The 72,089-nt window shown below is 37.6% G+C and overlaps 2 protein-coding genes and 1 pseudogene across 3 annotated transcripts; all 3 read left to right on the top strand.

Moving 5' to 3' along the window:
- Positions 1–15,541: 15,541 nt before the first annotated feature.
- On the top strand, positions 15,542–53,869 carry slc12a5b (solute carrier family 12 member 5b; the record flags this gene model as incomplete). The annotated part of the gene is made up of 26 exons (XM_079238786.1): positions 15,542–15,596; positions 37,825–37,928; positions 38,041–38,181; positions 39,368–39,514; positions 40,703–40,757; positions 40,838–40,968; positions 43,144–43,391; positions 43,470–43,681; positions 43,811–43,978; positions 45,019–45,117; positions 45,245–45,302; positions 46,481–46,655; positions 46,908–47,026; positions 47,120–47,218; positions 47,720–47,839; positions 47,997–48,101; positions 48,217–48,385; positions 48,509–48,704; positions 49,878–50,047; positions 50,239–50,370; positions 50,529–50,636; positions 50,840–50,956; positions 51,205–51,410; positions 53,278–53,292; positions 53,396–53,529; positions 53,778–53,869. 26 exons carry the CDS (start codon positions 15,542–15,544, stop codon positions 53,867–53,869), a joined length of 3,375 nt encoding a protein of 1,124 aa, XP_079094912.1.
- A 3,905-nt stretch (positions 53,870–57,774) lies between these two features.
- Positions 57,775–59,194, top strand: LOC306754514 (ammonium transporter Rh type B-like; annotated as a pseudogene). Its single transcript has one exon. The product of its transcript is annotated as an ammonium transporter Rh type B-like (transcript).
- A 3,017-nt stretch (positions 59,195–62,211) lies between these two features.
- Positions 62,212–68,592, top strand: LOC306755513 (RNA-binding protein 39-like). The gene is made up of 15 exons (XM_079239919.1): positions 62,212–62,406; positions 62,986–63,043; positions 64,686–64,735; positions 64,880–65,077; positions 65,170–65,223; positions 65,889–66,006; positions 66,107–66,259; positions 66,339–66,476; positions 66,551–66,616; positions 66,696–66,900; positions 67,015–67,101; positions 67,173–67,260; positions 67,587–67,692; positions 67,807–67,885; positions 67,965–68,592. The coding sequence occupies exons 2-15, from the start codon at positions 62,993–62,995 to the stop codon at positions 68,063–68,065; spliced, it is 1,494 nt and encodes a 497-aa protein (XP_079096045.1). The 5' UTR covers positions 62,212–62,406; positions 62,986–62,992; the 3' UTR covers positions 68,066–68,592.
- The last annotated feature ends 3,497 nt before the right edge of the window (positions 68,593–72,089 follow it).

Genomic DNA, 72,089 nt, shown 5'->3' with positions numbered 1-72,089 from the left:
ACTTGCTGGATCATTGTGTTAGTCCCCTGAGGTCTTCCTGTTTGGCATTAAAAACAGTCTTAAACCTGCATCCCAGTTCTCTCGTCTCTGCGTTTGGGTCCACACCTTCACCGCCACTGTGACACCCTGTTATATCAAGCTTTAAATTCAGAAAGGAACATGTGCTTTTAAATTATGGTATCATTAAACTGAATGAAGGGTTAAGGGTAACGTTGAGCAAATAAAGGCTTTGGATTAAAGACATTTGGCCCCATCCAGTACTTTTTGGTCTAATGATGCTAATATCCTCTCTCGATGTTTTTGTTATCTCTCTCGAGTTTTGTACATGGGTAAAAAGGAATAACAAAACAAACCACATGGCTTAGCTCACATGTTGTTCATGTTAGTAAAAGACTCTGAAGCGGCAGCCCGGCCAGTTATTTGAGATGTTTCCCTGCTCGAACACACCTGATTCAAATTAAATGGATCCAAAAGCTGATCAAGTTCTGTTGAGGAAGTCATTCAATTTAAACATCTTAGATTTGCTCTTGGCTCCCAAACTTCCCTGGTCTATTTCATCCCAAGGACATAGCAATTTTATTTATTTTAAATAAATGAAAGCTAACTGTTTTTTAATACAGTTTTCTGTGATAAAGGGATAATCTCTCATCTTGTCATAATGGATTATTAAATTCAGGGTTACAAAGGGACTTACACTTGTTAATATGGAAGAACTATACAATTAAGAAAGAAATAAGTACATTTCTAAATTATATGGAATTTTATTGACTTTCTTTGCAGCCTACAGGGAGTTGTACTGATTGCCAGTCTAACTGTTGTTCATGCAGCAGTCTGTACCTGAAGGAGCTATACAGGGCTGTTAGCGTTCAGGGGATTTGCAACAGTGGAGAGGGGCACTGTCCTTCAACATGGATGAGAACTTAGTTTAACTTCCTCTCTCTCCCATAATCTCAACTGTCCCAGTTCAGAGCTGTTTTGCACCGGGATGTCTCACTACAGTCAAGTCAGCAATGGACACAAGCTGACATTAGATCAAGGAATATCAATTACTGGTCAAACCATCCAATTTTGCTTCTATCCTGTCTGACAAAGGCTGAAATTGTGATGTGTCTATCACATTTTAGCAATTACTCCTTCACAGAATTACACGTAGACAACTTGACTATAGCTCTCCCCAGCGGTCATATGGTCTATTTTGATCACTGAAATCAGATGTAACCAGTAACTTTAACCATCTTGTTATCTTGAGAAAGTAAACTTTTATTTTTCAAGATAAGAAGATAGAGAAATCATTCCAAAAACAGTTGTTTGCTTTGATGGTTAGTACAATAAAGTTCATTTTATGCATATAGCTGCAGTCAATGCAGCTTTAAATATCTTATAAAATATAACCTGTCCAAAAGTTTTGATGTACTGGATAATAATCTACTGGGGCATAAACTTACCAAAACTGGACTTTCATATCAGTCTTTTGGCTGGTTCAGAAGCTACCTCTCTCAAAGACCTTAGTATGTAGCGACAAGCCAAGGGTCAAACCTCCAACTCGCTTACAGTTTCTGAGGGTGTAATACAGGGTTCAGTCTTTGGAGCCCTCCTCTTTATTTGTTATATAAACAGCATCACCCAGAATATGTACAAAGCCAGGTTGAATATTTATGCATATTTACTTTCAGGCTTCAGGTCATTTAGAACTCAAGGAAACAGCCTGGGACTGTGGTGAAATCATGGATGGCATTACCTTCTATCTCACAGGACAGTTCTGATCATCACAACCCTCTGAGATAATTAAATTACTTTATTATTGTTGAAAAAAAACATGACTTTCAGTCCAACACAATAGGACTATGAGTGAGCTGTAAACCAGTTAAATCCATCAGGTTAAATCAGGTCTTTTACCAGCTAGTTGTTGGTGTTAGTGTCAGAGCATCTTTGTGAGGTCTCATGATAAGTAAACATGTGTTTCTGTAAAGTAAAATGCGTACAAGCGTTTAGCCCCAAATACAGCAGTCCTATGAAAAACTAACACTTTCGACCATGCCTTGTTCCCATAAATCAGGGGTGTCCTCGAGGGCCACATCCCCTCAGGTTTTTCATGCTTCTCCTCTCAGACACACCTGATGCAAATTAATGAGTTTTTGTGCAGAACTTTGTTGGGTGTTAGATCCATTTAATTTGAATCAGGTGTGTTGAAGCAGGACAGCGTCCCTCGAGGACTGACACCCCTGCCATAAATGGTAACTGGAGCAACTGCAAGTAAATACTAAGAGCCAGGTGTAACGAGTGTCAGTGAGTCTCAATTTGGAAGCTTTAGAGGTCTTGGAGCAGTCAGTCATTTGGTTTCACGTTGTGCCTTCAAAAACTGCCCTGCAAACTAACTGATGGATTCAGTTTATGGAACTTTTCCAGGCTTTTACAAAACTGCTCAGCAGTGGCAAGTGTCTGGTTGAGCTGGAAAAATAAAAGGATGAAGGAATACAGAGAGAGGAAAAATACCTTCAGACACGTATACTGGTTGCTATGTCAGAAATGGTGCTCTGCGGCTGCCGTGGAAACCCACCTCTATGATCTGCTCTCTGCTGAGTGAGAGGACTCAGCTGGAGTGGATTTCATGTCTCTGGTTGCATGGAGGGTCATATAATAATTCATACACACAGTCTTCTTCCCAGGCTGCTCACAGCAATCTGTCTCTACTTAGCACAGCATGCAGCAGGGGTCCTTGTCCCTCCCCACAGCAACCCACTGAGGAGATATCTGAGTTTACTGATGCATTGCCAACAACACTACACACAAATATATGGCTGTGATTACTGTGTGGTCCAGAGGTTACGTAACATGGTAAGCCAGTCATTAGGAAAGATGTTTTTAAACCATTTCTGGAGTATCAAACATTTGACATTCAATGATCTGACATTATTAGTGTGTGTGGTAACTGTTTAATGTTGCAGATTATGTGTTTTGGAAACACACACATGCATACATCCCTCTCGTCTGCTAATTGCTGGGATAGGCTCCAGCTTCCCCTGAATTGGACTAACACACACATACGCACACACACACACACACACACACACACACACTGTCTTGCTACAAAAGAAATCACCTCCTGGATTTAACTAATCAAACCAGTACAAGCCTCCTATTGGATTTCTACCAGGCAGTTGTTGTTCAGATGACAAGTTATTTAATCCCAACTGATGAAATGAGTTGCTTCTTATTTCTTTAACAATCACGCTGAATGAAACATCCTGCGGTAGATGAAGAGATATTGGTCTATTAAAGAAGGCGTAGATCATTGGCATGCATCAAGCAGAGACACAATATAAGATTGCAGAAACTACAAACTGGGTTAAGAAATGTCCAATATATTATTAAAACACAAAGAACAGTGGGGAACCATTGTCTGAGAGGAAGAAATGTGATTGTCAATCACATAAACATTTGGTGAAATCAAACGGAAGAAGAGCACAAGTAGAACTAGAATACTGAAGGTAAGAGTATTTCCATTTGTACAATATGAAGAAAATCGAAGGGATTGGGACTGAACAGCTCTGTAGCCATAAGAAACCCATTAATCAGAGAGGTTAACTGGGGAAAATCTCTAAATTTGCCAGGGAGCATACAGATTAGGCTGCGGAACAATGGAAGATGGTTATGCGGTCTGATGAATCCAGATTTATCCTGTTCCAGAGTGATGGACAAATCAGTATACAAAGAGAGGCAGAATCAGTGTTGCACCCATCATGCCTACTAGCTCATGTACAAGCCTGTGGAGGCAATGCTAACGTTGCTGCAATTGGTCACGTCTCAGTTCAGCAATATTATGTGCTCAAAGAATTATGTCAGCTGACTATGTGAATATACTGAATGACCAGGTTATTAATAGATTTTTTTTCTTTCCTGGCGGCACAGACACATTGTATCCTTAGGATTCATCAGATCAAATTGTGGAAGAGTGGTTCAGGGTGCATGAAACTTCATTTTCGTATATTGGCCACCACAGAGTCCAGATCTGAAAGCCATGGAGAATCTTTGTGATGCGCTGGCATAGCACAGTGGTCAGACTCTCCTACCATCAATACAAGATCTTGGGGGGAAAATTAGTGTAACACTGGAGGGAAATAAATTTCGTGATGCAAAAGCTTATCAAACCAATGCCACAGTGAATGTAAGCTGCAGTCATAGCTAACAGCAGTCCAACCAAAAAAGTTGTGAGTGTGTGACTTGTGTTTTTGCATAAGCAGCGCCTGCTTATGACTTAAGCGTTCTGTTTGGTTCTTTTTCCAACATCACAGTGGTTTATGCTGCTCCTATGTACAGCTGAAAAAGAGAGAAAAAAAAATACCTTGAGCTTTTAGTGTGGTCAGTGACAATAACAACTGGCATGTTTAACTCATAAATGAGTGCTCATTGTGTTCTCCTTGTGTAGATGCCATATTTTCTGGACAAGTCAAAACACAGTATGAAATGGATATCTGACTTTTTAGGGGAAACTTAAACTACCACCACTCCCTCTGTAACACACAGGCGCACACACACACTGACACACACATACACCACCACCACCAGATTAGTGTCCAAAAGCTGGAAAAGAAATGAAACCCACAAGAGAAATGCACAGGAAGCAGATGTCAAAGACAGAAAGAAAGGTTGTTTAGCATAGTTAGAGAAATAAAAGAAGTTATGAAATTCTTTGTAGCAACACTCGGGACGATGCACAACAATCACTGATAGACAAACAAAAAAACTAAAAATAGATAAATAATCAATCAGGAATAGACAGACCCAGTCTGTGTCGCCATCTACTGGTTGTTATTAACCACAGCAGGACTACTGCCCAGTTCAAATAACAAAAGCAGAGAAGCAGCAGTGCATGCCAGAATGCATTTAACTGATTAAAAACACTGTAAGTCAATGACAAGAACTACAATAAAAAGCCTCTCTATGTTACAAAGTGTTGAACTTGCGTCAAAGACAACCTTTCAGGCCAACTTCTGTGAAGCTTCACAGGAGGAACAAATATTCTCCTCTTACAGAGCCATGAATTACAAAGTCCTGTAATGTTACTGTCTTCTATGTTTCCTCAAGGTATCAGTTTATTGCAGTGATAAATGGGGGGTGAAAAATCTGTTTTTGAGCGTTTTATTGTTTGTTTGCTTTTTTTGTTTTTTGCTTTTTTTTTTATTTGGTTGCTGTTGTTGTTTAAGGAGAGAATAAAAAATACAAGTTTTCCATCGTCAACTTGTCAGAGATTTCTAGTTTATATGCCTGTGGATGACTCCTTTAAGGCTCACCGATCCTGCACAGCTCACAGTTTCTTTGACCAGTCGTTGATCCATCACACAGGCTACATCACGTCATAACTCTGAGAGGATTGCACGGCTAAAAAGGATTACACCGTTTGACATTTTCCCTGCAAAACTACTTAACAAATTTGGAAACAAAAATACATTGATGACGAAGGCAGATCAATTTGTAATATTTTGGATTTCTGATTAAGTTCTTTTTGGACTAATGTTGAATCACGGATAGACAAAGATCTTTTGAGGACAGAGATATGCCACATTAGTACACAGTTATAATCACTATTCCAGCTAGAAATCTATTTATAACATCCATCCACTTTCTGGTCCTGCTTTATCCTTTTTAGGGTTACATGAGGAGCTGGAGCCCACCGCAGCTGCCACTGGCCGAGAGGCCAGCACCCTACAGGTCAGCAGTACTTCACAGGGTCAACAGACACAAACAACCATTCATACGCACCAGTTAACAGAAACGTTTAGAGACTGTGGGGGAAAGTTTAATTACCTGGTAAACTGAAAACAGAGAAACCCTTCTTGCTGTGAGGTGACTCTGCCAACCCATTATTGTGCTGCACTTAAACTAACAAGAAAATACTTTTTATTCCTAAATTTATTTTTATATATAGGATGTTTAAAACTTCTCCATATGTCTTGAATGGACTGGAACTTTTCTTTCGCCAGATAAAACAGCAACCAAGAAAATGCCTCATAAAAATTGAAAGACGATTCTGCAAGAAAAGCTTTTACTCTTAGCTATGAACATCAATTCTATTTATGACTAACACCATAAACTATATAACGTAACTATTTCTACCTGCTACTTTACAACGTGTGAGAGCATCTGCTCCAGATACCGAATACTCTCGTCCCTTAAATAGTTTAAATAAATCATATGGATCACCACCAAAATTTAATCAGTTCTTCCTTTTCACATTTCCAACATCTCCTGAAAATTTCATGAAAATCCGTCCATAACTTTTGAATTATCTTGAACGCAAACGAGCAGACAGACATATAAACAGCGGTAAAAATACAACCTTGGTGGAGGTAATGAAGTCAGTTGTTGTCAGTTTGTTTGATGGAGGAGATGAGGATGAAGAGAGGGTGCAGCTGTATATTGCAGACACATAAATATGTAACATGAGCATTGTTACTAAGTTATTTCAGTTTAGAAAAGGGCTTTAAATTGTTCAGGTTTTGAGGTGGAGGAAATCCCAAGGAAATTACTTACCTTGAAATTACTCTATACTGTTATCAATATCATGGTATAAACTAAAAAAAAAAAAAGGGAAATTTGTGTTGAGTGTGTGATTCTTTCTTCCCTTTAATAAAACTTCTTGGTGTTTTATTATACATCGCTGGAAAGCCTGATTAACTTTTACAATGAGGTATAACTTGTAAGGATCAGGCTTCTATTGAATTAGCAAAACAATTAAATGTGTGAGAAGTAGTGCTCCTAGAAGTGCGTGAAAATCCGAAGCAACTTTCTTGGTGGACTGGATGATTACATTCTCCGACAGAAAAAAGGGGAAAAAAAACATGCATAATGGCCATTTTACAATTTATTTATTTGACGCATTCATGGACTTGGCATCATATTCCTCAACCAGGAGTTGCAGAAAGTCGAGCAATGGGGTTATGTTGCACATTCTGCTCAAGATGTACTCACAAGTTTTTAATTGGATTGAAGTCTGGATTCACGGCAGGTCATTTCATCCCCAGCAGTCCCACATTCAGAAGGTTCTGTGATAATCCTGACTGTAGGAGAGAAGATTGTCCTCATACAGGATGGGCTTTGGTCCCAGATTCTGGTTGTATCGGGATCACTGGATCCATAATCTTATTCTGGTATGTCTGTCTATCAGTTAGGTGTCAATCAGGTGCCTGTCTTACATGTGTGACTAGCACGCACTTCGCAGCACTTGAATCCTAAAACACGTTAACATGTCACTATATTAACCTGTGCCATAGCTCATGTAGACACAAAGGAACAACACAAGCACAGATGCAGAGATTTAGATTATTTCTTATCTGGCAGCTCACTGATGAGTGACATTTCAAAAAATCATAGTCCATCCCATCACCCACAGCAATAATGAACCAGAATCATTCACTCCAAGAGATAAAATAATAAGCCACCAGTCTCATCACCATGACTACATGAGCTATTTAAAAAGAAAACGGTCAATATATGTAGAAATTAACAACATGCCACAAACTTGTTCTGTTCCTCTTTAGAAGCAGGAAAGGCAGCATTGTGGTGGAAAATCATTTTCTTCTCTTCTTTATAAATTGAATATTTGATTAATTTATTTATTAATGAATTTGATTAATTGAATTTCCATTTGGGGATTAATAAATTATTTTTCATTTCATTTCATTCATTTCATTTTAAAACAGGAGGTTTAAAAAATCTCAGAATTAAATCACAACCGGATGCTAACTGGATCTCCCCAGAAGAGTATACTCTGGACAATATTAGGAAAGTTGAACTTGTTTAATGAAATAATAGATAAAAACAATTTTTAAAAAGAGGAAATTCTTGGTGCAAAGACCTTCGAACATGGCAAAAAATCTGGAGGTTTCCCAGCTAATAAGTTAAAAACATAGAGGAAACAAGAATCTCCCCCTTCATAGATCCAGAGGGAAATAACTGCCAAAAACCTGACAAGAAAAATAACATTTTCACTTTGAGAGATTTCTATAAAACATTTAAATCACAACAATAAAAATAAAAATTCTGATTATCAATAGGAGCTTTATTTGCATCCTTTGGCAAAGCAAATTTGTTTGGCACAACACATCAGCAAAACCTTAAGCTTCACTCTAAGATACAAACATGTGTATGTCTGCACCTGTAAAAGAATGGAAGTACAATCATGTGGATTGACATGTGAAACACCAACTGTGGAGAGTCAGACATGATGTGCAGTAACTGAAGCAAACTCAGGATAATAACCATCATTCTGCTTGCTGCGATGCTGGACAGGAAAAATCTTTTCAAAAGATTTTTTTTTTTTTTTTTTTAAAACACTTTTAAAAAACATATTTTTGAGAAAACCCTGTGATGGACCAGAGCCATGTCAGTGTGTACCATACCTCTCAGCTGGAAGCAGCTGGGCTGCTGTAGACAGTCCTCTGTGACTGTGTACTGGAACAACAGGTATAGCCAATCATTAGATGGAAAGTTTATGGTTTGAGCTAACATGCATTAACAATGCAGTCATTACCATCATGGACATGCACAGAACACACTCAAATCTCAAAGTTATGAGGATTTTTTTTTTTCTGTTTGACTTTACTCTGTTAGTTCCCTTCATTATTACTAGAAATCTAAATCACCTGGCTAGGATTAGATATTGATTGTGTTTTTGGCTAAAAGGCGTTATTTTTACATTGCACCTCAATGTGACAGATGCTTTTTTTTTAAAATTCTGATGAGCAATTGCTTTCACAGCCATTGGAGGTTCCATATTCTTTTAATTATAATCCCTATCTGCTATTTATACATGTACAGTTACTGGAACATAAAACAAAACTGGATACAAATGAAAGTAAATAAGTATAATTGTTGCACAATTCATTTGAACTGTAAGAAAACTAGAAGGTTGAGAACATAAAGGCGTGTGTGATGTCTTGTAAATCTGTTGAAGAGAATTTGCTGCATTAATGAGTCTGGTTTTAATTACTTTCGCATGTGAGAAAGGTTAAGTGTCATTTCAGCGCTCAGCAGAAGAGCTGAATAAAGAACTAAGATAAAAGCTGAGAACAGTGCTGCTCGTACAGGAAAAAGGAAAAAGTGGATTTCAGCCCAGCACTGCATGACCTTAATCTGCAGGATTAGGCCATCATGAAGTTTACTCATGTATGTCTTTGTATGCATACATATTTGTGTGCACATTTTTTTTCCCTGTTATTTCTTCTTTTTTCTGGAAATGTGTGTGTTGGCTTTGCTTGCACACTTTCGTATACCATCCTAGAATAAATGAGTTTAACAGCTCTGATATGTGGGGCCACATAGGAGCAGCAGGCAGGCGAGGAGGGAGGGAGGTGCCCATGGGTTAAGAGCTAAAGCCGCTTGGCCCAGATGAAGATGGCTCTCAGGCTCTTTGCCAATCAAAATCCAGCCAACAGCCCACTCTCACTGACAGGACAGGAGAAGAGTGAGGTAGGCAGCACGCATCCTTGATGTTAGTGTCATCCACAGAGATGTACAGCATTATGTGCACGGGAAAACAAAGCTTTTGTGGGCAAAAAAAACAGAGTATGAGAAGTACTTAAAATGCAATGTTATTCTCAAAAACTATGATTTGGTGAATCTAATTTATTCAAGACTGGTTTTGAATGGCTACTCACTCCATAATCTTTGTTTTATAGTAGTAAATAAAAGTATTTCCTCTTTGTTTCAAATTCAAAATAATTATCTGTCCTTCAGTTCTCCTTAACTCTGTAAAGACTTTTGTTATTATAGTTTTGGTTTTTAAGTCTGTAACTCTTCTCTCATAAGATTAGCTCTCATTACATCACTTCCATCAAGAAAAAGCAGGAAGCTGTGCTTAAAAATGTAATCTTAGGATTTATTGTTCACTGCCTGCCCAGCACCATGTGACAGAAACATAGTGGACCTGCAAAACTCTGGAAGTCCATAAATATCTTTGTTGGGAGATACTTACAGTGGGTCCCTCATCACCTGTATTTAGCCCAAAGAAAGGCTTGTTAAAAATTGGGCTTGGATGCTTGGTTATGGTATTGATTAATTTTCAAGGTTATGAATAGGTTATGATAGGCTTTTTTACTTTCCACTTTCAGACCTAATTTTAAGTTAGTATGGTATCATCTTCCCCCCCCCCCAACCCCCCAACGTCTTTTAAAACAAATGTTGCAGGATGAGTAGTGTTTCACAGCTGAATAACAATGTCACTTCAGGAGTTAATAAATGCCCAAGAAGACTTAAAAAGGGAGAGGAGATTTTACATAAATGCTAATAGTCATTCAAAGTTATCCCTTGTTTAAAGTGTCAAAGTTTTTTGTTTTTCTTTTTTTTTTTTTCATGGCAGCAGTCATCCTCGGCAGTGATGTTGTTTGAGCCTGGGGAACATTTACTTGTCACCACAGTAAAGAAAAGTTTAAACTAACCTAACCTAGAAATTCCTGACAAGAAAACTCTTCGCTTAGGACTGATTTAAGAATATTCTCAGAGAACTCTGAGCAAGGAATTGAAAGACACTCCTGTCTGAGTGGGGAGGTGTAGGAGACCCTGTGTGAGTCATTATTTCAAAAACTGTGATTGGTTTATCCTAAAAGTAAGATAAAAATACATTTAGGTGAATATGGGCATAGAGTGGCCTGTTAAATCAACAGACTTAATCTAATCTTTATGAAAACTGTGTCTAATTATGAATAATATTTTACATAAACAGAAAATCTCTGTTAAATTAATAGTAAGTTTGACTCAACAATGATCCTACAACACCAGGTGAAAACTCAGTTCCATTTGCATAGTATTCACATGCTGATAGTTGTACTTTAATCCTTACTTTTTTTTTTTTTTTTACAAAACTGATAATTTTTTCATTTTCAACTTTTCAACATTTCAACTCCAACTTGTATCAACAGTTTGCATTTTTCCTGCTGCTAAATACCTCAGTGCTGTGATGACTTACATTTCTGGTGATATTGTATTGTGGTGTTGGGTTGCAGAAGTGCATTTCTAATGAGATCAACCACAAACACAATGTATGATTTAAACCTTAGCATTTAATTAATTCACTGTCGCCAGCGTTTGGAGAATGTTTCCCCTGCCTCTTCTGTCTGCTATTTTCTCTCCTGCTTAGGGAACAGCCAAGTCGTCTTCCCCGCTTTTAGAGCTCCCTTTATGAGCTCCATTAAGAGCTAAGATTCTTTAGAAATGCCTTATGTTTTTACTAGGATCTACTATTCATTTTTTGGGGGGAAATTCTAATAAAACATGATTCTCTGAATTTTCTCGGAACTTGGTGGCTAGGAGCGACTCTTTGCACTCAGGATATAATATGACCCATGGACATCAGAGTTACTCCTCCACAGTACAAACTGTTTAGTTAATGTTCTATGTCTTGGCTTAGGTTCATGATTCCTGTGAAACCAAAGGCCAAAAAACAACTATTAAGCATTAAACACTACAAACTAAAACGCCATTATTACCAACATTGCTTTTTTTGTCATTGATTCTCGTCTACAGGTGATAAAAGAAGACTAATGAAATAAAAACACTTGTGTATCTAAACTAAGTTGACAGGAACTTCAATGTCACATCTTTTTCAGATGCAATCTTCTTGTTCACCATGATGCAATGTGAACTAGTGAACTAGTGAACTGAACTAGTGAGCTAGTTTACTGTCCAGATAATGCTTGTCAAATTATAAAGTCACAAAATGTCATACAGTATGACTGGACTTGAAGTGTCTGTATGAATACTTTATAATCAAAGAGTCGTTAAGTTTTGTGAGTTTAGTTTGTCTGGTGTGATGAGTAGCTTGTCACAGTGCATTACACAGAAGAAGATTAAAAGGTTAAGGGAAGATACATAAATGTGGATAGAAGATTGCAGTTTTTTTGCTGTAGCAAAATTCATTCAAAATAGAAACAAAAATTTATAAGAATACACCAGCAGCTGCGGTGTCCATAATATCACTGTAAAAATGACAATGTGACAATGTATTTGGGAGTCCACCAGAGCAGACTTGCATCTCTTCATACACAAATGCCTGCAAGCGTGATCATGGAATGAGTATTAGAGGTATGAGTAAGTGGGACATGGGAGATAAAAAGTTTAAAAACAAAACCTACAACAGTTAGTTATAAAGGTCTGTAACAGAAGGGTGGTGTAATGAATAAGATTTGTCGTTAGAGATAAGAAATATCTGTCAAATAAATACAATAGCTAAAATGTGTATTTACAAACAGCAAATGAAAACATGTATCATATGTGTTACAACAGGTTGTTATCTTTCTCCAAGAAGGAAAACTTGGTTTCAATCACCAGCTTTTGATTGTCAAACTGTAATTATAAATGTCAACAAAGACGTGTACAGGTGCACATGGATGTGTGTTCATCTAAAGTTGTGCATAAACAAAATGAGAAAGTTCTTGTATGAGCTTTCCCACTTATAAAATGTTCACAGGTGTTTTTTCTGTGAGAACGGGATTTAAAATGTGACTGCATAAAAACAAAAATTACAAATGTGAAGTACAATTTATAATTCTGATTTCTTCACTGTGAATCTACAAACCGGCCTCTGTGAAGCAATTTGGTCACAGACATTGTGTATGGAGCAGAAAGTAAATCAGTTCATCTCACTTAGTTTTATTTTATATTTCTTTTTATTTATTCACCCCACCAGGTCCAACACGTCTGTACAACACACTTTGCTACATTTATGCTGTGTAAACATGTGTTTTTATACTTTTACCTCTACCCCAAAACAAAACTTGTGTGTGTAAACTTACTTGGCAAAAAAGTCTCATTCCGCTTCTAATTCACATCATCATCATCATCATCATCATCCCTATCAGTACCATCATTGTTACAGTAAATGTACATATTCAAGAAAATGTGCTTAAAAGCAAAACTGTCTGGAAAGAAAGAGGCAACAAATATGAAAATAAGAAGCAGAATTTTATTATTGATTCTTTTGGTGCACAAGTTTCAGTGCAGAGATCTGAAAACAGGAGTGATGCTTTCCCTTTGGTTGTCTTTGGAAGGTCACGGGCAACAGCATTCTGGATGACGGTAGGTTATATAAGTGATGTTTCGAGACATTGACGCTCTATTAATTTAATTTAATCTATTTATCATTTTTATTTATTTCTTAAAGGAACTGTTTGAATGCTCTGAATTTCCACCATATCTATCTATCTATCTATCTATCTATCTGTCTGTCTGTCTGTCTGTCTATCCATCCATCCATCCATCCATCCATCCATCCATCCATCCATCTATCTATCTATCTATCTATCTATTTATCTATCTGTCTGTCTGTCTGTCTGTCTGTCTATCTATCTCTCTATCTCTCTGTCTGTCTGTCTGTCTGTCTATCTATCTATCCATCCATCTATCTATCTATCTATCTATCTATCTATTTATCTATCTGTCTGTCTGTCTGTCTGTCTGTCTATCTATCTCTCTATCTCTCTGTCTGTCTGTCTGTCTGTCTATCTATCTATCTATCTATCTATCTATCTATCTATCTATCTATCTATCTGTCTGTCTGTCTGTCTGTCTGTCTGTCTGTCTGTCTGTCTATCTATCTATTAAAGTCATGGAGCCTCTTCAAAATAAAAGCACAAACACATTTTTCTTAATGGTTATTGGCCATCAGTTTGCTGTTCAGATGGTAAAAGGCTGATTTGGTAACTGCTTTAAAATATCTGTTAAAGCATTTTAAAACATCCAACATGATGCCAAGATTTATGACTTGAATGTTTAAGCAAGCTGATCATTTTAAGCAACCAGTTTTTAACAGGTGTGCTGATAAGAAAAGACATTGAAACAATTCGAGTATTTTGAGGTTTTATTTTTAATTACAGTAAAGATGAAGGAATACTTGTTTACCATATCAGTAGGTTTTTAGTGAGCATGATGGGTTTGTAAATGGGTTCTGCCAGTGAGAATAAATGCTGTTTGAACATCTGCCAAAACTCAGAGATCATCTAGATGGGCGCAGTTTGCTGTGACATAATGCCAAACAAACAAATACTAATGGTTTGAAGGGGGGAAAAAAAGCTTTTTTCCTTTTATCCGTTAAATGCTAGTTGCCATTATACTGTATCTTTATCACAAGGCAGTGTGGTGCGGATTAGTGATGTTCTGTGAACTTCACTATAAGACCTGAAGCTTGGTCCATGTGAGCATCAAATCTTCCTGCAGCTTTCGACTCCTAACCAGACACTTTTTGATTTTTTTGTCCTCTGCTTTTTCATTACCTCACATTATCTCACATTACATCATTATCTTTCTAATTATTCTCTGTATTTTGTCTAACTACATTGTTGAATCTTGTTCTATTTATTTTCTTCCTCTCCTTTCACAGTCTGCCTTCTCTGGTCACTGTTTCTGTTGTGTGACTCCTGACATGCTGAAGTTTTATTGGAGCTCTGAGCCGCTTTGAATAACCTCCAGGGTGCAATAACTGCAAATCTCTGCAATCATATAAACAGATTAAGACTTCCTGGTACATTGTTACTTTCTACATTAACATAAACGCTCCAATAAAATGATAAGGTAGTTTGACACAGTCTCTTTTTCCAAAGCTGTTTTTTTTCACCTGTTTGAACCTATTTAGAGATTCACAAACAATGACAAATCACCAAGACAAGTCCCCATTACAGCCTCCGAATGCATGCAGTGCATATCTTTCTTTTATATGAAGATAAATTTGAATAAATAGAAGATATGGAATAGCAGCCCCCACACCCCCCAGGAATCCAAAGATCTGCTCACAAACCAGTACAGCTACAGCTTGTGGGAAAAGTAAAAGTTAAGTTCACAGAGTTATACAAGTGCAGCCTCCAGCTCTCCTGAAAATAATGGGCCATGAGCGCTCAGAAACGCATAAAAGAGAAAAGTAGCGACGGGAGGGGGGTGTAACAAAAGGGGGATGAATAGACAGTAATGAAATGAAATCTTGTCTTCTGTCTGAAACAAACATCAAAGGAGATGTTTAATCTCAGAAGGCAGCACTTTGTCCACTGACGTGTGTACCCTGTGTCTCTCATTTACTCTCCATCCATCTCTCATGATGAGATGGATGATGCTGACCGTGCGTGAGGGAGAAAAAAGGGAGGGAGGTAGGGGGGATATAATACCTTTTTTTTTTTTTTTTTAATACATGACGAATGTAGTCATCAGGCTTAAACTGACTGGGGGGCAAGTGGCGCGTAGGGATCGAGAGCGTGCATGTGAGCAACACCGCGCGCCAGCATCCACTCTCGCCTGCAGCCGCTTTCAGTCTCTCTGCTCCTCCCGATGAGAGACAGAGGGAATCACGTAACAAATAAGTTAAGGAGTATATGAGAGCACAGAATATAGCTCTCCTTTCTATGGTGTTTATCCCGAGGGGGAAAAAAACAACATAAACAAAAATTTAAAAAAAAAAAAAAAAAAACCTGAACAACAAGAAGGAACAGGAAAGACGGAGTGAAGTAAAGCGCATTTTATCTTTGAGCTCCAGACCAGAGCAGCCTGTTGAGGAGGAGAGGGGATGCAGAACAACATGACGGACTGTGAGGAAGGAGAGGGGGGACCCAACAGTCAGGGTGAGTGACGAAACCTACCACAGGAGCAGGTGTCAGTGTGTAGCAGTGTGCGAACCGGTGCGTCCGCGTGTGCGTCAACGTGGGCGCTGAGAGCGACATGTGAAAGCTAGAGGAAAGGTTATATTAATTCAAGGACACAAAAACAATAGTTGATCTTTATTTGTAAACGAATAAACCCATTTGCTACATTATGTAAGTATGAAACAAGCTGATATGCTCATTAGATGATCAGTCTCCTCCATGGCATCTCTTTCAGACATCAGACATCACACCTGCTGGGGTTGCATATGTAAACCTCCATCTGCTCACCCTGTGCAGTCATCCTGCTCTTCTATTCTGCAAATCTACTGCTGTTTCTTGAAAATTAGCAGTTTTGGCGGAAAAACAACAAAACTAAACAAGTGCATATATAGGTCTGAGCAAAACGTCATTTTCTCAGACTCTTTCACATCTTTCTGCACCAAGAAGACTTCACCCAGGGGCTATATCTTTCTTTCATAATGGAGCAAATATTTCTTGTGTGTATGAGAGCTTGGGTATGTTTGTGTGTGTGTGTGTGTGTGTGTGTGTGTGTGTGTGTGTGTGTGTGTGTGTGTGTGTGTGTGTGTGTGTGTGTGTGTGTGTGTGTGCCAAAACATGCATGCAAAGATGTCATAGATGATCTTTTACTTTTTTTTTTACTTACTATACTCTTTTTGGTTCATTAATTTGGGAGCAGCAATTGATCGACTAATCATCATCAGAAAGTTGGCTTTCTTTAGTTTGATGATCCATTCTTTCTAAGTTTTTCTAGCAGAATTAGCTAAATACTATTTTGATTAAAACATCTCTCAGGAGATAAGTTAAAAGTCGGCACATCTAGCATCAATGCCATCATCATCATCATTCCTCACTTAAAAATAATGCTGCAGTGCAGGGGAGTAATGCAACGCAAAGACAGAGAGCATTCAAAACTTTCGTTTTTCTCCTAACAAAACACGAAGCTTTAGCTTGTTTTGTTTGTTTGTTTTTTGCATCAGACATATCTTGATTGCTTTAACATGAATTATATTAGTTTTTATTATTTTTAGTACATGTTTAATACTTGCTGATAAACAGACAAATTCTCTTTCTTATGGCACAACCTAACAAATCAGTAACAAATGGACTTCTGCCACTACCACTTTGAAGAACTGTTATGGACAAAGATCTTTCTTTTATAAGCTGACCAAAGTTTGAAACAACATTTCACATCACATTAGGACTATTTCATGTGTTTTAAAATTACTCACAACCATTTGGCAGACAGTTGCTGCTGTGACCACTGATGTGGCCCCGCAGCCTTCTCTAACCACTGCTTCTCCCAATGTAAAATGGTGTTATTGATATGTCTTTGAGTATGTGTTGTGTGTCTAACAATGTTTCTGCAGAGCAGGAACCTGTTGAAATTCAGTTTTCATGCAGCCTCATATCATCAGACTCCCATCCCTGTGCTACTGCTAAGAGCATGGCTTTACTGTGATGGCCCTGGTCTGATGCAACAGGCTTGACTCTGAGGCTTAAAATACAAAAAACACAATGTATCCAGATGAGATTTTTTATATTCATCTGTGTTTTTGTAGAACTGCTTCGTAAAGTTGAATCAACATTTTTTGTACCAAAGAGCTTACCCATTTTTTTTTTCTTTTTGCACATCCCCCAAGTTGACACCATGCACTGTGTTTCACACTGTCTAGCAAAGAAACTCAGATCTCCTTAGGTAGCCCGTGTTCCAGATCTTTAGCACTTTCCTATTTGTTTTTATGGTTACTCAGACGATAATTATTGCCAGTTTCTTTAACCCTTTAACTTTCACACAAACAAAAAGACCAGAGAAAAATGTTTCTTTGTGTTTTTCTGTTTGTTTTGGACAAGACTAAACAGAATAATGTTATTATTGGCAAATGGTTGAGATGTTAAAAAGAAATTGTTAATAATAATGTAACAACAGTGAAATAGTTGAAATTTGACAACAACAAACAATGTGGGTTTTACATACCCAAACCAGTTGTTAGAAATGGCTTGGGTAGGTTTGTTTCCACAATTTTTAAAGAGATTTATCAAATTCATCAAATGATGGACCAGGACCTTAAAGGTTGAACTGAGAGATGATGTATTTATAAATAGAATATTCAAGTATATAGAGGGAAGTGTTGTTACTCACATGTATACATTGTGAGTCAGTGGAATGCTCCCTATAAGACAACAATTAATGCAACCAGACTCCAGATTTTAAGCAACAAACCTATCAAGCCATGTGTAGTGAAACATATCAGGCTCTCCACACATCACTGTTTTTACTTTAACATGTAAAGTGAATTGAGCTGGTTTTGGCTTTGTTAGTTTCTTTGTCATTGATAGATTTGTTAGCTCTCACATTGCAGAATCAGATTTGAAATTTACATGAAGATCAATAAATGATACGAAGTTTCAAGAGTTCACAATACATTTTTCTGCCACTGGAGGACTTCGCTTTTTAATTCCACCAGCTGGCTTCCTTGCCATTCCATTACATAATGCATCTTCAAAGACACTCAACTAAACTTTGGGAGATTTTTTTTTAGTTAGGCATCACACCTGGAAAGAAAAATGATCCTATATTAGTTCTGTCTGTTTTTACAGAGCATGTAGGATGGCATGAGAATCCAAGATAAACAACAGAGAGACTCATGTTAAACATTTCTCAGTCTCAGTTTTAAAGTTCAATGCCCAAGTAAAGGTGTGTATCTTCCTTGTTTGGGCTGCAGCCTTTTTGCAAAAGGGCCCAGGCATCATCAGTCACTGACAGCATCAAAGTGGGAGGACCATAACAACACAAATGTCTAATATACACAGACACATATTCATATTAGTTCATTAGAGTGTAGTTTTTCACTAAAATCCATATAACATTTATTTGATTTGATTTGATTTGATTTGATTTTTTTACCTTCCCATAGCATTTATAATAATGGAGTTGTTTTTTGTTTTGGTTTTAGTTTTGTGTTTGTTTTGTGTTTTTCCAGTGGAGTTGACAACAAAATGCTGCTTGTGTCATCTGAAGCAGCTGGAACAAGAGATAAACAGAGATCATGTCATCACCAAGTCTTTTGCAGCTTTATTATGATAATGACGTCATGCGTGAGTGAGTGACGCCAATTCAGAGATGGAGATTTGATTATAATTTTAGAGTTGATGGATGAAACAGATATACAACCAAACTGAATTATTTACCGTCACTTTAGAGAAAAAACATTTAAAAAAAAAAAAAAAAAAAAAAAAAAAGCAACCTGCTACAAAGTTGTGGACCCATTCTTCTCATTGAATCTGTATTAATACAATGCAGGTGTAGCACGGCGTATCCGTTGGTTTCCTTAGCTTGGCTATTTATTTTCATGATTGGCTGGGATCACAACAAACTAGCTGATACTGATTTAGTCTGTAAAGCCCTGAGGTGGCTTCATTATTTGACATTACACAAATAAAGTTTAATTGAAATAGAATTGAAATGCATTGAGGTGAAAAGACGAAGCAGAGTGTGTTTTTTTAAATGATGAGACGGCTAGGTTCGTTTAGAAAGATTTTGGTTAGATGTGTTCCAGTTTTTTGTTTTTTGTTTTAAAAGGCTTATAGAATAAACATGAATTATCTAGAACAAATTTTGTATTAAAGATGTGAATGGCTACTAAAATTAGATTGAGGTCTGTGTTTATCACTGGTCAGTTCTTCCACATTGAAACAAACAGATTTTGTCCGATTTGAGAAAAATGTCAGCAGAACCTCAATCTAATTCACCAGAGAAAAAGTTACAGAAATTTTTAAAAGATCTACAAAAGTGTAAAATTCTTTAACAGAATTGTTTCATTCTGCTTTTCTGACATGTTAATTATCCTTCACTTACCTTGTGATACAATTTTTTTACAAAAATGAGCTCTTTCATTGAATTTTGGTTCTATCTGCAGTGAAAGTGATCCTCGGGCACTTCTGGCTTTTGCTTCCACTCCAGAGGTTTTCACTTAATGTACTTCGTTTGTTTGTTTAAAAAAAGAAGTCATTCACGTAAGCCCTAATTCATGTGTGAATAAGCAGCAATCTATTAATTAAATATTACACTCCAGGCACGTTTAACTGGGTACAAAAATTTCAAACAAGAAAAGCAACTCATTTAGTGCTGTCAAATACATGAAAAATACTCCTCAAGTCCATTTTTTCATTTGTTTATCTGCGTATTAAAGGTAAAAAGTGTGGTTTTATAAATGTCAGGCGCTGGATTACATCATGTTTCTGCAGTAAGAAATATTGTTGTAATTAGTGAGCTTTGAAGGCACTAATGGGCAGATTCTGTTAAATAAGCACAAGTAAATAAGCAAATGTTGACATACTCCATTAAAGTTGGTCTGATACTTCTGCCCTCGCTGTCATAACCACAGACCCACTGAGATGGATTTAATCTGCTTGCCAGATGTTCCTCGCTCATCCACTGATGTTTGAGTCTGAATCAATTTGTCTGATTGCCCATACGTTAATGCAGAGTGTCCACCACTGTAATTTCACTGAGAAGTCCACATGACATATTAACATTTGCACAGCAAATGCATGAGATTGTGCCATTTCATAACTTCTGCTACTAAAGGGCAACCCACATGCATATATGTGTTTTTGTGCTTTGTTTTTATCATATTTAATACATATTATTGTAAGTATTCATTCAGTTCACTATCAGTTAGGAGTGTCCAGCTCCGGTCCCCGTGGACCACAATCCTGCAGGTTTTCCAGGCATCCCTGCTCCAACACACCTGACTCAAATTAATCTGTCGTACAGAACTTCATAGGTTGCTGGATCCATTTAATGTAAACTAGGTGTGCTAGAACAGAGATACATCAAAAAGCTGGACAGCGGCCCTCGAGGACTGACTTTGGACACTCTTCAGTTAAAAGCTATAGTTAAATTTGTTAAAATACGTCATGTCATATCAATGTCAATATCAGTTTTATTTATAAAGCACATTTACGCAGCTGCAGCATCCAAATCCAAATTACATAATCAATAAAAATAGAGAAAATGACAATTAAAAACATTTTTAAAAAAACTAAAATACAAGGACAAAACACAAACACACATATAAAGTCCAATCTTCTGAACATGGTCAGCCAAAGGCCAAAGCAAATAAATGTGTTTTCAGCCTAGATTTAAAAGTCAACAGACTATCGACAGACTGCACAGTTAAGGGCAGCACAATCCACAGTTCTGGAGCCACAAATGCAATTGGCTCTGTCTCCTCTTGTTCTTAAGTTTGAGCGTGGAACCATCAAGACCATCCGGCATGTCAATACTCTTATGTTTAATGCTCATAAACACCAAATAATCAGATACTTTAGAATGAAAAACATTAAGTTTTATCTGCAGTTCATTCAAAGAACATTAGCAGTCGAGAACAGAAAGAAAAAGGCATTTGAGTGATTGCAAGTAATCCTCAATGCGTTGTGATGCTGCTCAGGTGCTGAGCACAGCATGCGTCAGACACTAACTTTAATACATAAATAGTGAAAAAGCTCAAAATGGCAAGGATGGATTAAGGTTTTGGCATATTTTGCATGATTATTTAGATTGGCCAACCACCACCATCACAGTGTGTTTCACGTGGGATCAGTTCTTTTTTTTCCATCAAATCAGTTGTATTGCAGATTAAACTACTTCCGTTGCTCATACTGGTCTAATGGGTGCAAAACACAAAATATGGTTCTTTGTTGTATATGGAACTTTGTTGTACTTTCTCTTTTTTTCACACTTAAAGATGCAACAAGCCCAAAACAACATTGATGGATTTAAGAAAAAAAAATGTTTTGTTAAAATTGTTTGCAAGGAAATATTTACGTTAAATATGTAGATTCTGCTGTTTCAATCCTCAGCTGAGGCCTTTCTGTGTGGCATGTCCAAAGACATGCATGTTAGGTTAATTGGTTACTCTAAATTGCCCATAGGAATGAGTATGATCGTAAGTGGTTGTTTGTCTCTGTATGCCCCTGCGATGGACTGGCGAGCTGTCCAGGGTGTACCCTGACTTTTGGCCAAAGAATGCTGAGATAGGCTCCAGCATCCCTTCATCAGATACGCGATAAGGATAATGAATGAATGAATGAATGTAGATTCTGGTTACAGCTTAAATAAAAACACTGAATTACATGGGCATAGTTTCATAAGGGACACCAACAGCACCACACTTGCTTAGTAGGGCCATAGCTCCCACCAGGAAGAAAGTTTAAAAAAAAAAAAAATCAGTGTAGTTTTTTACCTTCATCTTCTTTTCAAAATGCCTTTGTGTTTTTGGAAATCCATCTAAAAGCACCTTAGATGTGCAAGTGGGGAGTAAAACCAACAATATTGTATGTTTTGGAGACAGTGACATTGAGGAAAAGACAAGAGGCAGAACTGGCAGCGATATTAGAAATGAGGTTCTCTTTGGGAAGGACGAGGACTGATAGGATCTGGGCTGAGGACATTAAAGGGGCAGAATATGTGAGAAGTTTTGGAGACAAAGTCATGGAGGCCTGACTAAAGGTCTATTTATGCTGAAGATGGTTACAGAGATATCTGTCTGCTTTCTGCATCCTTTACATGGGTAATTTGTTCCATTTTCAGTGATCTTAGGATGGATTACTCAACACAGTAAAAAGAGCAGTACCTTCGGAGGCTGTGGGGGCAGTGTCGAGCAGCATAGCTGTCATGAGTCCAGCAAAGGGAGCGAGGAAGAACATTAATAGCTTTACAGGCCTTTTGTGTCTACTGTCCTGCTTCTTTTTGTTTCTTTCTGAGAATGTAGATTATCCTGATGTCTTCCACCATCACCACGTTTACTATTGTCTGAAAATGATGCCAGAACTCAGAGGTGAACGCTCAACTCCACACTGCTGTCTGGTGGATGCATTGCCTAACAACCATGACAACATAAAGGATTCATGGAAGTAAGAGGGCAGTGACTTTTGAAACTGATGTATTTATGTACGTATAGGGAGCATGGTTTGGGCATGTACAGAGGTGGGATAATGATTATATATCAACACATTGATGCTAAGGTTGGAACTGCGAGGCAGACTTAAAACCAATTAGGAGATTTATGGATAAAGTGAAAGAGAACATGAGGTTATTTGGTGTAGGAGAAGAGATTGTAGAAGACAAGGTTAGATGCAGACAGATGATTTGCTGGGGTGAGCCATAAAGGGAACAACTGGAAAAATAATTATTATTATTAAAAAATTAAATCCAGATAGTGTCCTTACCTAAATGTTTTAGTATTTGGTAACACCTAATTAGCCATTTACTAATTTAGTGGAATTATCTGTGTACACCCAGCAAAAGTCTATGTAATTTTGTTGCTCTGTGCCCTCCAGAAGCAAGCAGCTAAATCTAAATAGATAACAAGCAGAGGGGAAGTAATGATGGATCTCTCCTTCAATCCTCCCATGAGCTAAAACATCTCTCCTTACAAATCATCTTAGATTGGAGATTATGGACTACAGTGTGGTCTAATCCTTTCTTCCTTGTCATTTTCTCTCTCACAGCTTGCTTACAGCTGTCATTCTGCATAGTCAGGAAGCAACGGTTTCAAAGCAAGTTCTGTCAATAAAATGAGAATAAATCCATTTCCTCTCATATGAATTAATCATATGAGACTGACTAGAATGAAAAGTAACTCAACCACTTCTATAAAAGTAAAATGTTGAAAATCCTGCAGTTACAAAAGTTAGAATAACATTATCATCCAGCTTTTCTTTACTCAGAGAGATCAAAAGTTTATGTGGCTAATCAAAATGTTTAATTAACTTTTCGCATGCATCCTTTGCCATCTGGATGAGTTTGCTCTTCTTGTGCTGCAGTTGCTACTGTTTTAGCTTTCTGTTTTTCTGACCTAGAGCCACAGTAGACACTAGTTGTCAAATAACTGTAAATGCCTTTTGGTGTAAACAAAACAAACATATAAACATATAAAGCCTAGCTGCTTAGTTAGAGAGAAGTTTTATTTATTCATGTAACACTTTTCAAGTCCAGCTGCTCAAAGTGTTTCACACAAAGGAGAGCAGTTTGAAAAACACAATCGAGCATCATAATAGCCTAAAACATTACAATTAGATAGTATTATGAATCGCTTGGATGTTTCCTGCTGCTGTTATATTTTTCTGGTTCTGATTAGAATAAATGTATGTCTTCATGTCATTTCTGTCAATGCTTTTTTGTTACGTTAATTACACCTGGTAATGGTATGCATGTCCAACCAAGCTAAGCCTTCAATAAGAACACAGAAAGAGGCAGAGAAAAAGAACTGAAAATGAGAAAATGAGGAAAAACGCCCCTGTGGTGAAGATCTCTTTCCTCCATGACTTTCATTCATCATGCGGTGCTGTGAGCTGTAGCTTAATCATTTGATAATGATGGCGCAGATGAGTCATTAGAAAGCCATTTCTGGATCGACCTTTACGCCTCTCTTTTGAACATGTATGACATGTAAGCCAAGAGGGTGTTGATTATTTGCAAATGAGGTTTTAAGCTTGCTAGTTTGATCAAAGTTTAGAAGTGTCGTTTGGGAAATTGCTTTTCTACTTGACTACATGGGCTTTTTTTAACCTTCTTTTCCCGATTCCTGTGTAAAACTTTGGTTTGAAAGTTTATCTTTGAAGTGGGATGACACTGAAATACAATTTTTACCCATTTTTTTTTTATATCTGACGTTTTGGACAGCTTCAGCAAAGCTGCTCAGATCCTTTTTTAGAAAATAAATATGTTGAGCTTGATTTGGTCCAATGAATTGCAGCTAAAATAAAACTGAATTAATATATTAAAACTCCACTGTTTCCAACTGAAACCTCCATTGATTGACACTATTTCATGCCCTGAATCAGAGCTCTGTTCAGCTCTGTGTACAGCTCTAACAAAGGAACAATCTGAATAAAATACTCAAAGTGCTGAACAGTAACATTGTTTTCACTGTTATTTTAAAGTATTACTCTAAATTCTCCTTAAGATGAGTGTGAGTGGTGGTTTGTCTCTGAACTGGTGACTTGTACCCTGCCTCTCATCTGCTAATTGCTGGGAAATGCTCCAGCTTACCCACAATGCTGAATTAGACTAAATGGTATAGAAAATTATAAATGAAAGAAATTTGATGTATGAGACAAGTTTGTTCACTTTTTTGGTATTAAAGCAGTCAGGATGATGGATGGATGTACAAATTGTTTGTACTTTTTATTTATGTTTTATACCCATCTGTAACATTGCCAATATAATGTCTCAGTATTTATTTTAAATTACTTGCAACACTTGAGCCTTCACTACGGCTCAGCGCATTAACATTTTGAGAAATCTGCTTATGGGATTTCATAATGAGATGAAGATAGATATTTAACATCTATATTTACTGGGTTTTCTCCAACCCTTTCAAAAAGAGAACTTCATCAAGACTAATAATGTTACTCCCAAGGGACTAAATCCTTCACATGTTAATTACAACACATCTTGCTTTTTCTCAGACATGCTTCGTGTCTCATCCTTCATCGCAGAGAAGAACAAGTGAAATTGTTTTTAATAAATCCCCTCCAAAGTTTGGATTTGAATAAGTGGTGTACAAATAAGATATATCATTGGCTGTTTGTGTTTTGTTTTGTTTTGTTTTATTTCACTTCTTTTACATCAGATTTCCATTTTGGTTGAAACAATCATTATTTCCTGAAAATCTATGTAGTAAAACTATGCCTCTATCAATTACTACTTATTAAATTTTAATTACCTCAGAGCACCACTCATCACTTTTACTTAACTTAAGATTCAGGAGGATGAGAAAACCTGAAATATACTTAATTCAATAAACACAGTCTCACTTAAAGTAGTAAATTCTCAGAACGAATGAACCAGAAATTGTACATTCAGAAATTATGACAAGAACGGATGAATTGATTATACATATTTATTACAATGATGGTAAACATACAGCAGTGAAAATGAGCAATGATGGAGAGGTTATTGGTGAGATGGTCAAGTGAATTTGTTTACAGGGATTTTCATTTATGATAGTAATAATGAGAGGTAAAAATGAATTGAATGAAATGGGGCAGAAAGGAACTGGTTGGAATTGAAGCAATTAAATCGGTATCGTTATTTCACTTAAATCTTTGTTAAAATTATACTTAGTGTTTGGATGAGAATTCAAATTTATACTTTGGTTAAATTTGATGTACTGTTGAACACCACAAGTGATATCAAAGCGCTATGAAGATCCTACTTTTTCCCGCTGGGTCAGTTGATGGAGCCGGCGGACCGGGTGGTTCTGTCCTGGACTGCAGGTCTCCGGGAAATGGACCTTCTGGCGTCGGGAGGAGTAGGTCTGGAGCTGCCCTGATGAACGGGTTGGGATCTCTGTCCAGCAGAATCCCAGAGCCAAGGGCGGTGTTTCTCGTACTCAAATTATTCCAAAGGTTGTGTTCCACGCGTACTGTCTGAGGGTAGGCAGTACTTGTACAGACGCAAAAATTAGTGGAACTGCTGTTCTGGTGAATTACTGATCTCAAAAAGGAAAAATAAAAATATTCGCTGGGTAAACTTAAACAAGGCTTGTTTCGCCTTCAACACAAATATTACTTTTCTGTTCGAACTTATCTCGTTAAGATCTTACGCGCACACAAGAAGAGAGATGGAGTAAACTTATGAGAACAAAGAAACAGCTGCGTACAGCGGAAAGTTGCGAGAGGGCAACGAACTTAAGTCAAAGTACAAGAATTACGGCGATCGAGAGTCAAGGGCCGAGACAAAAGAACAAGCTAGGACAAACAAAAAGAAGAGAAGAAGAAGAAGCAGAGGTAAGAGAGCTAAGTCCAGAGCGCGGGTCCATTTAACTGGACCCTTCCTCCTAGGTCCTGACCAATCGCAAACCACTAATCGTCAGAAGGCTGGTCAGTCTTACCCAATCAGGTCAGCTTTGATTGTTAACCAAGAGGGTAGGAGTGATTCAGGTCTTATTTCACTGCGGGCCCTGGTTCCTTTCTCCCATTTCATTAACATGATCATGATAATCAAATTATTAACTTTGTTTCTTAGCTTTAAGCATGGCAATCAACATTCTGGGGACTCATGCAGATGTTTTGTTTGCTTGAAAAGGGAACATTTACCAATAGTAATACTTTTACCCATGAAACCCAATTGTTGTATATTTCACATATTTCTTATCAAGTGTGGATTAATCCATTGGCATGACTTGTCTTCCTCAGCCGATGAATCCTGAAAGAGTGTTACATTCTTATCCATTCCTATTATTTGCTTAACAGGGGTTCCAAACTTGGAAAGATATATCCAACATTATGTAGTAAAGTGTTCATGATTGATTCTGATGTGTGATCAGTTCAAGGATTTAAATCACATATGCGAATGAATAAAAAGGGAAACTTCAGTCAAACCTATCAACAAAAATCATGTAGGCTACATTAAACCAGTTAGTGAAAGGAGATTTAAGACACAAAGAAGTGCATCTGGAGTTTCTTCCCGTGGGAAGAGGGGTGGATCTGTCACCCAGAATGTATATTCGGGGAGGATCAAAGCAGAGTTGCCGGGTCTCTCCTGGCGCCGTTGAGTCTTATCTGGAGGTGTAAAGGTGTCATTTTGACAAGAGCCAGTTGCTTAGTTCGATGTGACATTCCGTATCTATTGACCTAAGGGACTGTAAATTGTGTTAGAGGTTTTGTTCAGACCATCTGGTTTGGGGTCTGCAGGAGGTCCTGAAAGAGAAATCTGGAGGTAAATGTGAATTGTGTGTTTATCTGGGGGGAAAAAGAAAAGAAAACTAATACACCCAAAGCCGTCCTCCTCTTTCGGGTCACAAAAGGTCATTTTCTCCAGTCCTCTAGGATGACACCCCCTGACTGCAAGAGGAGATCAAGAGCCCATAATTTACTCCTGCCAAGGAGAAAAAGAAAAGGAAAATAAAAGTTGTTTTATTCCTCCTGGAAGAGCCTTGGAGGCTACATCTAGTTCTAGGAAAGAAAAATAGCCTCACTGTGCCACCTTCCTTCCGAGTCAGTGCCCCTGCCTGGCACCCCATCAATGCTTATACACCGACCTTTGCATAGCTGAAATATAAATCCTTTCTACCATCTGTCAAATACTTAACATTTTCCCAATGAACCATTAGAGGAACAAGTTCCATTTTAGCCAAACTTAAATGTAATGTGTTGTTTGTCAACCAGTTAATGGTGTGCTTATGCCAGTACCTTGGCAAAACCAATAATAGGAATAATGAAACAATGAAAGGACACACATTTTACTCCTACGTTATCAACCTTCCCCCATCTCTACATGTCCAAGCCTGCCTGTGCATACAGATACTAGAAAATACAGGAACTGGGTGGTCTCGTCAGCAGCTGGGCTATATGTGGAATTCCAATTTTCACCAGTAATAAAGTGTCTCTTTGGCAAACATGTTGGAGAAGCAGTGGTGTACATTAATTTCAGTGCAAAAAATCATGAGAAGCATTCACATCTGAAAACATTTAAGCTGTTCTGACTTTTACAGTTTGTTTTCTTTTGTCTTTTCTTCTGTCATACTGGATCTCCTGACAAGTTGATGGAGAGATGTAGATATAGATCTGATGATCTAGATGTAGATCTGCCTTGAAGCCGGTGAAATTGCTCCTAATGAAATCATATAAAGTCATGCAGACATCAGACCTTTCAGCTTTTCTTCCCAGACAGCGACTTTGAAATAATCCTTTACAGCTACAGCCAATGTTTTAGGTCCTGAGAAAAACGTTAGAAGTGAAGCAACTTGAAGTAGACAGCTGTTAAAAAGACAGATTCTGTGGTTTGTTTTTTTCTCATTCTGTTAAAGCGACTGATCTTCAGCATCATGCTATAATGATTTTGGTTCCAACTAGGAATCTAGCTGATATATTTCTCTTGAAACTGAAAATTAAGGGAATGAAAAACTGATGCCTGAGTAAAAGTCAGTGAATTATCTGAGTTTTATTGATTAATCCTAGGTTACGGTAATGTTTCTACAAAGCTGAATATCAATCCATCTAATAGTTGTTAGGATATGTCAGAAGTGATTCACTTTTTGGGTTTCTTGGGTTGGCGTCAGCTCATTGGCTGCAGGAAGGAAGTTTGCTTCCCTCTGGACTTACATCCCCAGGCACCGCTCTTCTTCCACTCTGTAACACAGACTTAAGGGGTTAGTTGGCGGAAGGAGAGCACGGCATACTGGGTGTTGATGAGAGGGTAATCTAAGTAGCCTTCTAAAATAAAACAGGAAACAAGATAGATGACTGAAAGACAAGACCAGAAACTAAAGAAAAGATTCCAGAGAAACAAGAACTAAAGCAAAAACCTACAGACTTTGACAACAACTGTGTTTACATGTTCTGAGTAAATCTAATTCAGCATAGACTAAGTTTGGGTTCATTTTAACCCCGCAAGTTTTAGAGTGCATTTAAAGCTAACATCAGTTAATGTTAAGTACTCAGCACAAAATACAGCACAGTTTTACTGTTATTGTTCCTATTTTCATGGAATGTTTAGGATTTTAATCAGATTTATTTTCATAAACTGCATCACATCAGAGTTGCTTCCGAGTGAGTGACAGTGAGAAAGAAAACGGGTTGAGCAACACAGCAAGAGTGTCGATGAGAAAATGAAATCAAATTAAACAAATGACTTCATGGAATTGGCCTTAATTCCTGGGTTACAGCAGGAGAGGTAGAAATAAATGATAATAATGCTGATGTGCTGCTGATTGGTGCATTTGTTTCACATGCAGAAGTTAATTTCTGCATTTCTCTACAACCTCTGGCAGCTGCTGGATAATCCCCCTTGAGTCTGTGTCCTATTAAGCTTTTAAAAGCTGGTATGAACCATCCATTTTTTAATAACCATGTCACATCAAGGGTACAGTCTCACCAGCACAATGCCTTTAATCTGAATGCTTTTGTCAGGCAGCAGTCACATCATTGATGTTTAACCAGATCTTCTGCAATGAAGTGAGACGGGTTTTCTGAGCTTTAAGAAGTTTTCTGAACATTATCTGGCTGTATGCAACAAAAAATGTCAATGTTAACAAGACTAAACTTAATCCTGCCCATTTTGAAGTCCAGATAATACCTGAGATGGTTTATGTGTTAATATAGCAGGTAATGTCTAGACAGAGAAGCGAACGCTAGTTATGTTAGCGGCTTTGTGTGCTCTTTTTCTTGCCTGTAAACTACTTTTCTTTTCGAAAAAGTTAAAAAGTCACTACAGTGGATGAGTCGTGACCTCAATGGCCATTTTTCATGTGATTAATCATTAAACATCATGTTTAACCTCTTTAATGTCCTTGTCATTTATTCTTATATGTTCTGTAATCAAAGAGAAATGATTTAGCCTTTGATTTTTACACATCTGAGGTTTTGCACATTAATATGTACAACATTGCAACAGAAGGACAGAAGACAACCTCCTTCACGAGTTAATATTTATCTTTATGTCATCTAATGGATATTTGTTATAAGCTTAAACTAAAATCGTAAGGCAGACACTAAAATGATTCAGCATAGCTCCAGGAAATCAGAGTAGCTAACACTCGCTCCAAAACAAGCTGGAATTACCTCTGCTTTACCTCTGCCTGAACTGTGGTTTGCAGATCAGTCTTGTAATGTGATGTACTGCATAGAAAAGAAATGAATAAATATTATTCCTTTCTTGTAACAATACTCTGCAGCAACAATTCCTAGACTGTTGGAAAACCTGTTTATTTTCCCTTTCAAATATGGTACCAATTGACCTTGGTGCCCTTTTCAAATTTAGTCCTCTCTAGTAGTAGTGATATTTAAGAATAGTTTTTACTTCATTTGACCAGATTCAACTGGTTTTCATTGTTGGAAGATGCAGGAAATCCTGTTATTTTTGACAGAACCATGGGACCAGTGTGGTTTGTCAGTAACTAACTCCAGAAATGGGGAGTAGAAAGGATGGATTAGTCACCCTGCAGTCCTGATCTCAACCCTGTTCAACTCTTATGGGATCAGGCATGCCATTTGCATCAAAGTGACCAACAGCTGACAAATGCTGGTTGAAGAATGGGGTCTGATCCCAACATCAGTGTGACCAGTGCGAGGAGGAGGAGCCAGACAGTTGTGACTGTGTATGATTCTTTAACATGACACCGAGGTGCTTGTTTGTAAAATGAATCAATTTTCAAATTGCCTTTAAGTCTGTGTTTCTTCAGACTTCAATAATCTAATCCATTAAACTGCACCAAACAAGAGTCAATATCCAGATAAGCTGTTTGGCATCAATGAAGTGCATCACAAACTTAACTTTGCCTCTCATCCCACAAATGCATTTATATTAAAACTATTTTTAAAAAGCACAATTCAAAAGACTTTCCAAGATTATTTGCCAAGAAGCATTGTTACAACAAAGGAATAATCAACAAAACACAAATTTCCTCACAGTTTATGGTGTTAAGAGTTGTAGTAAAACTATCACAATCAGGATGTCACCTTCTCTGAGCATGCCTAGAGGAGGCAATGGGAAACGACAACCGTGCACAGCACCTGCGTTTTATTTTTGTCCAGTATTCCTTTATCATTTTCTTTTTTAGACTTGTACAATTTTCTATTTTGCTCTTGCTCATGATTGGTTAGCTTTAAGTCATTCTGTGGGTTAGAAATAGAAATGTTTTTTACAATACTTTTGACTGTACAGAATATTAAGCACACTGCAACACTGCTTTCTCACAGCCTTTGTTATGAAAACACTGTGCCTGTGACAACAGATGTGGTAGATGCAGTGAGCAGTATTTGCTATTACATTAGATTTAAAAAGCCTTTGACAATGTCATCCAGGGGCCAAAATAGTACAGAATTACCTCCAATGAAACAGACGTAGATCTGCTGGACAGGAGCTGTAATATTTTTGTACAACTGAGCCCTCAATACTTGTCTCCTGTACAGGGGGATTTCTTAAGGTAGGGATAAGGAGCAGAAGAAATAATATCCATTTCTGTAGGATTACTGTCTAGACAGACAGCAAAACCTCCCACAAACCTTAATCCTAATATATCGTCTGGGTATATTTTACGAATATGGTTCTCTTTAATTTACATATATCCTCGGGCATGAGAGGAGGTTTGTCTCTATTACACAGTTTCCTGTCGAGAATTTTTAATGAAAACAGTAAACAAAAGTACATTTGTGCTATCAACTCTTGTAAATGTACTTTGATGAAATCTTCACAGACATATAATGCTTACAAGCTGTTTGTAACAGGTTATGAATGAGTCAACAATGATGAACGTATGGAAGAGCTGAGAGTTGTTTCCCAAGAACCTCTTCCTGCAGCAGAATTAGTGCATGCCACCAGAGTTGTATGTATTTATGAATATGCACACCAGCAACAGGTTCAGTAACTGTTCAAATCTAATTGATAATTCCCAACTCAAAGGCAAAATATGGCAAAGTCCACCGATAAACCAGTATCAGGCAGGAGAGGTCTTACACTTCACCTGAACACATTCAGTGTGATAAGTGACTTGTGTTATTGTCTTCCTGACAATCAAGACATATTTCAGAGGAGATGCACTTGTTTTGCGTGTATTTAAATGAACCAAAGTACTCAACAAAACTAAATAAGATTTTAATAATCCTGCTAGAAAAACAGATGAGAGATCGCAAAAATGATCTACATAGTCCCATCTGAAATACCAGTACTTGCAACACACAAACACACATATGTACAATTTATTGACTTTAGATTAGGGTGTGTTTGTGCTCGTCTGTGTTTATGTTCGTGCTTGTGAGTGTATGTGCCTGTGTGTGTTTTACAGGGGTGCTATCTTCTTTATAAAAGTAAAGCTAAAGCTTTTTAGTTTGCATTTGCTTGCAGCAAGACTTAAAATAAAAAGATGGAACAATGCACAATGTGAAGATACTAAGTCAAAAGCATTTGCACAATACATCGTTTAACACTGACACATTGTTAACACTTTATAAGTTATGAAACACATGCATTAGTAAAGTGCGTGTGAAGAAACATAAATGCCAGCCTTCTTAAATATTTTCTTTTTTTTCCAGGTGATGCTATCAGGAGCTGATGTGATAAATCAATGTTTTATCAATCATCCTTAACTTTCAGTTACTTCTGATAGCCAGTAAGCAGGGGGATATTTGAGGTGGAATCACGGATAAGCCTTTATGCAAACAGAAACTTGAACAAACAAAGCAGTATTTATTGATGGATAATCCAATATGAAAATCAGTATGACACTACATGACAAACGACATGAACATATGTGCAGAAATAATCTTAAATTAAAGGCAAAAGTGCTAAATGGCCGTGCTTTTTCCAGATTGTAATTTTGACTGAGACCTCTGACTGGCTCATTTGTTAAAACATGAAGTCATTTTACTGTAGTCATGAATGAAAAGGATGCAGATCCCAGGTTAGGAAGTGAGGATTGTTGATGTGCATCTTGCAACTGGATTATTATTGTGGATTATTGTTGGAGAGGGCAGGGCAGGGCAGGGTAAAACGCACCGATTTAAAAGGAAAGCAAATACAGTCCAGCTTTTATTTGTATGAATGTTTTGATGGATGACTGTTGTGCATCACTCCCATCCTGAGGGTAAAACTCAGGACAGCCAGCAAAGATTCTGACACACGATTTTGTTGCATGAGTAATATTAAACTGCTTTAAAGCTGCTCAATGAGGGTCATCAGATACTAAACAGTGCAGATTTGTTTTTCTGAGATACATTTAGCTGTACAATCATCACATCTGAAAAATACAGCAAGAGTGAGAAAGACAGATATGACAGTACAGAGAGAAAAAGAAGATGTATAACATCCACAAACACACAAAGGCATTTAGTAAAATAAGGGGAAAATTGCATTTGCATTCTTTTAAAAGCAGATTTCGTTCTAAGCTAAGAGCAGAAATGAGCTTTACATGCAGATTTAAAAATCACAGTGGATTACGCAGCATCGGTTGGCTTCAACATAATCCAAACTGAAAGCAGAAATAAGACTTGATGCAGATCTTAATGTCAGAAAAGTTCATTTGAATGGCCTCATCAGCCTGAGCAAAAATTAAATACTGGTCTTGATTCGCTTTCTCACATTTGTTCCATGACTTAACAACTAATGCAGACCATTATCTAAAAGGGTTGAATAGGGACCATTTTTAAGATCTGATCATTAGAATATTTTAAGGGGGGCATTTTGAAAGTTTCAACAACATTAGGATGAACTACTAGCTAGCTTAGCAGTGCCATCTCTGCTAACGATGCTGACATTGTGTGCTGACATTGCGTGCTGACATTGCGTGCTGACGTTGCCATAACGTATTGTGTCACTTCCTGTTTTCCCTAGCGTGTGTCGCTACATATTGCTACGAGCCGTTTGCTCCTTTAAGCTTTTTCTAACTACTATCTACCGCTAACCAACCACTCACTTTTTCCTTCCCACTGTCGCCAGTGTGCTTGATCAGGATCTGTTGGTTTCCTTATATAGGCTATTATTTATAATAATTATGTTCTTTTTTCTGTCTGTAAAGCGTCTTGAGATGGCATTGCCGTGATTTCATTCATTCATTTTCCGAACCACTTATTCCAATTCAGGGTCGCGGGGAAGCTGGAGCCTATCCCAGCTGGCTTTGGGCGACAGGCAGGGTACACCCTGGACAGCTCGCCAGTCCATCGCAGGGCCACACACAGAGAGACGAACAACCACACTCACGCTCACACTCTGCCGTGATTTGATGCTATATAAATAAAGTTGAATTGAATTGAATTTTTTTTCCAATGCAGTCTTTTTGAGAGTGGTCCATCGTTCAAAAATTATGAGCATTGTGAAAGCAGTCTGACTGGCATTTGATTCTCTTCTTTGTTTTGAAGATTATTGTATAATGCTGCTGCAGTGTTGGGAATTTAAGGGGTAACTTAATTCTCCTGCTTTGAGCTACCAGATGCTCCTCTGTTGCAGGATGCCAACTCACATGGTGGTGTTTGTGGATAAACAAGCTGTCAGATGGCATTACAAGTAAAATAATGATGCAAAACTAGTAATTTGTCCATTGTTCCACAAGACATGCAGGCTTTTTTGTGGTTCGCATGCCTCTAGAGAAGAAAAACAAACATTCAAGGAAATTAGCATTTTCCAAATGCGAAAAAGTTTGGACATAAATTAAGTTTGTTTGGCTGTATAAAATTGATTCTCTTCATCCATAATTCTATACTAAGTTAAATTGCTAATGGGGAAAATTAACGGACAATACTGAATATAAGTGCAACTACTAGGCTACGAGTAGAGGCTATGAAAGGATCAAGTTCATTGCTTTAACTCAAATACATATATCACTAGTGAAACATGAAGCAGCAAAATTTTCCTGCAGTTTCCTGTTGTATTATAGTTCAGTCTCTTTGTTTATGCAGTTTATATATTAAAAGGAGGGAAAAACATTTACCATCGCAGAGGAATCACCTTCATCTGCAGGAGAAATTGAGGTTTATCATGTGATTTAAAAGATAAATGTGCATCAGGGAAAAGCAATAACTTGATCTCAGTTTGGAGAAATATGGAGGAATACTGAATCTATTTTGTTATACATTTCATAGCATGCAAGGTTTTTTTTAATGTTTCCAAATCAGTCCATCAAAATTTTCGTCAGATTTTGTAAGGCAGCTCGGTGACCGTAATATTTACAGAGATCATATTTTAAACTAATTTGTATATTGAACTTAATGGGCTAAGAGAACCTGAATGGGGTGTTTTTCAGTCGCAGTTTCTGATATGTCCAGTTTGACAATGGACGCAAAAATACATGAACAAGAGACGTTTATTGGGAATTTGACAGTATTAATCCACATTTACACTTATACATTGTCCCCTTTTCTTTAATTATTTGTTGCTGCCATCTATGTGTGTGCTAGACATAACTGTGGAACTTGTGTGGAGTTTCAAGGCTATTTGAGTCTAGCTGAGTGTAAAGTACCAGTTAAAAGTTTGGACATTTTCTTTCTTTATTCAGACTCGAGGTCCATTAAAAAACAAAACAGAACAAAAAAAAAAAAGAAGAAGAAGAAAATAAAACAGAAAATAAAATAAAAAAAATTAAAAAAAAAAAATACAGACGTACAAACATATTTAAAAGAGACATGTGTACCAGTGCTTCCACATAGCAGACTGATGTCTCATGGTACTGAAAGAAGGTTGGGTGAGCATTCTTATAATCCTATTAAAAGATCCATCAAGACGACATATAAATTTAAACATCAATCATCTAAAAAGAGCATTAAATGTGATAAGCTGTGCATTTCAAAAAATTTCTCGAGCACTATGCCATCTTGGTTTTCTCAGAAGAATACGTGGACATACTTTCCTATTGGTTTCAATAAAAAAGTGTGTCCAAACTTATATTATATAAGACTCAAAGTTTTTATTGTATTAATTAATGATTTGTACTTTTAATTTGATCTTAATTTTGTTTAGCACTTTGTTCAACAGAGGTTGTGTTAAATGTCTCATAGAAATAAAACTTGAATTGAATTGAATTGAATTATAGGATTCATGTGACCTCTTGCATGTTTTAATCTGATGATGTTAGTCTGGCTCTAAGAGCTTTATCATTTAAAATACCAGTTTTGTTCTTGTTGCATCATTTTTCTTTTTGCTGTGATTAAAACCCAGTCAGTGTAAAAAACTGGTAGTACTCCAACCACGATCCACAGCAGTTACAACACCGACTGTTCATAAGTACTGCATGCCAACCCTGCTTAGAAAAACAGTACAAAACATCTATTAAACCTAGCAGTTGACCCTTCACAGCAACATAAATTGCAGCACTGACCAGTACAAAAGATAATCTGTAAATACGCTGGGGAATATAGCGCATCGGCCACAAATATGAAAGCCGTGCTTTTTCTGAATGATGTAATACAAAGTTTTAAAACCTTAAATCATGTCACACATATGAAAGTAAAATAGCAGCACAGACCTCTGCCAAGCAGCTGTTTTTTGTTGTAGTTCTCTTTGTTTATTTTTTGTTTGTTTGTTTTGAGGGTTTTTTTTTTTTTTTTGCCAATGACAGCAGGTAAACAGGTTTGGAGTTAGAAGCACTACTGGCTACATCTGTAACTATCTCCCACTAGAAAATAAGCCTTTAAATAAATTCCTGCATCCAGAAAGTGATCAAGATCACTCTCAAAATCTAATAACTGCTTCCTTATTCCATTTCTGAGATTTCCTGAAAATTTAATGAAAATCTGTTCATGACTTTTTGAGTTCTATTAACAGACAGACAGACCAATACTTCAGCGAACATGACCCCGGTCTTGACAGTAGTAACTGAGCATGTGTCTGGCTGACTGCCCGACCTCTTCAAGGATCAAACATATGTTACTCTCAAATGTAAAGGATCACTGAAATACAAAACAACCAAGTCCTTTGAGGAAAAGCTGAGATGATAGATGGATATCTGGGATAGAAAGAAAACCTTAACTGCCTAAAGAAAAAAATATTTGTTTTTTAACAAAATGTGGTCTTTTAGGCTTTGCTCTGGGTCTTTTGTTTGTTTTTGTGGGTTTTTTTTTTTCTTGGCCTTTACTCCTCTGTCTTTTTTAGATGTATTTATTTGCATGACTGAATATGACCGTTTATTATCTGAGATTTATCAAAGAGGGTTAGGACAAGGTTAGGCAGTCAACACAATACATTACAGTCTTTCACAAGACTTCAAGGAGCAACAGAAAATATTACTGAGCTTTCATTGCAGCCAGCAGCTGTTAAAATGACAGAAATCCAGGTCAATACTTTCCATGCTGTGCCCAGGTCAGGTCTGGAAATAATTTAAATCACTTTGAAAAACATAGACTATTGCACATGGTTTAGATTTTGTGTTTTGGTCATTGCATAAAGGAGCAGAAACTATAAACCAAAACCAAAAGCTTCTGATATAAAAGTTAAATAACTGAAAGATTATCTTTGAAAAATTTTAATGCAAATTCTTATTATACATATGTTTATGTATATGAATAATTAATTAGCTTATTATGCATATGTATTCTTACAGTTAATGTTGTGTTTATGTGTAATTTGTTTATATAGATTTAGTTGTAAAAGTTATCTTAATTTTTCAAACCCTTCATTCCCAATGAAAACACTGGTATGAACAGGAAAACGTACGTGCAGATGCCACTAGCTGCTGATTTTATCTTTCAGGTGATGGAAACTCCAAAGAAAGCAGTCCGTTCATCAACAGCAGTGCAGACGCTGATGCGGAAAAGACCCAACAATATGACGGCAAGAGCATGGCTCTCTTTGAGGTTGGAACAGCGTTCATTCATCAACATTACAAGGGTCTTGTGAGGTTACAAACATGAATGTATGAGTGCTTTAGAGTTGACTTACTTATGTATGTACGTGTTTGTGCTGCAGGAGGAGATGGATACCAGTCCGATGGTTGCCTCCTTGCTTAGCACTTTGGCCAACTACTCCAACCTGCCAACTGGCAGCAAAGAGCACGAGGAGGCTGAAAATAATGAGGAGGGGGCACGTCCTTCGAAAAAACCTGTCAAGGTAAAGTATAGTACTCCCTCTGATCTGATTGAATACACCCTGCTACAATACAAAATATGCAACATTTCTCCATTCAGAAATTTTGTAATATAATCCCTCCACATGTGTTAAAGTTGTTTTTTTTTTTTTTTTAAATAAACCCGTACACTACCACCAATGTGCTGCATGTAAGTGGTGGAAAGTAGAGAGATAATTTTAAAATATAAATGAAAAGATTTAAAAAAAAAAAAAAAAAAAAAAGCACTAGTTGGATGTTGGAAGGCGTTTTGAAGCTGCAAATTAAATCTGGATCACTTACCTGCTCAGGAGTGGCTGAAATGAAGGCGAGGTATTGCATCCTTGAAATAAAGCAGTGAATTACTTCTTTATTTTCCTTTTACAAAAATCTATTTTCAGTCTTAGGAATTTGTTTTAAATATTCTTCCATAGATTTTTATCACTATTATTTTACACGTCACTTCCCAGCTTTTTCATCTGTAAAAATCAACCAGGTTAGCCTGAATCCTTTCCAGACTTCAGTCTGATTTCTGCACAGTTGGTTGCAAAGATTTTCCCGTTCTCCTGCTCTTTGCCACCATTTTAGATACCAGCAGGTTACAGTGATGGAAACCAAAATGTCATTGCTTTGAGAAGTTGATGAAGCTTTATGTAGAAAACTGCTGATTTAAAAAATAGTCTTGATTTGAAAATGGTCAGCAAAAGCACAAAAGTTCATGCATAAAAGAGGCTAAAATGTATAGTATTAGCTGCTATTTGGGCATTGATTAGTGCTGAGAAAGCAGTGATACAAGCAAAGCAACAGTCCATTCTTCATTTATAAATCGAACCCTGCAGCTGGAGACACAGTTAAAATTAACATATCACTTAATGCAAACTGAGTCATTTGAAAGATGCTGCATGTCTGGCAGTCAGAGCATCACTGGGTGGAAGCTCAGCATCTTTCCCCTGTGGACAAAACACCATCAGTGACTTTCAACTGTCGTCCATCTCTCACTTCCTAAACATCACACTCATCTCTGAATATAACACCATGCTGAATCTTAATGAGGACTCCCAAATAGTTCATATTTCATTATAAGGTTAAGGGTAGAATTTTGTAAAGACATAACAACAAAGTGCCATTCTGAATGAAACGTGAAAACTTTTTGTTTCTTGTCATACTTAGAGATGTTTACATGTTTTATAGGCACCTCAGCTGGGTACTCTCATGGGGGTGTACCTGCCATGTATCCAGAATATTTTTGGGGTGATCCTCTTCCTGCGGATGACTTGGATGGTTGGGATTGGAGGCGTTTTTGGCTCCTTTATAATTGTCTTCATGTGTTGCTCTACGGTGGGTACAACTGCAAATACTTCTGCTGTGGTAAATTTAGAAAGTAGATGTTTCAGTAAACATACATACATGTACAAGATCAATCTCTGAGCCTCGGTTTTGCTGCACATAGCCAGTTCATTATAATATACAAAGTGCAGATTTTGAAGGTGGCATATTATATCTGCCATCTTTGCTGTAATTAACCTTTAATGGTCTATGAAACTATTTAGTTTTAAGAAAAAAGTTCAGTGAATATAATGAATATTAATAAAAGTGTGTAGAAGCACATTTTTCTGAGCCATACCTACGAAAAGCTGTAATTATCATTAAACTAAGAGTTAAATGATGAAAATTTTATTCTGGTGTTGCTATGTTATTAACTATTAAGTTATTTATTTTTAAAAGCACTGATTCTTATGATTAGACTTATTATTGTTCCAAAAAAAAGAAAAAGGGAATTTGATATGCTCTGTATTCTTAGGCAGGCTTGGTGATCATTTTTATACTGTAAAAAATGCAGGAGTTGTAGGAGCACTACTACCGTGAAACTACTTTAATTTTCAATATTAATTTGTTTAATGGTAATGAAATCTCTCTTTCATCAGTAAATTATGCTTCAATCTTTAATGTGCAACAACTGCATGCATGGCAGTTCCCGATGTCCCATCTGGCTCCAAGTTTAGTTTAGCTTTAGGCACAATGGGCCCCAACAGAGACCACCTTATTTGTATAAATATTCTTCTGTATATACGAGGGAGCAAAACAACTTAAAACACTGCTGTTGTTCCTTAATGAGATTTAGAAAGTACAAGTCGTAGGAAAATTAATGTTAAGTTTTGCTGTCAGACAATCTAACTTGATTGACCAAACAAGTGAGGTTAGGTCCAATGATGATGGCCTGAATGTTACGTTTACAGCATGGTGGGAAAGAACTCCTTCTGTTAGAAAGCTGAAATGCTGTTGTTACTTTAAGTTGCATTGAATCCAGACCTCCCATCTGAGAACACATGAATGAGGAAACATGTTAAATCAGAAATGTTGTCACCCTTCCAAAAGACAATGAAGCATGACCAAATAAGTGGCTGTTTTTCTCTTGCTTGCTTAGTTTATTAAAGCCTTGCTTTGAAGCATGTTTCGTGTGGCTTGCTCACCCACAGCTACATGGAGTCTTGTAAATCCTCCTCTGTTGCCTGCTACTCTTTTCAGACCATGCTCACGGCCATCTCCATGAGTGCTATTGCAACAAACGGGGTCGTACCAGGTAAGCAGATACCTTCGGGTATGTATTAGTATGTTTGTGTTCGCACAGAGCACTGAATTCTGTTTGTTTGTGACTCACAGCTGGAGGTTCATATTACATGATCTCTCGCTCTTTGGGGCCCGAGTTTGGTGGAGCTGTTGGCATTTGCTTCTACCTGGGCACCACTTTTGCTGGTGCCATGTATATCCTTGGTTGTATTGAAATTCTGCTGGTAAGTTGATTTTATTGTCAAATAATGTGTTTTGCACATCTTATTTTGCATAATATTTTACAGACCTTTTAAGGAAGGCTGCATTTCATTCAGGTGTTCTCCATTCTGTAGCCAGCCAGATGATATGCAGTCAGAATAAAACAACATCAAAATATACATTCTGAGTTTGTAAAATACAATTAAATATCTTGTCAACCACACAGCCCAAGAAAAATAAATTAATAACACGAGGTTTCCAAATTGCTCCCTTTTGTGACACAGCGGGGACGTTTTAGCTGAGTATGTTAATATACAATTTTCAGATCTGAAATTAACTGAATTTGGTTTTTTTTAGCACACAAACTGTTCAGATAGCCACTTTAAAACACATGATAAAGATTTAAAAAATTTTGGCCACCTTCTAGATGTTAACCAGGTTTCTAATTACAATTTGACTGTGGTCAAATACTGGCGCATTGATAGGCTATTGACAGAAGATAATGGCACCCGAGTAGCAACACTATAAATCCAGCATTTGAACCTGTGTATTTATTACAGCTGTTTCCAGGGAAATTTAGTAAAATTAGGTGGAAACTAAAGTAGTATGTGCAGGGCTCAAAATGAACACCCACTATTCTACAAAATGCAGCTTGAAATTCACTTTGGTGAGTAACATTGAAAACTTCTGAGAAAAGAAAGAAGGTAAAGTAAAATGTTAGCAATGACAGAAGAAGTTAAGGCTACTGAGATGTGGCATAAAGATAGTTTATGCATAAAGTCTATCTTGCTAAGGTGCAATCACAACCAGCAAGTTGTGGAAACTGATGATTCAACAGCACGTATTCAGACGGTGCTCTGAAGAGCATGTTCTGATGGGAGCACTGAGGATATGTGATTAGGTGTCAGTAAAATACAGAGTTGTGATGATAATCTAGAATGGACTCTACAATTTAAATTATTATATTTTCCTTGAAAAAATTTGACAGGAAAAAAGTTTTATTGGCTGGTAACAACAAGAATCTTCTAGCCATACTGGGTAATGATAAAAAAAAAATGTCCATTAAGAGCACTGGTTGTTCGTAGTCATTCTCATTCAGTGTGGCTTACTGCAAAATCAGTCCACAGAGCACGGCACAGTCCACAGCACTCTGACCTCTGTGGTGTGATGCCGGCTGTTTACTAAATTAATGTGGAACAAAGTTCGTGCATATACAGTGATGTTATAACCATGGTAGTTTCTTGTTAAGTTGGTCCTTCGATCTACAGAGCATAAATTTGATTCGTTCGGCTGACATGCTTAATTTCAGCCTCATTTTTCACAAAATCAATAAATATCCTCCATATTTTAAGTCAGTAATCCAAGTATATTACGGTTTTGAAGTCAGAACAGTAAGCTAGGCAATGCTCGCATACAGATCACTTTGCTAGCTAGTTTAACACTGTTCATTGCATCAAAGTTTTCACTCTTCGAGTACGTAAACAGCATGTAAATCTCTGAACTTGTACTACCTGGACTTTTACTGGCTCATTATTTCAAGCATCGTAACCTTCTGCTTAATGTAGGCTGGGAAAAAAGGACTCATCAGCTCATATCTCCCCTTGTATTTAATCATACTGGAGCTTTAATTTCATGGCAGTCTAATTATTTACTGCAGATTTAATAAGCAGAGTTTCTCAAGTCATTTTTATTTTTGTACGTGAACACTCGCTGAGTTTAAACTTTAGCCAACTGGTCTCTGTGCAAGATAAATATAGATATTTTGCTTTTGTTCAATATATAATATTTCATTAACATTAAGACCCCAAGATCTATTTCATTCTATGACTAGCCCTAAACAGTATCTATTTTTCCCCTCTCAATATCTTAACTCTGTGTCCAGTTAAAACTATATGTAATTATATAAGTCGATAAATTGTATTAGTTAATTAAGTTAAAGCTGTGAATAAATGGAGCAGGAATAGACTATTAAAGATCATCTCACTGAATAAAATTCTTGAGAACATGGTAAAATAAAGGAAGCTTAAGTATAAGTATCTGAAATAACATTCTTGCAAACATAAGCAAAAGTTAATTTTCTGTAATTGCTTCTTCATGCTTCAATTCTTCTTCCTCCAATTTCACCACATTTTTGCCTCATCCCTGTCATTTCCTCCATTAATTCCCTTTCTTGGTTGTCTCCCTGTGTCCTCGTTCAGATTTACATCGTCCCCCAGGCAGCCATTTTTAAGATCGAGGGCCTGGAGGGGGTGGAGGCAGAGTTGGCTCTGCTCAACAACATGCGAGTGTACGGCACCATTGTACTGAGCTTCATGGCGCTGGTGGTGTTTGTTGGGGTTAAATATGTCAACAAGCTGGCGCTGGTCTTCCTGGCCTGTGTCATCCTCTCTATTCTGGCTGTTTATGCAGGAGTCATTAAAACTGCCATTGAACCCCCGGATTTTCCGTAAGTTGTTAATTCTCGAGTCACTGTTCTGTGGTTGAATGACATATAATGACAGTAAATTTTACTGGACTTTTCCAGGGTCTGTCTCCTTGGAAATCGAACTCTGACCTCTAAAGCATATGATGTCTGTGCCAAGGTCATTGAAATAGACAATGAGACGGTCACCACCAAACTCTGGAGGTCCTTCTGTGATTCTGAGTCTCTCAATGCCACTTGTGATGAATATTTCATCAATAACAATGTCACAGAGATACAGGGTATTCCAGGGGTCACTAGTGGCATCCTGGCAGGTAAGCTTTATATTTGAATAAGCTTTAATTGCCTTTAATACCACTGTTTGATGCAAGCCACAGTGTTGTAATTCCTCAAGCATTTCCTCTTATTTACTCATTGTATTTGCATTGGTTTTGTTCTGTCAGAGAACCTGTTTGGCAAATATCTGGAAAAGGGGGTTGTACTGGAGAAAGGTGGACTTGCATCAAATGTGGATCCTGATAGTCCTACAACCAGCACCAATCGATATGTGCTAGCTGACATCACCAGCTTCTTCACTCTGCTGGTGGGAATTTACTTCCCATCTGTCACAGGTAAGCACCAAAGACACATTAAAACTACCCTTTTTATTTTGATTTGAAGCATTTTTAAATGCTTGAAATAGTTTTATAAAGATTCTGTTTGGTCTTGAAGAAAAATATACTTAAAAATAAGTGAAAAGAGAATGAAAATATGTATACTTTTCTGGGTTGAAGAGGAGCTTTGTCAGTAAGACTCTGAGCTCAGAAGAAGTGTTTTATTAAACTTTGTTTTTGCTGCCCCCTAGTGGACAAAGATGATCTACCATTGCAGCTTTAAGTTATAAACCTAAGTAATTTCCTACTTGAATTTTTTTTTTTTTTTTAAGATTGTGTAAGGAAAATCTGTGAAAGCCAAATGACTGAGTTAGAAATTCAACTCAAACATACACTACACTCACTTGGACCCTCCGCTTTCTACTGTGTAAAGTGTATTCTTCTTTTTCTTTTATAATATCTGAACTGAGCTTTGATACTCAAATCAAAGAAACATTAACATTGCAAATACTACACCCTCACAGATTAAAGATCAACTTGCAGGTTAACAACATAAATGATCAAAACATCAGAAAACTATGTCTAAAAAACAAAGTGTATTACTCTTTTGGTATTGACATTTCTGTTCAACTGAAGCAGCAGTTCACTCTAAAACAGAGTCACAGTTAAAAGTTAAACAACTTAGATCCTACCAAATAAGCTCATGCATCCTCATATCTGGTTGGAAACTGAGCCATGGACTCAGATTTTATCTGTGACTGTTGAATTATTTTTACTGATTAAGTTTGCTTAGCCAGTTGAGGCAGAGCTAAAACCTGGGAAATGAAGACGATGTCTTGGTAATATCTCGAATGATTGCTTGCACTGTGTTTTCAAAACAGTAAATGTGATAATGACTTATTCGTTTGCTGGGTTTCTTCAAAGATACATCTAGAACTGTGTAAAAAAATGTCATTATTTTGAAGCAGAACACACAAGCAGAGTCCAAGAGAGAGAAATCTCTTTCCCATGCCCGGTGTGAAATAATGAAGCTTGATTACTTCATGCTTCACTTACAGGTATCATGGCTGGCTCCAACCGCTCCGGCGACCTGCGTGATGCTCAGAAGTCGATCCCAATCGGCACAATTGCAGCTATCACCACCACATCCACTGTTTGTATCCTTCACTGTCCTGTACCTGATCCAAAAAAAAAGGACAACCATGTAAAAGTACTTTTCCCATATTTTGTTGTATTTGTGACAAATGTTCTTAGCGTGTGTTCCTTCACAGATTTTTTCTTCAGACATGTCTTGTGTGGTGTTGTTTGGTGCATGTATAGAAGGAGTAGTACTTCGGGATAAGTAAGTCTGATCATGTAAATCTCAAGTATATACTTGAGATATACAAAAAACCTGAGCATTCATACTCATTAGAAATAAATAGTTTATGTCCTTTTTTTTATGTTTCACCCACTCCAACAAGCAGAAGGACAGGAAGGATTGTTAAAAATGTTAGATCTCCCTATATGCTGCAGCTTATCACTTCTAGTTTTTATTATTGAGGCATAAAACTGTCCTCTTTCACTATGCCTTTAGCATTGTAAGATGCCATGTTCTTTAAATATTTTTTAGCATAACTGTAAATGTGATACTAGTAACGCCTACATTTTCTCATCCAAAATCTTTTGGAGGCAAAAGAGCAAATTGAGGCAGTGTTTTCTCCCAACAACCTGCAGTAATTTACATCAGCGGTCATAATCAAATCTTTTCATGAGTGACTGAAAGTTTTTTTTGTCTTCATCTGTCTGAAATAAAGTAAGACAAAACATTCTACATGATAAATTTTGTTATGGTCATAAAATACCTACAGGTAGAACAAAAAGCTTTACAGAAATCATAAATGTTGTCAGTGGTAAAATTTTACAGGATTTTAAAAGACACAATCAAATGTTTGCTATTTTTGTTAGCATGTTTGTTTGTTGTTTTAAGTGGGGTTGTATGACATACTTGTGAATGGTTAGTATTTTACCAGCAGTAGCAAGTGGGCAAAGTGCTCATTGGAGTTTGGAGATTAAGGAGCTTTATGATGGATTAGCTAAAGCTAACAGGAACAGAGCCACTGACAGAACACATTATTTTGACAGAACGCAATATTTTCAGCACATCAGTTTTGCATTAGACAATTTAAACCTTTACAACCCTTTAGCAACACCATCTGCGATCCATTAAACAGTCTGGTTTTGATTCACCATGTGGTGGAACTGAGCTATGTGAATACAGTTTGCCCAGCTTTCATTAAGTGATGCAGTATTAATATTCATAATTAAAACATTTATGATATTTTTCAAGTCTAAATAGTTATTAACTACAGTTTGCTTGCTGGGAAACCACCTGATTCTCTAAACAAGGGGCACTGACAACAAATTGCAAACCACTCTCAGTCACCAGTTAGCAGATTGTTGAAGATGATTTTTTCTGACTGAGCATTTGTTGCACTTTAACATTTGATGTATGATTTTACTTTTGACTTTGTTCAACAGGTTTGGTGAAGGAGTCAATGGTAACCTGGTGATAGGCACCCTGGCATGGCCATCGCCATGGGTCATTGTGTTTGGTTCCTTTTTCTCCACATGTGGAGCAGGTCTTCAGAGTCTGACAGGAGCTCCACGTCTACTTCAGGCCATCTCAAGAGATGGCATAATCCCATTTCTTAGAGTGAGTATATTTGTACAGTACTTGTTTATTCATGTATTTATTAAATGGATTCCACTTAGCTGCCACTTTGGTAGCAGCTACACTTCATGGAGTCTGCATGATTCACAGTAGAATTTAAATCCATTGCCTTTTAGCTACTCTCAGAGTCCCAGTCAAATAAATCATGTAGGGCTTTTGTACATACTTGTGTATGCTGTTTTGTCCTGTGCTACAGAGGTAAGAATCTCCTTACTAAAATCTCTTCTGATGCAGATTTTTGGACACGGTAAAGCCAATGGGGAGCCCACCTGGGCTCTCCTACTCACAGCTAGTATCTGTGAGATTGGCATCATCATCGCCTCCCTGGATGCAGTTGCCCCCATCCTCTCTATGTAAGAATATCCATGTGAATGCACTACTGTGCACATTTAGTGTATTTAATATCTTCTCAGTCTTACTTCTCTTTGCTGATGTTCTTTTTGAAGGTTCTTCTTAATGTGCTACATGTTCGTCAATCTCGCCTGCGCTCTACAGACTCTGCTTAGGACACCAAACTGGAGGCCGCGTTTTAAGTTCTACCACTGGTGAGTTTGTGTGCAAATGACTTTTCAAACAGGTAACATATGTCATTTGAAGGTGCCCTGTGGAGATTATTATGGGAAAAAAATACCAAATTGAATGGGTCCCATTCTCTAATAATGTAATAATCTTCTTTATTTTTGCATCCCAAGTGTTTTCTTCTTTGTTTGAATGGTAAAAGGTCAGATGCAGCTACTATGAAATTCCAATATTTTGAGGGACACAATTTTATAAGAGGATAAATCCCAAAGAGAGAAATAAGAGAGTCAGAATTTGAAACACAATTTTAAACTCAACTTACAACTATAATTTGCAGTAGTAGTGGCAAGTTATTCCTTTTAGCTGCAAATCGATCTATCTATCTATCTATCTATCTATCTATCTATCTATCTATCTATCTATCTATCTATCTATCTATCTATCTATCTATCTATCTATCTATCTATCTATCTATCTATCTATCTATCTATCTATTAAAACCAAATGGGATGTTCTGTTACCCGCAGGGCTTTATCGTTTCTCGGTATGAGCCTGTGCCTGTCGCTTATGTTCATCTGTTCCTGGTATTATGCCATAGTTGCCATGGGTATCGCCACTTGCATCTACAAATATATTGAATTCTGTGGGTAAGTTGACACATTGGACTTTGATTTCATCCTCAGAGTGGTTTCTTTTTTGTAATAACAGCAAATGATTTTAACTAAGCATAGGTTTGAGCGTGTTCAAGTGGATCGCAACATTCTAGATACATCATGTGCTAACTATTGATATGCTGTAAAACAGAGCTGAGAAGGAGTGGGGTGATGGCATACGAGGTATTTCCCTCAGTGCTGCACGATTCGCCCTGATGAGGCTGGAGGAGGGACCACCCCACACCAAGAACTGGAGGTCAGTTCAGTTCACCCTCAAAGATTGAGACTCTTGTGTTGAGTTTTTATACATAAAATATGATGCTAACCAGAGGGATTCGGAGGATATTTAACTGTCATGCTGCTTTGTTTAGACCTCAGATCCTGGTTCTGGTGAGCATGGATGCTGAACAAAATGTGGAGCAGCCCCGTCTTCTCTCCTTGACCAATCAGCTAAAAGCAGGCAAAGGTCTGACTATCGTCGGCACCTCTGTTCAAGGAACCTTCCTCGACAATTACACCGAATCCCAGAGGGCAGACCAGGTCTGTAACTCCACTTAGAAAAATACACGGTGAAGTTATATGACTCATGTCTTGTTGCTTCACCACAGCATATGATCAGATAAACTTGCCCACAGCTGTCGTCTCTTCTCTGTTTGTCTGCAGTCTTTGCAGAAGCTGATGGAGACGGAGAAGGTGAAGGGCTTCTCTCAGGTGGTAATTTCCTCCAATTTGAGAGATGGGACATCTCATCTGATCCAGGTCGGAGGACTCGGAGGTCTGAAACACAACACTGTGATGGTCAGCTGGCCCCGTAACTGGAAACAGCCAGAGTACTACCAGCAATTCAGAAACTTCATCGGTAAGGCCACTGCTGACAAAAAATGTATGAGATGTGTGTATTTTAATGTACTGTCCATCTACTTTTATAACCTATTTTATATCTTACCACCAAAATTGGTAGATTGCTTATGTTGAAGGTGCACAACTTGCAGTAGCCACATGTACAGCCTCTTCACGGTGAGGTTGTGGGCTGTCTGCCAGCAACATTTAAATCTGTAGCTCACAATCACTGATGTTGCTCACTCTGCAGAAACATTTTGGGTAATACATGCATCAAATTCTACAAATACTGTTATTTGTTCATGTACAAACATTTATATGGTATTTTATAAGAACAAATAATAAAAATATAAACACGTGAGTCTCAGTGGGTCTTACATATACATAAAATCAGACATACTGTTCGGCCTCCAACTCTGGTCCTCGAGAACTACCATCCGGCAGGTTTTAGTGTTTCCCTGGTACAACACACTTGATTCAAATGAAAATGTTCTCCAGCAACTTGCCTTCATCTTCTGCACCTGCCTGTTTAAAAACCATTGGTTTGGGTCAGGTATGTCACAGCTGGGAGACACTAAAACCTGCAGGATGGTAGCTCACAAGTACCGGAGTTGGAGACCCCTGCTGTAGATACAAAAATATACCAGGTGTCTCTTCATTCATGACTAACCAAATCATTCATCATTCATGTTAACCAAAAAAAACACAATCATATAATATACAAAGTGAAAATAAATACAGACATAGCCCAGGTTTCTTGTTTAAATGACAATGGAAAATGCAGTGTTTAATAGTGAACTTAGAAAATGCTGCATAATGTTGCTGTGTAATGTCAGATGGTAACTGTTTTATATGAAAGGTGCACAGGAAGAGTATCATCAGATTGTATATGGCTGGTGAAATGCACAATAAATATGTGGTTTATAGTTACAGGATACCGGATGGTATCAAAAATTTGATTTTTTTTCTATTGACAACATGAGTCAAATTGCTCACAGTTTGATAACGGTCACAACAATGTAACATTTTTTCAGTTCTATAATTTATTATCAGCCTTAATAACCCAACATGGGTTGGACTGTGGACCTTGTATGTTTGCAACAAAAAAGTTAATTTTGCAAAAAGAAAAAGGAAGAATTTAGGGACTCTTTTTCAGGCCTTTTATGTGGCATTTCTTTTCTTGCATCTGCAGAAGTGGTTAGGGAGACAACTATTGCTAGTTTGGCCTTGTTGGTTCCTAAGAACATCTCCAGTTATCCATCCAATGGAGAGCGCTTCACTGAAGGCCACATAGATGTTTGGTGGATTGTCCACGATGGAGGCATGCTGATGCTTCTTCCCTTCCTGCTGCGCCAGCATAAGGTGGGAAACATTTACACTTGCAAGGTTACATGTAAACTTTGCAGGAAGAAATGAGTCCGAATGGATCTGTGTGTGTATTTCTGTGTATTTGTTTGGATGGGGAAGGTGTGTGTGTGTGTGTGTGGAGGGGGGTATCTTAAAGGAGCAGTGCAGACTGAAGCATTTCTAAAAGTTTATGTTTTGTGCCACAGGTGTGGAGAAAGTGCAAAATGCGCATTTTCACTGTGGCTCAGTTGGATGACAACAGCATTCAGATGAAGAAAGACCTCCTCACCTTCCTCTATCACCTACGCATTGATGCTGCGGTGGAAGTGGTGGAGATGGTGAGAGATTTGTCTGACACATTATGAGTGCACAAAAAAACCTTCTTTTTGTAAACAATAGGTTTGATCATTTATCCAAGTATCAAACCTTATCATGCATATACTTATAATAACCAACCATATAATAACCCACCTAAGAACACATTTTCCTTTTAAAGCTTGACAACGACATCTCAGCTTACACCTATGAGAAGACACTGATAATGGAACAACGATCGCAGATCCTTAAACAGATGCATCTCACCAAGAATGAGATGGAGAGAGAGGTGAGAAAAGTCAATGTTTTGCATTACTGAAGCTAAGCTGGAGCCTGACACTCATTTTGTAGATCATTATTACTTCATGGGCCTTGTACTTCCTCTCTTAGGCACGGCATGGCTTCTTAAGGTGTTTGGATGTGCCGTCATTGATTTTGAGGAAAAATAAATGAGTTTCAGAAATCAAATAATGCATTTCCTTTTCTATACAGATCCAAAGCATTACAGATTCATCCCGTGGGTCCATCCGGCGTAAAAATCAGCCCGCCCTGCGGCCTCAGCATAGCACAGAGGAGGGAGCCAGTGTGGCTGAAAAACCAGAGGATGAGGTAACTCCTCTCTGACCTCTGCATGAGAAAAGCTTCCTTTGTACCTGTTATGTCTCTATGATTCTCCAGATTTAGTTTTTCAAATTATGTGACTGGCCTCCTTCACGTCAAGATCAGCTATCTCAGCAGAGTTTCCTGTAGCTGCTCAGTGAGTTTTCACTGGCTTCTAGAGGTTCACCTTTTCTGACAGGTGTCTTTCTTCACTCTTTCACCCTGTCACACTGTCATGTCACATGTTTGTCTCTCAGTCTGAGGCTGTCTCCAACCCAAAACAGGTACAGCTGATCCACAGTAAGAACGCCTCCACACCCACCAGCCCCACCAGCCCCACATCCCCTGCTGCCCCACCAGCAGGAGGCGCGACCACCTGGACAGACAGTAAGGGTGTTGACAAGGGGAAGACCCATTTAGCACCAACACCAGAGGCGGGCAAAGATCTCTTCAGTATGAAACCGTGAGTGACCTGGCAGCTTGATCTAACTCATTAAAGCAAGCAAATAGAGCAAATACAGTGAACTTGTAGCCAAACTGTTAGCTAAATATATTTTAAAATGGAAAATAAGAAATCAAGCTTTACCTTTTTTTCTAAACTTATTTATTGAACTATCTTCACATGCCATAGAATATAAAAGCATTTGTTGTTAGCTAGTAAATCATTTTAGTTGGTTAATCTTTGAAGACAATATTGTGTATGTTTTGTGTAGAATTTTTGGCCTTTAGCCTCTTATAGAAGAAAAAAGAGAGATGTGTACGGAAGCTAAAGACTTAGCATATTAAATTTCATTCAGTTTATTGTCATTTATTGCAACTTACCTCCCTGTTCTCAGGTTGTTCCTGCAAGCCACACAAATAACCCAGACTGAAAACAATGTGCAGTTTATTTTAAAAAAATGATAATAAAATAATTGTTTATTGGGCAAATAACCATATTTGATCACTTCATTTGACATGTGGTGGCAAAATGTGTCCAAATGCTACTCCATGAAATCATAGAACACAGAGTTTTCTACACAAGTCATTAAAAATGAAGCTACATTCCAAATACTTTATTAAATGTATTCAGCATAAAATTTAGAAAATGCTTTACTGACTACTAACTAAAATTTCTGTTATTTAAAATATAGATATTTAAATATAGAAGTTTTAAAGTCTTCTAAGACACTCCAGTATTATTAAAAACATTTATTTCTATGGCTGAAAATTAAAATTTCAACAAGTGCCCAATATGGTGGTAAGAGCTAATCTTTCACCATATTCAATGCTAAATTTAGCATTTTTAGCAAAAAATTATCCAAATCTGCTCCAAAAATGGTATTGATTCTTTCCAACCAACATTCCAGCTTTCCAGCAAATTTCAGGAATTTATATTGGTGGTCTGGGCTGCTTGGTAGCATAGTGGTTAGCACAGCAAGAAGGTCGCTGGTTGATCCTTGGCTGGGGGGGGGCTCAGTCAGTGGCCTTTCTGTGTGGAGTTTGCATGTTCTCCCCATGCATGTGTGGGTTCTTTCAGGGTACTCCAGCTTCCTCCCACCATAAAGACATGCATGTTAGGGGTGAGTGTGAATGGCTTTTTGTCTCTTTGTGTTGGTTGGACTGGCAACCTGTCTGGGGTGTACCCTGCCTCTCGCCTAAAGACTGCTGGGATAGGCTCCCTTACAACCCTTAATCGGACTAAGCAATACAAATAATTAATGAATGAATCTTGAAAGTCTTTCATTTTTTGCAAACATGCATAGTGTAAGAAGCCATAAAGAGATGGGTGCATTAAGTTCATAAAAGGATTATCATGGTCAGCGGCAACACTCAGTTAGGCTCTGCCATTTAAACCATTTTCAGTTGGGACAAGGGGACTTAAAGTCTACCAAAACATATCCTCCACACCTTTACACCGCTACCAGTCAGAACAATGTTTTCTGGGCAGGGTGGATCCTGCAAACCCTGCATGAAAATCTAAAATACAGCTCACCGGGCAGCAAAAACAAAACCATGCCACGTTCAGTCAATTAAATCTGGTTCTTACACATTCTGATGCAACTTCAGCAAGTTGTTTCCACTTGCTGAAGTTTAAACCAAGCTAGCACATAGCAGACATATGCTAAGAGCTGCGTGCTAATCCGCCTGCACATAGCACATGTCTGCTATGGGTAGCATTAGCTATTTGTGTTAATAAGAAATTTAATAGGTGTACCGAATGACCAGTCAGTGTGTGTCATGTTAATTATAATAGGAAAAACAAAGAAATATATGCAGTTTCCTGTGTGTACTGGCAGTTCTCCTTTATGTAACTCAGATATTATTACTTTTTTCCAATCATGCTGCAGGGAATGGGAGAACTTGTAAGTACAAAACACTTTGTTGTGAGGCAAGCTGCTTGACTTGAGCAACTAAAAGGTCCATTTTTGAATCAAACCCAGCCAGAACTGTTGTTTCTCCCATCAGAAACCAGAGCGACGTGAGGCGCATGCATACAGCAATGCGGCTCAATGAGGTCATCACTAAAAAGTCTAAAGAGGCTAAACTTGTCCTGCTCAACATGCCGGGACCACCAAAGAATCGAGTGGGTGATGAAAACTGTATCCTTCACCTAACTTACTGTTTTCTATGTATTTTTGTGAGTTATTACAGGTCATTATATATTTTTTTTTCACAAGAGGAAAATAATTTTGTAAATTGACAACACGGATACATAACAAAATAAACTGTGTGATACATGCCTGAGTTGTGGGATTCATTAGCTGAAAATGGCAGGAACTAGATTAGATGTTTCACCATTTTATGCAAAGCACAAAAAAGCTGCAGTCCTTCACTCTGAACGTCTCAGACATGGAGTTCCTTGAGGTGCTCACTGAAGGTCTAAATCGGGTTCTCCTTGTGCGTGGAGGAGGACGTGAAGTCATTACCATCTACTCCTGAGGGGCTTTTCACAGCACATATCAGAACTCTGGCCTCCTCTGTCTCTCTGTCATTCCAGGAAAATCCTCCGATCCTGTCACCAGCACGCTGCACCCACGCAGCAGCGTTTTCAGGTGGCATCGACTCCCATGGACCCATCTTTGTGGGTGGTTCAAAAGATGTGACACAAACCTATTTTTAAAAAAAACTCCCTTTCTGGCTTGCTTTCAACTTTTTTTCCTCTGAAATATTCTTTTCATTTTCATTATTACTTATTTTCCATAATTATGTTTACTGTTATTTATGTATTTATTCTTCAGTCTTTTCTGTCTTTACGTTTTCTGTTGTTGTAGGTTTGGATTAACAAAAAAAAAAAAAAAAAAGCCAGAGTGCTGTTGATGAAAGTAATTCAGTGTGTAGATGAGGGTCTCTTGGAGTGATGTGGTACATCCACAGCAGCAGAGGTGTTTGTCAGTGTAAAAGGCTAATTCAATGGATCAAATGAGGTTTATTCTTATATATTTTTGACACACTGGGCAGCTGACTTCAGGTGACATGCTGAAACCCAAAACATTCACCTATCATTTTATTATCATGTGGGTTTCCACATTTAAGTCAATTTAAAGACATATATTAGTTTTGAATAGATGATCCCACATAAACAGCGAAGAAAATTTTTTTTCAATCATTATTTTATATTATTAAGTTAGATTTTTTTTTTTTTTCCAGATTATTTTCTAAAATTCCCATTGCATAGTTATCAATTTCCTGCAAAAATAAAAGTTAAGAAGGCTCATGGTTGCCACAGATCCTGGCATATAGGCTATGTATTGTCTAAAAATAAATAATAACTTCAACATCAAATATGACTTGATGATGACTTTTCACAATTTGGATCAGAAGAAAGAAATTTAGTAATATTATTACTTTTGATGTACTTCAAAGATGGTGAGAGCATAGACAGAAACAGCTTGGTACTTTTTATCTGCCTGTTTGTCAAGATCTATCCTTAAAGATGAATTCCTTCAACATAATAACCAGAATAACGGGCAAAACTACTAATCTTGTTCTGTCCAAAGGTAACTAACTTCCCTGGCTTTTAAAGTTCACTTGTATACGTCTGCCGGTATGTAACAATCTAAAAAGCAGGCACTAAATGTGCGTGATGTGTTAAAAGGGCATAGCAGAAAGCATAGGTTAGATTTCTGTTCATTAATCAGAAATTAGGTTTTTTGTTGGTGTGAATGTGTTAACAGTGGATGTTTAGCATGTGTAGTTATACTTAAAAATTTAGTGAACCCTGTAGAGATGTTTGTATTTCTGCAACAAGATGAACAAAAACCGGGTTTTCTATTTCAGAGTTTACATTAATGCATAAATGATGACTTTTGCATTTCATGCAGAAATACAGATTATTCTAAAGGTTGCAGAAACGTTCAGTCAATGTATATTTATGTATAGTTTTGAACAAATGTGTCATAGAATTTGTTTCTTTATTTTCTTTTTGGCATCCTTATTAGTCCATCAAATCTACTAATTCTGTTACAGTTGTAGGAAAAGACAAGAGTATGTTATCTTACCCCAAATTAGTTTATTAGTACAGAAAGAGTCCTTGCAGTAGCCTATATATCTTTTTCTTTATTGTGCACATGTCGCTTTTATGTTGCAATATACAGTATGACAACATATTAATGGTAATAATCTGCACAGAGGAATCATTATTTGACTCATAATCTTGACAGGAGTGGGTGTGTAACATTTAAAGCAACAATGACGACTCTCCTGTAGCTCCTTTTGATGATAGAGTTGTTTTACAGGTTAATCATGCTGATCAGTAGAAATGTAGCATCGCAGTTTCTTTTTTCTTACTTTCTCACGCAGTGTGTTTGCTATATGTCACTCATTTTTCTGATGCAACAAGATCTACAACATGTTGAAGATGTGCAGCAGATTGAAGAGGCGCATTTACATGAAGATCTGGGATTTTAGGGGTAGCAATAGCACGTGAGCGTAAACAAGTTTTGTAGATATAAAATAAGACATTTGCTATGTCTTTGAAAATGTTACACAAACTTTATGTTTTACTATATCTTTTGCACGTACAAGTAATTTTCAGAGCACTTTTAAAGAGTGAGTCTAGTTAAATCCTATTTATCATAGTCCAGTTACAATCCACATCAGTTGAATTTGTAATAATTGTGTTCATATAAGTCAATTCATTTCAAAATAAATGATTATCTTAAAAAAACTATTCTCTTTTTTATTTTATCACCAATCCTAAGCAAGCCTGGGGTGATGGGCAAGAGTGCAATGGAAACACCATTTTTGAACAGGGTGTGATAATGGCTTGCAGAAACCAATTTTATATATCTGAATAAAATGCAATAAATCTAAATAATTTTAATACAGCACTTATAAGTTTCTGTCATCTTTTCTGGTATCGTTTGTTGCATTTTGTACTAAAGAGGTCTAAGATCGTCATCACTTAAAATGTGTCAGATTTGAGTTGTTAATGTACAGTAGGTCCGCTACAGGTCCTATCAACGGCTCCACTCGCCAGCAGATGACACTATCTGCCCATGTTTAGTCACTCTACTGCCTGTGCTGGACCATTTCCAATTTGGGGGTTTTTCAGTCATAAGTCAGCCACAATATCTGAACCGTCACCACCGTTCTGGTCTTAATATGACAGCTGTGAATTAAACACACTGGACTTGCTATTTACAACAAGAGTAAAACACATCAAGAGGCTCTTCTTACTGCTTTTACTTAGCTTACTTTAACTCAATAACTTGTGTTTTAAATTAAGATAAACCACAATAACTCATCCAGCAAGAAGGATTGGGTCCTCTGATAATCTACATAATACATATGCTTGACTTACCTCATCTGTAGGGTTTTGTTTTGTTTTATTTTTTAAAGATTCAAGGCAGAAATATCTCCTGTGTTGAATGCTGATGAATGACTTATTTCTCTCATTGGTTGTAACAACCAAAATGTGGAAATTTGAGCTTCATTGCAGAGTTTTGAAATTCTTTATATGTTTAGTTTCCTATGTTGTCTTTAAAACTTGGCAAACAGATTAGGATGATGTTTCTAAACCCAGCAGGAAATGTTTTGCAACATCTGTCTATTGGAAATGAATTAAAAATCAGAATTCACAAAAACATGTTCAGTAGCACAAACGCTGATTATTAGCTTCTGCATGAAGCTGCTCCTCTGGCCATAACATTGTGTAGAGGAGAGGAGACATCTGCTGATGAAAAGGAGGTTTGCACCCTCCTCCTCTTGTCTGCTGCAAATAGAATCTTCAGATCCCCCCTGAGGAGCTAATGGTCCAAATTAGTTCAGTCTGTAGTCATCAGAAGACTAGAAATTATACCAAGCACCACATAGTCATATGGAAAATAAAAAAAACTAAATCTTATGTGATGTTTTACCCCTTGGTTTGATTCTTTGCTTTTTGGGAGAAATATGGCAATAAAGAGAGACAATTTTCATGCCTCTTTTCTGGGAAGAGTTTCATTTGACCTCCTCTTTTTTAAGAAAGGGGGGACATTCTGTTAATGATTGCAGCGTCGGCCTCCTCGAGGTCTGACTGCTGTTAAGCAGCTACTCCCAAAAAAACAGTTTTGATGAATGAATTAATAATGTAAAAATGTTTACTTTAATTTCAGTTCCGTTTTTCTTTTTTTTTTTTTGACAACAGAAATTCACAGAAATTTTTCAGATTTTGCTTTTAAAAATTGCTGACATAGCTTAACTGTTTATTGCAAAGGACAAAGTCCACACAGCTGCATTTCTCTTGGAGGGGATTAGTGTTGTTTGTCTGAGTGGCATCAGCCACTTTTAACATTTCTTATCTCAACAAAGCTGATCCTGGCAGCAAAAGAAATCAATGCTATTCTCTCGAAAGAGTCATCAGGATGAACACACAATCGACCAAACTTCGAGTAAAGTTACCTGTTTGTGTTTGTCACTGAGGTGATTATTGTTGTCCTGTATGCAGCCTTCGTCACCTATGATGAGCATGCTGATGCTCGTTTTCAGACCAACCAGACAAATCCGATGCACAATGCGGTGTACAAGGACTACCCTTTCTTCACAGATATACAGACCATGATATTCCTCGGCTTTGGATGCTTACTGGCCTTTTTCCGACTGTATGGCTTTGGGGGGATGGTTTTCAACTTTCTGACAGCAACATTTGCGATCCAGTGGGCAATTTTGGTTCAGGGTTACTTCCAGTTCTACCATGATGGTAAGATCCACCTTGCAGTGATCAATCTCATAAATGCCGAATTCGCCTGTGCTGTGGTGCTGATATCATTTGGGGCAGTGCTGGGGAAGACCAGCCCATTGCAGCTGCTTGTCATGGCTCTGCTGGAGGTGCCAGCATTTGCAGTCACAGAGTGGGCTGTGCTGAAGTATCTAAAGATCAATGATGCTGGTGGCTCCATTCTCATTCATCTTTTCGCCTGCTATTTTGGTTTGGGTGTCACTTTTGAGCTGTACAGGCCTAGTTTAAATGAAGGCCATGCAAAGGAGAACACCAGTTACCAGTCTGACATCGTGTCTGTGATGGGGACCTTATTCCTCTGGGTTTTCTGGCCCTCCTTCAACTCAGCATTGACTCTAAAAGGGGATGACCAACACAGGGCCATCCTCCACACCTTTATTGGCCTCAGTGCCTCCACACTCACAGCCTTTGCTCTCTCTGCAATGTTGAACAAAATGGTAAACTAACAATGGCTGATATTCAGAATGTGACCCTGACAGGAGGCGTGACAGTCGGGGTGTCCGTAGAAATGATGATATCACCTGCAGCTGCATACATTTTAGGTATGCTGGGCTCCACTGCATGCATGCTGGGTTACAAATTCTTGAGCCCCTTCCTAGCACGGCGCTGCAGGATCCAGGATCAGTGCGGGATACATAACTTGCATGGACTTACAGGACTTATATCATGTGTTGCTGGGATATGTGCAATACTGGTTGCAGATGAAGAGGTTTATGGCCCCAGTTTGTATGAGATTTTTACTCACAGAGCACCAACAGAGGGAGACCCTATGCTTCAAGAGTTAAAGACTGTGATCCCAGGCGTACAGTCAGGTTTGGCAAGGACTGCCCAGGAACAGGCTCTCTTCCAGGTTGCAGCTGTGTTCTCAACGATAGAATTGTCAGCACTGGGAGGCATACTTACAGGTTATGTACTGAGACTGCCACACCTTGCATCACCTTCTGATGATCTCTGTTTTGATGATGAGCTTTTTTTTTTAAGTTCCTCCAGACTATGATTCACCGCTTAAACCAAATAACACCATTACTGCAGAAGATTTTATTTAATGATGTGCATTATTTCAGTTATGTTCTTGCATTTAACTGATTTGTTATTTTTCTGAGGTTATAATTATTATGCAAACAGTTTGTGTGCACAAATCATCGATTAAATGTTTTTATCCATTACACTGTAATAAACACATTGCATAGGGACTGCACATAATAAATTTGATGTTTCACTTCGATCTTATAATGAATGTTTTCACAAAGCAGAAAAATCAGGTATGGCTTCAGAGTATATTTCACAGAACAGTCAATTCACAGAATAGTCACTCAGGCATGATTTTGACATAATGATGTGTGTACACTTCAAACAAATTCCCAGTCATACCTTTACATATTACATACATACCCATTACAAGTTGAACTGTTACTCGGATGTCAGGGTAGACAGTTAATCTTAATATTCATTAGATGGCAACAAGCAGCTGTAACTAACAAAGTTCTTTTTTTCTATTCATAAAAATAGTGATTTTCCATGTTTGTTTGTGGTCGAAATTCTGTTTTATAGGCAAATTTGGGCAACACAAGTTGTTTTTATCTCAAGAAAAATGGCAAAAAGGAAATCTAATGGTCCAAGGTGTTTAAGACATTTAAGTAAAAATTTGAATAGTGAATACATTCAACCATAGACTACATAAAAACCAGTTAAATTAGAAATTATATCCACAGTATGAATTCAGTGCAGAGGACCTTAGAAAGAAATTAAATTTCAGACACAGTGATTTGTTTTAATCTAGACATTTAAATCTGTTCATGCAGTGAATGAAACAACAGTGAAACTGGCTGCAAATTCTGCAATTAGGCCAATCAATATGATTAAATGTAAGGAAATATGGGAAAACATAAATATTTAAACCATTTGTATAATATCAGACATGTGTTTTTAGTGTTGCGATCCCTATGTTAAACAAGACTAAACTCCAGATATTTAAACACTTCCCTTCTGACTCGGGATACTCGGCACCACCAGGGATCTGTAATATTTAACCTCTTAGACTTTTATGGGTCTATTATACTTAACTCCCTCTTTAAAAGGGTTAATAATCAAACTCACTAGACATTTCCTTTTACTTCTTCAGAGAATGCAGAGAAGATGTTTTAAAAAGAATAAAACTAAAGTCCATAATATGGTTATAAAGAAAAATAAAAGGTTTAAAGTTTTTTGGGAGCCAAATTTTTTGTTGTTATTGTAAAGAATTTTATTAGCAACACTTCTTATAATCACAGAAATTGATCTAAAGAAATTTTTCAACACAAAGTGTTTTTTATCATTGTCTTCAGGCCCAGAAGGTCTTCAGGTCTGAGAATTAGTAGCAATATTACATTAAGTAAAATAAGTTAATGAAACGGCCATATCTCCAGAAAGACAGCTAAAACTTGTTACTCCTTTATAACAAGAAAAGACAGACACATTTATCTTAAAGCCTAAGACTTTTTTCCTTTGGGGGGAGGGGGTCTATTCAGGGTTTCCAAGGAAAATTAAGTTTGAAACAAAGACACTCTACTGAGCTGATGGGGGTGTGCTCATTGTCATATACAGAGCAAATTGCACATAAGAGACCAGTGAATTTATCATAAACTCTGTGAATCATGAACTGTTTGACAGTCAACATTTTTCTCATTTGCTGTAAGCTTTTATCTCGACTTCCCAGTTGCACCTTTTTGAATTCTTGCCTTCAAACTTTAACATTTTCCTTGAATAACTGCAGCATCGGAAGTGTTAAATATTATTTTGACAAACTGTGGCTGCGGCATGTGTCATGTCAGCCCAGACTTGGGAGAAACCATTCAATTTGTTGCAAGCATACAGTTAAAAACATCATCCACAATGGGGTGTGGGCACTGGTGTTCACTGCATGGGTAGCTTTCCACCTCTGTGGCTACATCGCTAATACTTTAAGTTTCTTCAGAAAATAATAAACTGGAATTGATGCAATGATTTAATGAATTTTCCTGTGGGTATCCATAAAATATTTTTCATTTTATTATGACTTTTTCATTAATAAGCAACATATTGTGAAATCACACCTGTGTGAAAACAGCGTGGCAGTGTAAACGTTCAGGTGTCTCCTGCAGTCCAGACATGTGATGGACTGGGAATTTTTTTTATTTTACCTATCTTAAACCTGTCGGCCAGTGGGCCTTGAAAACTTAAGTTGAGGATGCCTTGGCTATGAGAGGTGTAAAGAAATATACACCTCTCATAGCCATAACAGCTGTGAAGTTCCTGCTCATTTGGGATCACCACTGGCTTCAGAAAGTCATTCAAATGAGTTTGTCTATCACTGGGATGGTAATCATGTGTCAGTCACACATCTCAGACTGGCACATATCTGACAGCACTTGAATATCAAAATAAGAGTGAATACCAACAGGGGAATATTTTATTTAAAAAAAACTTGTCCAGTCTTAATCCACTTCGACCAAACTGATTATTCCAGTTAGTGCAGTTTAGAATAACTGGTTATAAAACGTTCATTCAAAAATAATAACTGCTTTACTAAGGATGCAAACAGATTTATTCTAATTCAATCTTCCATCTTGAGCTGGACATGGTGACAATGGAGGGTAGAAAAAAAACTTCAGTAGGGTCAAACCTTCAGCAGAACCAGGAAGTCTGGTTATCTGCCTCAACCAATTTGAAAAGAATAAGAAAGGAATGCTTTAAATTTTCAAAACATCAGCTTTCCTTTCTTCACAATTTTAATTGTTCTTATAATTCCAACTATTTTATCAATCCAATTATTTATTAAGTTTCCTCTAGGGATTCATAATTCATTCAGTTTAATTTCTGAGTTGTTTTCTAAATTGTATTGCAGGTGTATGTCTCAAAGCCCTGGGTCTTTTAAGCTGTGTTAGCGCTGTAAGGAATAAAAAGGAAAAACATTATTTTTAACCTTATCTTGCTGTTGAATTGTGCAGGTAAGTTCCACTTGGCTTCGGTAGGCGGCAGTAATAAAACACATATCGCCGCCGCTGCAGCAAAATGAATAGAGAGGAAGAAGGGGAAGAAGACGGAAGGAGGCTGTCAGGCCGCGACCTGCTACCATTGCTGCACAAAGTTGGGGCGGAACAAGGGTTACATAACATCGAATATTGGGATCCATCTTAGCTTTTTGGTTTCTGCCAAGAGAGATTCCTCGAGACGAACCGCTTAGGAACCACATTGGCAGTGAAACTTTGACTTTGGCACATCATTTCATCCATTTTACTCGGTAACGTCATGTTTGCTAATTAAGCTCGCTCGTTGCCGCGGAAATGCTGTTAGCGGCCATATTGGCACTTTGAGCTGAACGCCTATTTTTCAACCAACAGCTATTTGCGCCCCTTTTAATCGTTTTTTTTTTTTTGGTAATAGGGAGTTTATCTTTATTATCACTCGAACATTTGCGTATCTTTTTAGACCTTTATCATCCGTGTAGTTGTCGAAGTTTGTTGATAAAAACTTTAAAACAAACTAAAATCTAAACGACGGAAAAGCCGTCTCTGAATGTGGCTAGTTAGCATTAGCTTCGTGTCGAGAACGCGTGTCTCTTAGCTAACCTCGAAAGTGATTATTTAAGCTTTCTTTCAGTCTACTACTTGCCTTTTGACAGAATTCATTTAAATATGTTGCTGGTTTAACTGTTTTAAGATTTTAAGTGTGAATGACTGAAATCTGACAGAAGAAATGCAAACGAAATTAAATTTGTAGCCCCTTATCGTTGACATCGACCATTTTAGTTAGCGTTGTAAGAGGCCTTGTGTGCATAGCCGTGATTGTAATTAGTTTTTGCGACTACTTTTGTTTACAGGATCAATATGGCTGATGACTTTGACGTTGAGGCCATGCTGGAAGCACCATACAGAAAGGTGGGTTGAAAGTTACGGAAATGAGCCCTGTATCATTGTTATTTTGTACTCCTTTATTAGCTCTTTACATTTGCTATTGTGACAAAGTTAACTTACTTGTTGTGTGGTGTAATTAAGCATTAAAACGCAATACAGAATAATCAATAAATCCACATCTATCTCTCTTTATAGACTTCCCTAATGATATCTCACCTCTACTCCCATGAATTCATCTTTGATTCCACTGTGAACTGTGAAAAAAAAGGAAGGTAGTTATTGCGCATATACTGATGTACTGTGGTTCACTTAAGGACTAAAAGATTCAACCTAGATCATCCAATCCCTATTCGGTTGCAACAAGGTGAATGCCAGTGGTTGATAAGCCCATCTTTACCTGTCCAGCAAAGGAGGCAGTATTTGGATTTACAGCCTGCAAGTTGCCTCTCATCCTTAATGTGCCGTCTTTATTGTTAATCATAAAAATATATATATTTTGCAATAGAAGCATATGGTTGTGTTTTTAGCAAGAATTTATTTAGCATGTATTTTGGCCAAGCCTAGTTCTTTGGTGGAAATTATTCCATTTTTGCTGTAAAATTTAATTGATCTTTATTGAAGATTAGAGATTAATACTTACGGTCTTACCTGAAAAAGTACTCTGCAGCTAAATCTGTAGAATATGGCTTGTCCTTACAGACTAACTTACTTTGGACATGGCTCCTGTCTTTCTGAAACTGAACACATTTTCATATATATATATATATATATATATATATATATATATATATATATATATATATATATATATATATATATATAATTTTATGAATTTATTTAAATATTCATGTATTTATTTTTGCATGTAAATATGAATACTGCCTCCTTGCCATAATCAGCTTTAATGTGAATCAGCATCTTGACTTTATTGCATGCTACACATTATATCAGTATATTAGGATTACTGTAAAATAGTTACATCTTTCTAGTGTCATTGTTTTTACATTTTTTTTAAAGACTGCATTTTCAGTAGTTATTTAACCCATCTGAAGTCAGAAGGTTGTAAGTATTAATGCAGACTGCTGATACTGGTTGTGTAACAGGTGGTTGATTTAATCTTTTTATTTATTTTCTTGGGCATCAATATTACTAAGAAGTGTGAATCCCTGTTTGCTTCAGGGCAAGATGTGTGACAGAGGTGGCATCGAGCTCTTACAGTCCAAGAACGAAAATGGGTGAAGATCACTGGACTGACTCCAACCACACAGGATCTCTTTTAGTGGCCATGGGCCATGCGTGGTCCCATGATTAGGCACAAATAGTGGCATTGGTACGACCTGTTAGGGGGGGAGGGTGGAGATGACCTGGCTATAGTCTAAGCTTCCTAAACTCTGCTAATATGTTGGAAACTCCCTTAAGTTTGCATTATTGCATTAAGTACTGAGAAGCCTTGTTAGAATAAAGAAACAAGAGTGGGAAGGGAAGCAATGGGGGGGGGGTTGAAGCACACTGTCCAGACTTGACAGTAGGAAGTTTGTATTATTAATATTATTATTAATTGAATATATTTTGCATTTTCTCTTGTCCCACCCCACCCCCCTTACCTTTGACGACTTGAAATGTTTCATCTACGTCCTCATGATGTTCTTCTATAAACCTTGCTTAGGATGAGAACAAGTCCTCTCATGCAAACGGACACGATGAGCACAACAAAAAGTAAGTTTTAAATCTCTATTGTCAATTAAAATATGTGCTTTGCAGGAATTGATATATATGGCATCAGTAGCATTTCTGTGACTATGCCAGCCACAATCATATTTTGGCTGGTGGCTGGTTCTGATTCCCACCTTTGTGTTTCAGGAAGAGAAGGAGCCGAAGCAGGAGTCGAAGCCCAGGCTCAAGAAAGAAGAAAAGCAGGAGCAGATCCAAAGACAGGAAGAAGAGCAAGAAGAGGAGCAAGAGCAGAGAAAAAAAGCGCAGCCGCAGTCGGGAGCGCCATCGCAGTCGCTCCCGGAGCAAGGATCGTGCTGGGCGCTACAAAGCACGCAGGAGCCCCATGTATGTGACCTCTTGAGTTAATGAAGCATACACATCAATTCTAAAGTTTATCTGATAATTGATTGGTCTGCTTTTTGGTTTTGTTTTGTTAGTCGGAAACGCTCCAAAAGTAGAAGCCCCTTTAAAAAGGAAAAGAGTCCTGTCAGGTAAGATTAACTATCATATCAAATGTCAAGAATGTTTTCAGGTACTGCTGTGACATCAAAGTATACACTACTCACCAGAAGTTGGGGATATTCAACTTTTTGTGAAGTAAAAAGCTGATACCATGCTGGTATATCATGCATCTAGGACATTAAATAGAATCATGCAGTAAGAGTGCAATCATTAAAAATAATTTATTGACAGAAAAACATACAACAGCTATGTGTGCACCACAACATAAAATGTCAATGTTTTATCCTATGTTAAGTGTAATCTTGGTTTGATGGTGCCTAACCATGAACTGTATAATGAAGATGACTGTTTGGATACAAGTTGTCATGAAAACGGAGCATTTTGTGGTTTATTCATGGTTCAAACACTTGTGGGGGTTTTGTAACTAGTCGTGTTTTTGGAGAACAGCATGTTGGTTAATGAATACTTACACGGTGAAAAATTTTACGTGTTTGTTCAAAAGTTTAGAGAAAGTCCAAACAAGTTCACCTTCAAAGGTTTTAGTGTATTTTTTGTACTTTCTGTCGCGATACAAAAAGATAAATATCCCGAACTTTTAGTGAGTAGTCCATATACAAATATAATTAAACTGTTTAATTTTTTTGTGCTTTTTAAGGTTTTCAATTTCTTAAATATATATTCATTTTGTCCAAAGGCAACCAATCGACAATCTAACACCAGAGGAAAGAGATGCCCGCACAGTTTTCTGCATGCAGCTTGCTGCAAGGATCAGAGCTCGAGACTTGGAGGATTTCTTCTCAGCTGTTGGAAAAGTAAGTTGAATTTTTTAAAACATTTTCCTTCTCCTGCCCAAGTTAACAGATAAATCTGAGAGTAAATTATTTTTTTAATTTTGACTGTTTCTCTCCATAGGTGAGAGATGTGCGCATAATCTCTGACAGAAACTCTCGAAGATCTAAGGGTATTGCATACATAGAGTTTGTGGAGTCATCTTCTGTACCACTGGCAATTGGACTCACTGGCCAGAGACTTCTAGGAGTGCCGATTATTGTCCAGGCTTCCCAGGTCAGCAACTTGACCTTTACTATGTTATCTACATGTGGCACAGCCAGATTATCAACAGTTCATCTTGATGTATTTCCAGGCAGAAAAAAATAGAGCTGCTGCTGCGGCTAATAATCTACAGAAGGGAAGTGCAGGTCCAATGCGACTGTACGTGGGCTCGCTTCATTTCAATATCACTGAAGAAATGCTGAGAGGGATCTTTGAGCCCTTCGGAAAGGTAGGGAACACGCCTTACCAACAATTCTCCATTGTAAATATACCACAGTCATCTTGACTTTTTTCTTCCCAAAGATTGAAGGAATTCAGCTAATGATGGACAGTGAAACTGGGCGATCCAAAGGATATGGCTTCATTTCAGTAAGTTGAACTTGTCATATTTGAAAGTGCTGCTGTATTGGCCTCCAGGCTTTTTCTGTAAGCTCTTGACTCTTTGAAGTTTGCAGACGCAGAGTGTGCAAAGAAAGCACTGGAACAGCTGAATGGTTTTGAGCTGGCTGGGCGTCCCATGAAGGTGGGACATGTTACAGAGCGCTCTGACTCATCAACAGCTAGCTCATTCCTGGATAACGATGAGCTTGAAAGGACTGGCATCGACCTGGGCACCACCGGACGTCTGCAGCTTATGGCTCGGTTAGCAGAGGGTACGTTGCATACATTAAATAGTTGCTTTTTGCTCGTTTCTCAATTTCATTGCAACTATGTCCATTCTCTTCGTATACCTGCTACATGCCTCTGAAAATTCTCTTACTGTCCAGGCACCGGTCTGAAGATCCCTCCTGCAGCTCAACAGGCTCTGCAGATGACTGGGTCTATGCCCTTTGGGAATATTGGTGCTCCTGCAGGTCAGTGCCAACGTGATGCTACGTACTTTTTTCTTTTTGGTAAAACTCACTAATTATTATTCTTTTGACAGTTCCAGCTCCGAGTCAAGCTTTGAACCTCCCTTCGCAACCACTGGCCACACACTGTCTCCAGCTGTCCAACCTTTTCAACCCACAAGCGTAAGAACATTATCACTCACACAGTTTCATGTTTTCTAAACTTACAACTGTATTCCAACTCATTTGGATTTTGCAGTTGTCATACATTTTTCTATTGGAAGTGACACATTTCTGGAAGAAGTCCTTTCAGTGAAGCTGAAAGCTAAATATGGATTAAGTGTAAAAGTTCCTTCTAGGATTGTATTTGTATGGTAAGCCAGTATGATTAAGAAATGTATCAACCCATCAAGCATCTATATTGACACAGTGTTGTGTAAAGATGGTCAAGCCTTTTTTAAGGAATACACTTATTTTCAGTTGATGAAGGAACATTTTTTTCCCCACAGAGAAAATGATCCTGGTTGGGCTGCAGAAATCCAAGATGATGTGATTGAGGAGTGCAACAAACATGGAGGAGTTGTTCACATCTACGTGGATAAGAATTCTGCACAGGTAATTAAAGATTCACATTACTACTGGTATGGATCTTATTTAGACAGGCTGTATGTTTCTTTCTCAATTTGTCCAGTAGTTAATACAATTTCTTCCATACCTTTTCTGATTCAGGGCAATGTGTACGTGAAGTGTCCCTCTATACCTGCAGCAATGGCAACTGTAAACGCTCTTCATGGACGCTGGTTTGCAGGTATGTAATGTGGAATTTGTACAATCATGTAGGAGCAAGCTACTCACCCCAAACATTAATTTTATTTTTTTCCTTCCAGGTAAAATGATAACGGCTGCATATGTTCCTTTACCAACCTACCACAACCTTTTCCCAGATTCAGTAACGGCAAAGCAACTTCTAATGCCATCGCGCCGATAGTCTGAGACGTATTTCCAGGAGCCAGTGTATATACATGTTTGCATTCATAGAAATGTCATTGAAGCAGATGCATCCAAATTAGATGGCTGTGTGTAATAAAGTGGCCTCTCATTTACCATTTAAAATTAGATTTTTTTTTTTCTTTATTTCTAAAGTTTCTTTCCTATTTTTGTGGATTTGTGTTGTAAACTGCCACTGAGGTGTAATCTACAGATATCTACTGGTCTGTTTTTAAAATTTTTTTTTTTTTGGCTTGTTAAACCAAGTTTTACATTTAAAATGCTTTGCGAAGAATTAGAGATGTTGGGTTATCAGGCCTTTAATGCCAAAAGTATATAAATGTCAACAATAATTCTTTGTAACTTTCTACAGCCATAAGTTGTTTTTGTATGAAGGCTTCCAATAAATTTGGCAACTTCATAATTTGTTCCTTTTGTCCCCCCTTTGGGGAGTCGGTCAATCTAGTATACATTTAAAGTGTCTGATTAAAGTCTGACTGCATTGGATCCTACTTCTTTGCTATTACTAAAGAAGTTTCCTTTTAAAGTTTCAAACTTCTTGGCTCTGTCAATTTATTTTGAAGACGCATGGACATTGGTGTAAGTCAAGGTCACTCCACTTTTGGTTCAACACAGCTTACAATTTTCACAAGATGGAAAAAGACTAATTTGATATAAATTGGATCATTTGACATTGATCTTTATGTTGAGTATCAATAGTTTTAATTGGTTTGGAATCAATCCTTTAAAAGAAAACCAGCCTTTGTCTAAGTATAATTAAGAGATGACCACTAAAGGCAAGTTTCCTGGTAGTGACAAATAGTTTGTCAAAGATTGTAAATGGGCACACATTTCTCAAGTGTTTGGCTTAGTTTTGAACAGAACTGCTCAAATAGTGCAATTGTGAAACTTACACAATTTACTCCTTACATTTTAGTCTTTGTGCGTACTATTGACAATTATGGAAAGAAGCTTGGCCAGCTTTTTTTGCTGTTTGTCGCCTTCAGTCCCACAACTGATCCTGCCTTTTTAATTTATTCAGCTGGTTGAGGCTCCTCTTGCTGAAACAGCTCTCCTAGCAGACCAGAGCATAAAAGAGCACACTGGTGACCATTGACTGGTAGAACATGTGCAACATGCTGCAGATGTTAAACAATGCCAGTCTCCATAGGAAGTAGAGCTTCGTATGGCCCTTCCTGTAGAGGTAGTATTTTGAGACGAGTCCAGCTTATCGTCCAAGATCAGACCCAGGTATTTGTAGGATGTGACTATTTCTATATCCACACTACCAATACAGACTGGTTGTGGAGAAGGCTGCTGTTTACAGAAGTCCAGGACCAACTCTGGGTTTTGATGCGTAAACTGCAGATGGTTCTTCCCAAACCACTCTGAAGTGTCTCACTACTTTCCTGTACTCACCCTCATTTCCTCTGATAGATGAAACTGCTATTGTTACATGTGAGTATTTCTGCATGTGACAAAGATCAGTTATACTGGAAATCAGTAGTGTATAAGGTGAAGAGAGCAGGTGACAATATGATCCCTTGTGGGGCTCCTGTACTGCTGATCAGGGTGCTGGACATTGTGTCACCTATTTTAACAAACTGGGGTCTGTTCATCAGGTAGTCACTTATCCAGAAGAGATTTGGTTCAACTTCCATGCCGGTCAGTTTTTCCAGCAGTAAGAGGCTGAAGTGTTAACAGCTCTGGAAAAATCAATGACAAGAATCCTCTCAGAACATCCTCATCCACGTAGGAGAGTTCAGTGTAGAAGAGAAGAGAGCCGCATCCTCCACTCCTGTCTTCTCCCTATATGCAAACTGAAGTGGCTCTTGGACATGCTGAACCTGCCCCTTTAGTAGTTGCAGTACCATCCTCTCCAAGGATTTCATAACGTGATGCAAGGGCCACAGGTCGGAAGTCATTCTGTTATCTGGATTGTCTGTTCTTGGGGTAATCCCAGGCCAGGTCAGTTTAACGCAAGGCGAACCGGTTACCAACCACCTTTACTCACTCCTAGGGAGAATTTAGTGTGACAAACCTACAGTGCATATCTTTGGATGATAGGAGGAAGCCAGAGAACTCATGCATATATGGGGAGAACATTCAAACTACACAGAAACCTATTTAATGTCAAGGATTTAAAAAAAAAAAAAAAAAAAAAGACTATTTAAATCACACTTAGCAGATTGTAAATAGTTCACATTAATATGCAGAATGTTTGTCATAATCTCCATATGGGTACAAAATGTAAAAGCCATAACAATGCCATTACTTATAATTAATTTTATAATTTTTCCTTAAGTTAAAAACCAACAAGTAAAAAGCATTCATCCCCTTGTTCATTGTACCACTGTCCAGCCTCCTGACATTTACATACTTATTTGGATACTTGCTCATCAGTTATCTCCAATCTGATGTCATCCACTTTACCATTACTCCCAGTGGAGAAAGGGTTAACATTTTGAAGACATTTTTATCATTGTAATGGGTTAAATATAATATTTTAGATGGATTTCCCAAAAACTCACTAATATGGAGCAATACCGGTCTGAAATGCTGGCTCACAAATGGTCTGTCTGCCCCACATGCCATTGCAGAGCACACACATCACATACTTAACTTACTAGTTTCTTCATCTGCTTTACACATGTTCCTGGATGGTGCTACTCTGAAAAGTTTTTGTAAGTTCAGGGAAGAAAGTTGTAGCATTTACCTCTACGTTTAACAAACGACACAAGACAGGTTTAATGCATATACTGGAAACTTTTATCTTCTAACAAAAGATGATGCAACAACAAAACTGCTTTAATTTCCAAAAACTTTTCACTGTCATTGTAATCCACACAACTTTTAATACATCCTTCCCTTTTGTCTTTTTTCCCCCAAAACAATTGTGCACAGATTTTTTTTTCCCCTCCTCCAAGACCTTGTTTATACCTGAAAAAAAATTAATATGGTTAGGTAGTACTAAATTTACTTCATATAAGCAGGTATTTATTGAACCATTTGGGATTAGAGTTTGTGGGCTCTCTCCAAAAAAAAAAATAAAATAAATTTAAAAAAAACTGCCCTCATAGAAAAAAAATTATTTTATCTGCCAGAATGCACGTTTGTACCAGATCTTAGCAGGGCCTGAGCATCAGAAATCAAAGACGCACATAATTCAGTCAAAAAAGAAAACAAATGGAATAAAAAATGTCTGGAATTAAATTGAAGACTTAAATAGTCTTTCAACACAAGCACTTAAAACCGAACCTTGAAAAAAACCTGGGTAAGCTTTATGCTTAAGCTTTGGTACCAAGAACACATTCACACCAGCATTTTTTTTATTCAAATCCTTTTTCATTTAATTGGAAAGTCTGCTTCATTTCATGTGAATGCGCAAATTAATTCTGATACGGACCAAAGGGGACTTGGTCCACCTACAAATGTCATTTTCAAGCGAACGGAATACAGGAAGTGGACTACAAAACAAAAGTGCTTTGTGGTTTCATTGCACAGAATTGCAGCTAAACAAACAAAAAACATTTAAGCAATAGGTGGCTCTGAATGGGAGAAATAACACACTAAGACATGGAAGAATTTGGTAAAAATTCTGATAAGATATCCAATCATCAACCCAGACCACTCAGATCTGATTATGTTTGAACTTTTGGGTTTTTTTGTTTGTTTTTTTAATGTCATTTGTTTAAGACAACCAGGTCTAGCAAACTGTGCTGATATGAATGCACTCAAAGTTTCAATAAGTGCAAAATATTTAGCAGCAGGACCCATACTGACTGAAAGCTGCATGAGGAGCAACAGCTGAAATCTAAATAACTGAACATGAGAAAGTACATCCAGTCAGACTGTATCCAAACAATTTGCCAACATTATGAAAAGGATGCCTACAGAAATAAATGTACCATTAGGGTTCGTCTTCCAAATCTGCTTCAGTATTCTTTTGCATCATGTTACTTCCAGACATTTTATGTTATGCTTAGATTTTAGCTAGAGATTAGAAGTTCCAGATGACATCAGGC

Source organism: Telmatherina bonti (genome assembly GCF_933228915.1).
Source record: "Telmatherina bonti genome assembly, chromosome: 4".
Lineage (NCBI taxonomy): Eukaryota > Metazoa > Chordata > Actinopteri > Atheriniformes > Telmatherinidae > Telmatherina > Telmatherina bonti.
The sequence above is the reverse complement of the archived record's forward strand: the minus strand, read 5'-3'. Positions and strand labels throughout refer to the sequence as shown.

Bases quoted from the DNA above. Each gene is read 5' to 3' on its own strand.
- LOC306755513 (XM_079239919.1), top strand. From the start codon at position 62,993: ATGGCTGATGACTTTGACGTTGAGGCCATGCTGGAAGCACCATACAGA. The intron at 65,078-65,169 runs GTATGTGACCTC...TTGTTTTGTTAG, and splicing joins AAAGCACGCAGGAGCCCCAT to TCGGAAACGCTCCAAAAGTA. The intron at 66,260-66,338 runs GTCAGCAACTTG...ATGTATTTCCAG, and splicing joins TTATTGTCCAGGCTTCCCAG to GCAGAAAAAAATAGAGCTGC.